The sequence below is a fragment of the Coloeus monedula genome, assembly GCF_965178545.1.
Source record: "Coloeus monedula genome assembly, chromosome: 1".
NCBI classification, from domain to species: Eukaryota; Metazoa; Chordata; class Aves; order Passeriformes; family Corvidae; genus Coloeus; species Coloeus monedula.
Genome location: NC_138781.1, coordinates 100,080,545 through 100,152,633, shown reverse-complemented (window position 1 = coordinate 100,152,633; position 72,089 = coordinate 100,080,545). Strand labels below are relative to the sequence as shown.

Sequence of the window (72,089 nt, the reverse complement as noted above, 5' to 3'; positions counted from 1 at the left end):
GGGGAAGAACTTCTAGCTTTAAAATTCTACTAATTTAAAATTAATCAGTAGATCATCAGCTGCAATAGCAAAGGCCTCAGCAATGTTGTAAAATAAGTATTTTCCAAAGCTGCAAGAGAAATTTCTTGCAGAAACCTGGACAGAACTGCATAACAATGGTGCTGTTCTGTACCTTCTCTAGGACATACACAATGTGGAACAGACATCAGAATCTGTCCTGTGCAAATGTCAGCAACCTCACTGCTTCCCTTGGTTTCATGTAGGGTATCAACTTCTGATATGGTAAAAATGTTTACAAAAATGCTTTTTGTTTATGAAAATTCGGTATCAGTATTGAGGGCAACTCATTCTGGCTACAAAATCCATGTGTTTTTATTGCTGTTACTTTAAATATTTTTCATTAGCAGGTACAGACTGTTTTCCCCCTGGGTTTGAGAGAAAACGCTCTTCCAAAATCACCATTAATTTATATTGATCAGCTGCCTATAAATGGGCCACTTGTGTGACTGAACTGCTGCAATATCTGCTGCCATACTGGAAAGAAAGTTTGACGGCACTTTTCTCATCCGTGTCCCTGGGAGGTGATGGGTTGTCCTAGTTCACTCTGAGCTTCTGCCAAGGCCTGGGATGACAGTCTCAGAAGAGAATAAATCCCAAAGAAAAAGAACTGCTGGCCTCTTTTTGTACATGATTGATTTGATAGTTGGGAGCATAGAATCATATTCCTTTGTCTATTACTAGCAGAAAATTAATAGCCCCTTTCTTTTTTCACTAGAGTGGTAAGTGCTTGCCTCGTGGATTCTGTCTCCTTTCTCAGCTTAATTAACAGGAATGAGTTTAGATGAAAAGCACTTTGGATCCTAGACCGTAGCTGATGATTAATGCTTTTGGGAGACTTCAGCATGGTAGTGTTTTAGACCCTCCTCTAAAACATATGATGTGTTCACCCTTCTCCAAAACATCTCTGTTCTGTGATATGCAGTGACACACTACTCATCTGTTGGAGCTGCTGATTTTTACAGTTGAGTATGCCTTGCCTTATAGTTCTCTGACACAAGTAAGTAAATATCCACTGGAACACATTTAACAGCTTTCTGCTTGTATTCATCTAAAGCTTTTGTGGTCTGTCCTTGTTGTTCCCTGACACAGGAGTTAATCGACGTGCCAAGCAAAGCTGCTCTGGCATCCTGCTGCTGAAATGTAAAGCTGTAAAGCACTTAGGAGTTGATCCGACTTTCCTGGTTTAAGGAAGGCTACTGCATCCTTAAATCAAAATGTCTATAGGACATTTGTCTATATTCTTGTCTTAAAGGGACTAAAATCATGCAACATTGCATAGATGTAGTTAAAGAAAAGTACTGACACAAAATAGGTATTTTGGTTACCATTCAGTAAAAAAATTAATTTGGCCAAAATCTACTTCAATTTTTTTTTTTTTAATGAAGGTTTATATGTACTTGAAGATGCAAGTTTGAACAGAGAGGTTGTAAGCAAGTGTGAGAATGAGGCTTGGTACCTACCCTGTCTCTCAGATGTGTTTTGAATCTGCTGAGTTTACAAGGTCAAAGAGTTCTTACATAGTCAGCCCTGCAAAGCCTGCCAGAGAGCTGTCAAATTAGGGGGGTTTTGTAGGGGTTTTTTAAATCTTCATTAATTAAGTTCCCACAGGAGAGAAGGTTTCCATTTTTCAGCACCAGCGATTGTATCCTACTCTTTATTAAGCCGTTTAAACTATACTGAAAACTGAAGTGGCTTGAGAGTTTTTTACTGGCTTCCTGATTACAAATAACATGGATTCTCGTCCCAAGTGCACCTGCAGGAGAAAAAGAATTTGTTGTGAGCACTTTAGTTTATGGCTCTTGCCTACAGTAGGGATTTTTTAGACAAAAATCCCCAGTCACTGCAAATAAAGCTGAGAAGATACATGGTTAATGTGCTGTTGAAAAAAAAAGTGAGGCTCCCTTAAGTTTTGTATTGGCAATATATCCAAAATTAACAATTGGAGACATAATGTCATTAGAGGGAAGTAAAAGATCTAATTACAGGTGGGGTTTTTTTACATCAGTATTGTGATGCTAACAACTGTAAAACACAGAAATAATTTATTTTAATTTCTAAAATATGCATAATTGACTTCAAATACAGCCTAGATGCATATTTACTGATACAGAAGACACCATTCTTGTTGTCATGTGCAAAAGAAGAATTGCTCTTTAAATATAATTTAAATCCTCTGAGAAACTAGTTCAAATATTTAAGGATTTTCAGGTCTTGCTGAAGTGATGCTGACTATTTTTCAGATTCTGCAGCCTTCCAGCTTTGGGAGACGTTTTTGCTGTGAGTGTTACACGTTCACGTAGATATCTCATGACCACTGAGACTGAAATTTAATATTAACAGGAAGGTGGGGGTTTTTTTCCAATTGTAATGACCACAGTACACAGGATATGCAGAGTATCTGGCAACTATAAAGTCCTTCCTTTTTCCACATCTTTAAATATTAGTTAACACTGTCTTTCTGCACGTGCTGAGTATTCTGTGAATAAAACCACATTGAACAATAATAGTATAATGTGGGGGGAGGAAGACAGGGGCAGCTGACTTAAGGAGCAACCTGGAGGGAAGAAATGAGATGATGTCTAATGAGTGCAGGTCGACACCTGGTCCCTGGCACGAACTGATGCCATCTCTCTCAGCAGGACATGGAGAAATTGCTGGTGGTGACAGATGACAGTGGGAGAAACTGGGTTTCACAGGGGGCTGAGGGAAAGGTGTGTGAGCAAGGGGCAGACATGACAGCTGAAGGTTGTGCTGGGGACTTTTGACCACACTGTACCTCCCAAGGCCAACAAGACCTGGGGATCCACTTAGGTAATGCCCTCCAAGGCTGAGCGTGTCACCAATAGCAAAGTTGACGTGGGATGCAGCAAAACTGGGAGCAGTGAGGAAAAAGTGATTTGGGGCAGGCTGTTTATCTGAGTGGAGATAGGGGGAGGTGGAGAAAGGGATGTAAGAGGGAAGTTAAAAAGGTGATCAAGAAAGCAAAAAGGAAAGGATAAGAGAGAGGAAGATAAGGTATAGAAACAATGTTATCTGGAGGTAGTTGCAGAGCAGCCCAGCACTTGGCCACAGGCTCACAGCACCATTCAGCCCAACCTCCTGCTCATAGCCCTGAGGTCAGACTTAGTTGCTGATGGCTTTGTCCAGTTGAATCTTGAAAAACTGGGGATCATGAATACCAGGATCCTTAAATTCCAGTGGTTGTCTCACACACACCACATTTCATCCATGCATCCACAGCCCAGATGGCTGGAGGCGGTGGGATGCTTCCTGCCTCAAGAAGCTGGACACATCAGGAATGGACCTCCCTTACCAAAGCTGCACATTATAGCAATGCAACCCTCCAAAACTGTGTTTGGCATGTCCCCAATGACTATTTGAAAGCATCTTATCTCTTCTGCCCCACCCTGTCTTAGGTCATCTGATGGACACAGACACGGGACAGGGTTTCTAAGAGATGAGTGACTGTATAAGTCAGGATCAAACAAAAATTTGCCATGGTTCACCTCACTTTAGCACATTGCATCAAGCCTTTCCTGCAAAACTAAGGATAACATATAAAGAAAGTGGTTTTAACCAGTGTACAAGCCATTGATGCAAAATAGGCTGCCTACCCAGTGTTTCAAGTTTAATAAATTGTGACCAACTCATGACTTAACTTGTTAAAAATTTTGGTACCTAATCATGTAATCACTCAGTTCTCTGCATTTGTCAAATTAACCAGGACTAGAGAGGCTCCATTTCCTTACGTTTCATTTTTTATTGACTCTTTGTATGAAAAACTCTGTGATCACAATGCTACCACCTCAGTCTCAGGCAGCAAACTTTGTGATTTAATCACAGGAAATATCATTCATGTAGCCATAAAGCAGTAAAAGATCTAAAGAGGTCAGCAAGTCTAGGTCTTGCATCAAGGCCAGGGAAAATTACACATAAAAATAAACTGCCTAACCTGAAGACCTTTGGCTGTTTTAGCTCCACAACCACCCATGCGGGCTCTTCCATTGCTTCATATCCTTGGGATATTACTGCAGCACTGTTGGACCTGCAGTCTCCAAATGTCCTCTGGTCCTTCCCTGTGCAGTGACAGTACTCAGTGGCTCCTGCCCAACTCTACCACCTTTCTTTGGTCACTGTGATAAAAGTCATCCCTATCTCAAATTTCTCAGTATGTTTGAATTCTGGCCTTGTTCCCCTTTGTTCACATCTTCTTGTGGCCAAGAAAATCTGTGTAAGAGGCACCTTGAGCTAGGTGTCAATTACTTGCTCTCTAATCTGGCATAAGACACCAGTTGGCTGGGTTCTCTCCATGTCAGCCTCCCACAGGCGTTCTGTGTCCACACAGACTCTTCCTGCACTGATGCCCTTCAGGGCATTCGTTAATGACTTCTCCTTTGTAGCTATCTAGTTATTTTTTCAGGTAGTGTCAAACTTAGTATCTCCAAAACCTTTTTTCCACTGCCAAATTTATTTGGTAGTAGACAATAATGTCATAATTTTTCAGGGGGACTAATACACACTTCTGATGCCAGAAGTGACAAAGGTTGGTTAATGCATTTTGTGCCCATGCTAATTAAATAATTTCTTCATTGGCTTAGAAAAATTAGATGAATCCACTCCTATTTCTGCTATAATCTTCAAGCCCTGTCATGGAATAACAACTCTTACAGCAGTGTCTCAGGCTGGGAGAAGAATTTTTTTTAAGTACTAAGAAAACAACTGATGAAAGAGTTACTTGTTCCATCCGAAAATATGCCATGATACTCAATTTAAGAGGCAGCCATTTTCTATCGAGGATGCCAAACAAAATGTAGCAGTGTATTTAGTGTAAAACTTTGTTTTCATTTTTCATTTTAAATTGTTGCTTTGATGTAGTTTTTTTTATGGTTGTTGTGCGGGTTTGTTTTGGGGGTTTTTTTTGTTTGGGTGTTTTTGAGGTTTTTTTGCTTGATTGGTTGGTTTGGTTGATTGCTGGGATTTTTTTTCATGGTACTGAGTGCTGTTATTTGCACTTTTACTTTATAATGTTCTGGAAAACAATAAACTTCTGATTCTTTTTTCTTCCCTTCTCAAAGTGTCTGTTCAAAAGAAGGGAGAAACAAGTACTTGTAGTGTGGCAACTTTAGATAGGTAGAATAAGCTGTAGTTGACATATTTCATCGCTAGAGGGAAATCATTAGTGCTCTTCTCAGTAATGCTGGCAGGTACACTGTTCTCTAAAGCTCCAAAATGGGCAACAGGTTTCAGTTGGGATGCAAAAACCAGCACCAGTCCCAGGCCTTGCTCCAGCCTTCACATCCCTGAGGGTGATCTCCATTCCTAAGAGAAAGAAATGAAAGAGAAATGCTAACAAGGGAGCAAACCTGATTTTCAGTGCTGTCTCTTAGGGATTTTATTGTACATTTTACCTTTGATTTCATTTAGTAGAAGTCAAAGTGAGTTGATGAGATAATTTCTAGTTTAAAAGTTTAATTTCAAGATAATTTTGATTTCTGTCTCCAGAAACACAATTAACACTTTTTTTACAGTGACCTGAGGTGAAGCACTATAGAAATAGGTATTGCATGTATATCTGGCATTAATTAGGCTTTTAGTTAAATACTAATATTTAATGGAAGAGTTGCCACAATTCAATTCTTACTTTTTTTTTCTTTTTTAAATAGTTCTGTGTTGCTCACCCTTCAAACAGTTCATCTAAATATTAAGATATTTTAAACCCTGAACTTGATGCTATGAATGAAAGAAATAATAAAAAGATTTCTGAGGGATTTCTTGATAGACAAATCCTCACTTTTCCATACATGCTTTCAGAGTTTTCATTTTGTTTTGCTTTCCTCTCCCCTGCAGTACTACACCAGTAACTACTTTGCTGCTTTGGCATTCTACTCACACAGGCTGAAACATGGAATAAATCTTTGGATTGACACAGGGTTACATTGACTTATACTGGAATCACCCTAAGCTCTGATCAGGCTCCTATATAATTTCCCAATTATATTGTTCCTTTAACCCACTGCAAAGTGATTTTCATCTTCTTACACAACTTTCTTTGATTGCAGTTGAGCATTAGATTACAAAATTTTCAGGCTTCACAGATGACTGCCTGAACCTAAGCCTCATTAAACCCTCAGAGATCAGATTGAAGAAACACTTGCTGTAATTCTAGTTTCGAAGAGCTGTCAAAATCCATCCAACTTTCCAAGTTTCTTATTCTGTTCTGAAAACTGGAGTAGCCCTGTGTTTGCATGTTGGAAAACCAACACACTGTAATGTGTCCTAATGGTGTTTCATCTCCTATGAGCAAATACTTCAGCAGACATATTATGGCCATTTAAAAAGGCCTTAGATGGGATTTAGGTGCTCTTCCTAGATAACAGGAACTAGCAGAGAGAAGAACAAGATGAAGGAGAGCAGGAATAGAGAGAGGGGAAAAAAACCTAGGGAGATTGCAAACAGGTTATTAGCAATGATTGATCAAGTCACGCTGGTGGAGACACCAACAACCTGCCTCCACACTGTCTCAGGCCACCACCTCTGTCTTGTTGCTGCACGTCACTTTTTCTGTGCAGGCAGGCAGGACTTCTAAATTTACCTGTTTTGGAGTGAGAAATACCAAAGCACCAAGAATTCAGGACTGCTCCTAAATTATTTTCCTCCAAGAAATAAATATCTTGGGAAAAAGAAATTTAACTTGCAGAAATCTTTAAATCGTGGCCCCTTACTCACATGGGTTGGCTGTTCTGTAGCTGATTGAATTGCTTTGAATGCTTTAGAATTTAATTCAGAATTTAGAATTTAAATGCTTTAGAATAGCAAGATAAACCATTTTCTCTACTCACTGATTTAGCCAAAGTGCCCTTTGACAAATTTTGTAGTGATGCTTTCAGTATGAAACTTATATCCTTAGCCTGGAGCCAAGGAGTAGCCTCTTTCAGTAATTGTTTGTATACGTAAGTATACACATACACAAACTCATAGAAAAACCTCATGAGAAGGATCCTCCTGATCTCATCTAGTCTGATCCCTGCTCAAAGCAGGGCCAACCTTGAAGTTAGAGTCAATGTTAAAATTAGATCGGATCGCTCAGGGTCATGTCTAGTCAAGCTCTGATTATCTCCAAGGAAGGAGATATATGCTCTTTCCATAATAAACAAGTGACTTAGATCTAGAGCACAGGCAGCTCAAGGACTTAAGCTTTTGGAGTTTATCTGCAAAATAAATCAAGGACACTAGTGGAAGGGATCATGTAAAAGCATTGACACTTCATCCCATTCACTAGACCCAGACATGGGCTTCAATTGTAATCTACTTGTTTTGGTGATTTGCTTTTTCAATTCCAGTGTTTTACTCTCACCCTAATATCACAAAAATCATAGGTATTTTTCGCTTTAGGAGAAAAAATTAATTACATTATATACAGGTATGTAATTTAAGGGCTAAAATTAAAATTGTATCAAGATGTTTCCTTTTAGGTTCTCTCTCACCCACAGACTCTAAAACACTTCTTTTACTGATTAATAGATTCTGGCAATCAAACAGTCCAAAGTTTTATTGGCAGGACTGAACTCTTTTGCTCTTTAGCAATGATGAACCTTTTCAGATAGCTATAGACGTAGTTAGGCTTTTTAATAAATTACCTGGGGAAAAAAATCTTTTTCAGCACCTCAAAGTTGTCAGTAAGCAAAATATTAAAATCAATCGGTGAAAATAATAGGTTCATTTCAAGATAAGTTTCAAAATGTGGCATTTGATCAGTTCCACATTTGTTTTGGAAAGCTATGCAAAATGTTGATATTTTATAAAATATAATTACTTAAAATTATAATTGTTTTCAGAAAAAACTAGCACCGACAATGTTTTAAATATGCAAAATATTGAATAGCTATGTTAATTTTTTCAGATAGGTAGGACCCAAGTGAAATACAGGACGAGACTGGAAAACAAAGGCTGCTATAACTTATGTCAAAGTAATTTCAGATGTTCTTGATCCTGCTAAAGGTCTCTCTGTTCACCAGCAAAGGTTGCTGAGCCCATGGAGATATTGCCCTGTCTCCATTCTTCACCCATCACAGTCATTGGCCACTGCAAAACTCTAATCTATGAAGACAGGCTTGTACTAATGTGCTGATTTGTAAACTGGGTAATGTACCAATCTGGCACAAAGCTGACACCTCCAGCAGAATGGGGCTAAATCCACCAGTCCCTATCTTTAAGAGCTATTAGGATCAGCAGTATGCATTAGAGCATTTTTCCCCAAATGAGGAAAAGATGCCAGATTCCTTCTCCCTTTACCTGCCTCTCATCTCTGAAGAAAAGTTTGGCTCCACCCATGTAGCACATTGAGTCTCAGCCTGTCTGTGTTCTCAGAAGATACCAAGGCCTCAGGGCCTTTACACAAAAAAAAATCTGTTTTATGGTTCCTGTGATCAAGGTATCAATCTGCTCAGCCTGGTTAATAGCTGTGAATTCTCTGGATACACATACAGATGCTACTGCAGTCATTCAGAAAACTTAAATCAGATGGGAAAGGTTTTTTGTGGATACATAGAGGCAACATCTAGGCAGGGTTTTTAGGACCTTTAGTTCTGGACATTGGGCAATACTTTTGTCTGACTTCTGACACTCTCATCAACAACACATCAGCAGTAGGAAATAAAACAGGATCAAGGTCCAGGTCACTGTTGCGGTGAACCATGGCCAAAGCCAGGGTCGGCCGGATCAAGTGGACCCAAAGGTCCATTGGTTCGATGCTGCCCCAGCCCAAAAGCCCTGAGCGTTCAAAAGGCTGTGAAAAATACATAAATCCCTGCTTTACCATTGGCCGCAGCCCTCCCCTCCCCTTATTTCTCATATGTGATTGTACTTCCAGAGAGTTCTGCGTTCTTCGGTTGTTAATTGGTCTTTGTTATTCCTCCCTGCCTACCCCTTCTCCCATTTGCTGTAATCCCTTCTCCCCGCCTCAGTAACACCCCTTGGCTGATGTTCCATTGGTTACTGTGTGTTTTCCACGCCCAGACCGTGGGAGTCCAAGACTCCCCGCAAGCTAGGCGGTTGCGGCTTTTCTCCGTGGATTTTGCTCCTTAATAAGTGCATTCCCCCACGAGGAAGTCCCTCCGCTCCTTTCCTACCTCCTTCGCGCTCCCTAACCATCGGTGGGCAAGGCGAACCCAAGCAGGTGCTTCGCCGGCCCTCCCGCGCCGCCATCGGTCTCCTCCGCTCGGGGCAGGCAGAAGTTTGCTCGGTGCCAGGACATGGCGCTAGCCCGGGATGGCACCATAGCAGGTCTCCACTGCACAGACCCAGACCAGGCAGCTGTGCTCATCTCAGGGGGTGTGGGTGGCACTACACACGCAGCAGCAGCCAGACTACCTGCAGAGAATGAGCATAGCTAGGAGGAGGTTGGTCACACTGACACAGCACTGCTCCTCCATGGAGCAATGGTCAAGTGAGACAGCTTCATGATGAGATGACCACAAACCAGGGAAGTCACTTCTGTAACCCCAGCTGGCTTCCCTCTGCTAGCCTGGGCCTAGCAATCAGTTCCTCTTGTCCTCCCTTCCAGGCAGAATATCAGCCCACCAACACTTCACTACACTGAGAAGCCTGATCCTAAATCTGTCCTTTAACAAGGCCTCATCTCTCATTTACCTGAGTAAAGGTAGCCTGTCATCTGCCCTAGCCCTAGCTCAGCCTGTACCATGCTGTCCTCAAGTTGTTTGCGTTCCATTTCCCTGTTGGGGCATCAGAAGGCAGCTATGACCCACCAGAGCATTTGTCCTATGCTCAGTCTCCAGCTTCCTAAAGCTAAAACCACAAATGCAGCATCAGTCATAATCTTACCAAAATATCCCCCACTTAGAAATTGGGTTGATCAAGAAATGAAATGGGATGAAGTTAAGAATACAAGTTACTGAAACAATAGCCAAGATTGTTATGAAATGAATGAATTTTTCCCTCTTGCCCAACCATATTAAAAATTAATGTCTGCAAAAAACTTGGTCGTCAAACCCAGAAAGGATCCCATGCTTCTTTACAAAGTTGACGTGGCAAGGAGATCCCGGCACATGACTTGTGTTGAACTTAAGCCAAAACAGAGAGAAAAGAGCATCATCTGGTATTGCCAGACCAGAATTCATCCTGCTACCTCTGACAGAGGCCAGCATTTTTCAAAACAGCTCCAGCTCTGTCTGCCTCCCATTGAGAACACTGTGACTTTGTGGCTCCTGACACAGGAGAGCTGAAAGGGTTGGGGCTTTAAGTATGGACCTGAGGCTATGGTGAAGGTCTGGCTTCAGGCAGGATCTCCACCACCGTGGGAGGCCACTGCCCCAGTGCCAAGGACAGGACAAGGGATGAGGTTACAGAGCCGTATTTCGAGGGTGCTGAGAAGGCACCAGGGGCTGACCAGCAGGCTGGCACCTACAGGGGTCTCTGGACAAGTCTGGATTCACTTTCTTGTGAGGGCTCCCACACCAACCATCCCATGGGGGATGGTTTAATGGGTCAGGGGCTCATCCTGAGAGTATGGTGGAGGTCCAGGAAGACCCTGAGAACATGTGCATGTAGAGCCATGGGCTTAAGCTGGCTTTCAGACCCTGCAAAGCCCAATGCAGGAAGGTGACTGAGGTGGCTGAGGTTGGCTGGGCTGAAATGGGGGCTACTCTCCAAAATTAGCATCACAACATTTTAGCACTTAAGGCTACACAGGATGCCTAGAACAGGATTAGGTTTGAGATAGTTTTTCAGGACAGCATGAGTATCCAGGCTTAAAAAAATGTGTTGTCCTGCACACCCTGCAGGCTACAGCCCCTTAAAGCCAGCACAGCTCCTGCAGATAACAGGACACAGGCTTTGCTTTGGCTTTGCAGAGCTTTGGGATTGAAGTTTATCAGTCTTGCTTTGCCTGAATTAGCCTAGACCTTCACGAGGCTTTCCATTTACTTGGTTTGATTTACGGCTGTAACAGCCGTTTTTCTAATGATCAAGTCTTTACACTGAACTTGCATTGCTCACCTTCCAAAGGTATAGTCATGGCTTTTATACAGACAGTAGCAACACACAGCTCTTGTGTAGAGCATGAAACTTTTACAGTCTCAGCAGAGTGATGTAATGCAGGCCTGGTATGAGAGGAAAGGCTGCAGAGGTGGGGTCCTAGGAGGTGCTGTACAGGCACAGGATGTTGGAGACAGGACATGGGCTGATGCTGAGTGCTGCACAGCTATAACCAGCACACCAGTACTGAGCAACAAAAGTGCTGACCTGGAAGCTGAACAAAACCCATCTTAGGAGAAACAAAACCAAACAAACAATCAAAAAGCCCACAACAACAACAAAAAAAAACCCCAAACAAACAAACAAAAAAGAACAAGTTTCTAACATAGGTAAAATGGCAAAATGTACCATATACAGTAAATTCAGATGTAACATAGAACTGCAGACCAATGAAGAAAGAAAAAAGCACAAAAGGTGTTGGGAAATATGAGTATGACCTTAAGCGGATCCTAGGGGAGGAGGAGAAGAAACCACTACCACCACCATACTTATCCCATTGAAGGACTCAGAATGCTGTTGCCTGCCCATACCCACTCCCCCCAGACTTAAGCCATTGGCCCAGAGAAGCAGTGGAGGGGTGAGTGGGACACCTGAGAAAAGGGATTGAGTCTACATAATATGTGCATAACAGTTTTGACTGTATTATTATTATTGAGGTTTTCCATAAATAATTTTGAAAAACAAACAAACAAACAAACAAATGGACCTGCAGAATAACAACTTCTCTGTTAGTGCAATAAGACTTCGGTTATGCTGACACTAAGTTCTTGGTGTCTTTCTCCCATAAGAAGATTTTGAATGGCACAACACTTGTACAAGCACGGATATATTCCAGCAAAGGACAGCAAGGGTTGCTAGAGTCTGGATAAAGCTGGAGTCAGAGGTTGGTTTAATGCTCGATTCATAGTTCAGGTTTGGAGGGCTTTTCCAGAAGAGCTTGGGCTCTAAAAGGGCTGTCAGGTGTGGCTGAGCTAAACCCATGTCATTTACTGCAATCCCTTCACATCTTTAGCTACATTTTTACATGTGTCCCTAACTCTGACAAAAGCATCAATCCCTGTTCAGTGACCCTGTGCAGAGGCAAAGCTCAGTGACTCTTGCAGGCATCAGCTGACAGCTTAACCTACCACCACCTTTTTTATCAGTTGCCTTGCTATATCCCAGATCTCAGCTATGGCCAGGTTGTGGGTAAGGATGATGGCTCAGGCTTGCACACACCTGCGAGTAGCAGTAGGCTGGATCTAACTGGTGCCACCAGCACTCCCACAGCTTCCCAGCTGCTCCACTGCTTCTGCATAAATCTGGAGGCTTGGAGCTTGGTAAAGGTTCATGCTGGGCCAACAGGCAGGGAAATGAAGAGAGGCTCTCCATGGAGAGCCCCAAACAGTTCACTGTCCCCAAAGCAGTGTCAGTTTTCCCTTGGTCTTTCTGCTCTCTGGTGCCCCTGAACTTGGCTTAGGTCTGAGGGAATATGTAACTCTGAACATTTTTCCTTCCAATTTGGATACTGGACCGTGACAATGGCTCTTAGGCAACAGAAACAGTTAATTAAGCAGCGAACCTCTGAATGGAGTTGTCATGCAACAGGGTCAATTTAACTCTTTTGCCTTGGACTCTGTCCCGAGACTGTTGCCTTCACATAGTCCAGAAGGACACAAAGTTCAAGTAAACAAAAGATTATTGGTCTGCTTGGGCAACTGGGAAGGAGAGGAAAGATAAACTGCTTGGATAACCATAAAAAGATTGATTGTTGTCACTAGTGCAGGGCAAGGATAGAGAAAGGATAAGAAGTTTATCCAAGTTTTGTGGTGACAAAAGATAGAAAAGACAACAAGAATAAAGCCTTTCCACTTGTATTTGTATGAAAATTATTCAACACATAGACACTGAGTTAAAAATTTACTGGACATGTAGGAAGGAAAAGTTTCTTATCATTTATTCTCTTTTTAAAAAGAAATCAAAACCAAATGTAAAGACCATGCTTACTTAAAAAAAGATCAATCACCTTATATTCTTTTCTGTTTACACACTTTATGTTTAAAAATATTCTAAGACTAAAAAGTATTTTTGACCTATGATTACACTGAAAAAAATAGATCTTGAGAGGTTTTTCCACATTTTTTCATCATTAAATGTTTTAGTAAATAGTAATTTTTTACAGAAGAAAAGATAACTCTCATTCGAAATGTTAGCTTCATTAAGTCTCTCCAGTTAAGCCGACAGCCTGACATAACTATATTTCTCATCCCCACAAAAAACCTTGACAGTTAATCAACTTGACAAGACTCCCACAAGGATCCCAGCATATGGTCCCTTTAACACAACTTCGTGATGCTTTGCTTCTAAGGTCACTGAATTTCTCCTCATTAACATCTTGCGTGACACAGCTGATCCTGGCACATCTTCAAAAGAACCCCTCAAAGCCCTCAGGGAAGTGTTTGCTCTGAGAGCTTAGCAGCTTTCAGAGGTGCCTGTGAAAGGAGTTTAGCAAATAAAGCCACACTAACAGAAAAGAAAGAATTACAGAAACACAAGAGGCAGCCCTGAACCATCACCCTTATGACCCAACCCACTACAGCCACACGTGTTTAAAATCCTTCAGCTGTAGCTTTTAAACCCTCAGCCACAGAGGGAGTCAGCAAATGTCTTCAGCCATTTCAGCCATACGAGTGTTGGCATGCGGTGAGAAAATACACAATTCATAATATGAATCTTCTGTGGTGGCTGTGCAGCACTTTTTCCTCCTCTGAACCATGAGTACTTAAAAACAATAAAATCCACTAAGAATGTAGGAATCTTCCACAAACTCCCCTGGACACAGACCAAGCTCCTCCATGGCTCAGAGCCCTGTTAGTTCAGCGCGGTTATTTTAGCCTGAACTTATGGTCAAGAAGCATTTGGCCCAACATTTGCTAATGGCAAAGTTCCTTTCTGCCTCTGCCTAACTTTCAACTAAAGGCACAGTAAAACTGGGGGAGTGGGAGTTTATACAGATCCCCCAGCTGCCCCTGCCCATGGCATGCTCTGCATCACCCTGCTGGGGAAGGAAAAGCTTTGAAAGAAGAAAACACTGCAGTAGAACTCACAAAAGCCATGTAATCCCATATGGTATAGATGTGAAGGAAGAAAATTAGTGAATCAGCTCAACCTCTTAGAAGACCTTTTGTTCCTCACTGCTCACGTTGTCTGGCAACAGAGCAGCTCTATGTTTGGGCTGAATTCTCTGTCTTGGCTGGTTTTTGGCACACCTACAAAACCCAGACACAGGTTTTGCCCCTGTGGAGAAGGCATTAAGGACTCAAGAGAGAATGTGGAAGAGAGCTAATCATTCTTAAGTAACTTAAGTTTGAACAGAAGTTTTCAAAAAGAAAAGGACTGTTCAGTGCTCAGTACTCACAGATGAGCAGGTAAGTCTGAGAATTTGATTTATAATAAGAGCTTTCCCTTTTTCAGTTAACATGTATCTCCATATATGCAGCTAGATAAACAAATGGCAAGATTTCAGCAGCACAGAGCAATAATCCAACCAGGCTTTGGCATTAAGGAACCTTAAGACTGACTTTAGCTCAATGAATCTGTTTACTTTGCTCAAGTGTTTCCAATAAATACTGTCTCCCTTTCATGGCTGTGCCTCCAAGAAGTGCAACTATCTTGGCACTAGGTTTCAACAAGCTTGGAGTATAAATGGAAGAAGTGGGTGAAGGTGACCTTGTTTTACCAGCACAAGGCATCTCATGGATGCAGCTTCACTGGTACAAAATATCTTTAAACTGAGCCAGTGGTGTCCATTTCAGAGGGACCAGCCTGCTCAGTGCAACAAAGCACTGCCAAAATGGTCAGCATGAGGATACACTCCGATGTCTGAGGAGGCTGCAGCAGCCAGAGCGTGGTGGCTTAGCACAGTGCAGGAGCTGCAACATGGGAGGAGTCAGACGGGAAGACTGTCACTTCTCAAAGGTAACTTCAGAAATCCTCTGCATTTGAAAATCAGCACCAGTGAAATGCTGCAGGACACTCATAAAGTGGCATAAGAAAAGCAACTAGTATTTACTGAGAAGAGTTTCTAAGAGTTTTCAAATGCATGTGCTTTGTCTTTGATGCCCATTGCCTGGACCAAAGCTAACTTTCATTTTACCAATTAAAACCTGTTAAAATTGCACTTACCTTCCTTATTTTTTTCTACTGCCAGCAATTTAAAGAGTCCTGATGAGTCCCATGCACTCTTCTATTTTGCTATGATACTTCTAATTGCTGAACTGCCTGGTGACATGTTAACTCATAATATAATTAAAAATGAGAGGACCTTTTGGATGCAAACCTCAGTATTTGAAGTGTTGGCAAACCTTCCTTTTGTTTTTTTGAGTGGAAATCAAATCAAGTTTTCACCTTGTGAAGTCATAGAATGTACCCTATGAAATTTTTATTACTAGGGCAGAGATATGAAATGCCTGCACTCTGGCTTGGGCACATTAAATTGTAAATAACAAGGCTCACACTATTTCATGAAATGGAGGAACTGGGAGAAGGATGATAACCAGGGTATATGGTGTGCCTTACACTAATGCCTGAGCCACCTAAACAAGAGCCACCAAAACTTGGTTTGATACTACTTTCTGTTTATGCTGTACATACTGTAACACATTGACAAAGATATGCTAATTTTGTTGTACACATAGGAGACAAAATTTGTCATATGCTGAGCAGCTGCTTATGGCCTACACATCCTGCAAGGCTTTGTAGGCTACACATGACTGATTTATGCATCAAGATGCTAAAAAATACAAATACCTAAGCAAATGTGTTTCTGGAAGAAGATCATTCTTCTTTCAAGGCATTTTGATGGCACTTTGTTGCATAGATGGGATTGATCCCTCTAAAATGATCACTGCTGCCTGAGTTTAAAGTTTCTTTGAAGTTTTAAATTAAAAAAAGAAAGTATGTTTATGATATAGAATATAATTTTTGTGGAAATCCTGTTTCCTTCATGATATTTCTTGTCTCTGATCTCCAGAGTTAACATCTGAGCCAGGATATGACCAATGAATAATGGAACTCATTTGCATGACATTTTCAAAATCTGTAAGTCCTTTTTCATCACATTAATAAAAGAAGTATTGGGATAAATTCAGCTGCCTTCTAATAGCATTGTACTAGTGGATTCAAAATGCAAGTATTAAGGGAAGCTTTCCCCGAAGACACAATCACCAGAGTGCAGTGTGCCAGAAGAAAGAGGATGCTGACACACACAGCCCCCTGCCTTGCTCTCAATGTCACTCCATAGCACAGCACACAGCTGCAGTGCCTCACAGCGCTCACACGCCGGGGCTCAGACTGTGCTTAGGTTCAAGACAAAGTTTGTAGTCTTAATTCATTCCATACTTTGGATTTTTAATTGCGCTGGTAGTTTACATAGCAAACAAAAGAAAATTAACAGATGTACAAATTTGTATTTATGAGGGAATTTGCACTCATCTGTTTGCTTGTAAGCTGCGTTACTGACCCCCTTTCCAACAATGTTGCAACTCCTGAGCACTCCAAACAGGATCAGAATCAGTTTGCACAGGGTTTTCTTTTACACATGGGAGTGAAGTCCCTGCAACAATGGATTTAAAATATGTGGCTTTTTAAAGTACAAAAGGAATGTAGTTTGGTGACTTGTTTCTTTAACCCTATGCTGTTTGTTTTTTTTTTTTAACTGCATAAGAACAGTTGGAAGTAGGAAGGCCATCTATTTTTAAGGGATTAAAATGAGCTTCTGATGACTTCAAGAACAAACTGAAAGGTTCCCACATGAAAGTGTGTGACAAGTCTTGAGCTGCATTCTCGTGCTTCATGCAAACCAGAAGCGAGGCCCAGCAGAAACCAGTGAGGTTACGCCTACAGGAATGATGCAGACATATGCAAACTCACTCTAAACTAGGCCAGAGTCTGCCCATGCTGTAAAACTTTGTCCAAGAACCAGGATAAATATTCAATCAGTTCATCCGTTCCAGTAGGAACAACAATGCTGGATTCATAGCAGAGAGGAAAGAGTAAAAATCTCTGCACTTAGCAGTTAGGGCACAGAGCTGGGAAAGAAAATCCTGGACAACAGTCCTTGTTTCACAGGCTGTTTCTCTTTTCTTCAGCCACCATTCCTGCTCTTCCTCACCAGCTGACGTTTATTCGAAGACACCAGTTTACTATATGAAAAAGCATAATTTGTGGAGTCTGATCCTGTCAGTGTGTGTTAAATATGATCTGAGACACAATCCTGGAACAAGACTCTTCTGGGAACTTGAGGCAGGATAATCTTGTCTGCTCAGGCTGGCACATCCAGTAGATCCTGAGCTTCTCAAACGTGTGATTGTCTCGCCTTCAGCAAAGGTGCAACATATTATCATGCATGCAACTAAGGCTAAGAGCAGCCCACCACCAGGAGCTGCCTGAGAGCAGCTAGTTAGCTCTAAGTCTGCACACCCCAGCTTGTATTCCAGTAACTTGTTCTTCCATATCCTCAGGTCTCAAGATCTCACCATGACAACAAAATATATAATAACCTGCATTCTCAAATGTCTTTGTGACTTCCAAAGGGTCAAAAAGTAGTTCTACAGAATCAGCTAAAAATAAAACAAGGTTTTCTCATTCTGATCCCAGACTGTTCAAATACAAACTTCCCTTGAAGATTTTTAACTTTATTGTCCTCCTCAGACTGATGCAGAGAACGTTATCAACTGCAACACTACTCTGACAATGGATCCAAATAAATACAAATTGTGAATCCACTCAGTTTACAAATGGAAGGACATCTTTTTTTGTTCCCAGTGATGAGCCCACCACCCTGCTTCTAAGGCTTCTAAGCAGCAGGTTAAGCTCTTCCTTCATGTCTACCCTCAAGCACCTATGCAGAAAACACACCTATTATGGATATCCCTGCAAGCCATGTTAAGATGAGTGATACTAAAAGCATCACAGGCTTCAGAAATCTGTGACAGGAGAATGATCTTCCATTTTTGAAAAAAGTCCTTTAGGAAAGCATGCCCCTTGCTTGGCTTACCTTTTTCCTCTCTATTCATGCCCTCCCAAACCTTGAAGCAGTTTCCAGAACTCATTTCACACTGCTGACAGGTAAAAACACTTCCTAATTTCAAACAATACATGGCTGTATTTATCTATGACCTAAATAGGTGGAACTCCAAAGATACAGTGGAGTGCTCTTACCCTGCAATAGGATCAATCAAGTTTACCAACAGACCAGAGTCTACGGAAAAAGCAAAAATTTCTGTGGTAATTGTGCTACTGGGTACAGTTCCTTGATTCTGGAGATCCACAGGAGCTGTCTGGTGTTCTGTCCACAAACACCAAAAAGCCTTCCCTGAGGCTTTCCTGTGCATAACTCTTCTTGCCTGACAGTGCTACTTTCAGTGGGCAGAACTGACAGCCATGGGCAGTACTTAGGCTCTGTCTGCCTAAGTGTAGCAAACTGTTTAAGAACAGGCACAGGAATTATACTGCACAGGCTACAAGTAAAAATCTATTCCCTTATTCATGAGACTGCAGTGCAATTGTGTCTGTTCTGAGCTTTGTTTTAGCAGCATCAATATGGACCATTGCACGTCCCCACTTTTAGAAAGTCACATTTTATGTTAAAAAACTTGCAAAGAAAGTGTCAAGGATTGTTTTATGTGCACTCCTACATGTAAGAAGATTAAGAACAAGTCTAACTAGTTTTCAGAAAGAACAGAAAATCCAGTATTAATCATCTACAAAGATCTAATGTTCCAACATTTCTCATTAATTCATGTGCTTGTCTGCCCACCTACTTAAAAACTCAAAATATTTCAATACATAATGAATAAATCAAAGGAAGAAATATAATGAAGTATGAAAGTAAAGTGGAATTCAGATATGTCATCCATCAGTTACCAGCTTCACCACAGATATGGACAGGCATTAGAGCCAAGCATAGAGGAGCATGAGCTTCCTCCTGCTTCTTGTTCCTTTTATGCCATTTCCAAAATCCTTTTCTATATTCCGGAGAAAACGCTGTAATACTACTAAACGTTCTCTATGTTTTGTGCACACTGATACAGCTCATTCATTCTCACTGAATTTCAGATAACAGTCATTGCCAACCCTGCAGAAAATCTAGGAACAGTTTTACTTCAAATACCCACAAATTCATAAACACTATTTTACCCTCAGTAGTCAAACATACAGAAAATAAAAACAGCACCTTTGCATTTTTTTCTCTCTGAAGAGAATCTGTGATCAGCTTCCATTTGCCTAGCTTTCACCCCCCTGCCACCTTCTCTCTAGCCTTCTGCAAAATCATTACTGCAGCACTGATGACTAGGGAAAGGCATCGGACCAGCGTGACGGAGCAAGTAAGCCGGGGAAAGGAACAGCACACTATTCTTCCCTTGTCATCTCGGAGGGAACAAATGAACAAGTTGTGCTGGCCTTACTCCACAGACACCAAGAAGCAGCCAAGGCCATCTCCACTTAAGGGGGAGCTCTCCATCACTGCGCATTCTTGCGAACAGAGGACAGGCAAATAATGGCCAAAAATACAATTCCCAGATAATTTAAGGCAGTGTAAACATTGCAAGGTTGTACAAGTAGACAATATGACAACTGGTTTAAAGCATCAATCACTAAAGCCAGCCTCTTTAAAAAAATTAGTATTTATTATCAGACAATTAGAGCAAATTCTCTCAGATTAGATCTGTGGACAAAGGACTTTGGTCTGAGAAGAATGCAGACTGTCAAATCTTTTCTTTTTGCTGTCACACTGTAAAAACATTGACTACACCCTCAACTCACTTGCTTTTTCAATAGCACAGTCATTCATTCCTCACCACACCCATATACACTTTCTCTTCTATTCATACTTAGAAGCTAAAGTCACATAAAAAGTTCTATATGACGCCTCTAAGGAAAGCAGCTCTAATCTTAAGAGTATTAAAAAGGAAAATAAGCCTGATCATTTCTCTAGTTTAGATCCATCTCTGTTTACAGAATCAGTTTACATTCAAAAACCCAAAAGGATTCTGAGAAACAACTTGTATCCACACCAGTGGAGTGCACATCTACATTAGCATTTTTACTTCTATCAGTTTGTGAAGCACTCCCTACTTATCTACACTCACCATGCTTCTGGTTCACATTGTGGAAATTCCTTGCACATGCCAGCTTAACTACTTTTAGATGGCACTGAGCTTCCATAGTTACTCCAGGGAATGGCATAAATATGCAGTATATAGGACCCAAACAGAGCTCCATCATATTAAAACTCCAACATACACAGCATGGAAAAAAAGCATTTCACAGCAAGTGTTTCACATTACAGATCCACTTTAATTGCACTGTCCTATCTGCTGATGTGGACATACTTATCCATCTGAAATTCTTGTACAGAGGAAGATAAGCTTTCTAAAGCTGTCTTTTTTTTTTCCCCCATCACGTAGATATCTGAACTCAAGTGTTGTTTTAAAAATTAAATTTGATTTGTGACTCTAAACACCAACCCTGAGTTATTATATCCTTTTTAAAGGATATCTATAAAAATACCAATAAGCTTGAATTTTTAAACTGTTTCACCACATGCTAAGGAAAAGCCATGGCAAAAACAGGACAAAAGCTAGTGCTTGATATGGAGCTGATGGGATCTACTATAAGTGCACTTCTGAGAAGTCCCCCAATAGGACATCCCTTTCAAGGCCTTCAAAGAATTTGGAAATGAAGGTGTTAGAGCCAGCAGGTGTAAGCATTTAAAACTTTTATTCATGATTTACATATGACTAAAACTGTTCACCACAAAATGCATACTTACAGTTATCTTGTATTTAGCAGTGAAAATAGTCACCTCCTCATGGTAAAGCACCAAAGCACATCACAGAAGAGTCAGAAATAGATTTATCAGTTTTTTCCCTTAACAATGTACTTGACAAAATTGAAGATTTTATTGAAGGCTAAAAGTTCCAGAACAAATTCTAGTGACCTGAGTGTTTGGCAGGAACAGTACTATTTAGTAGCAGGTTTTGTTTTTGTTTTTTTTTTTTTTTTTCACAAAAAGGCAGAAAAAAGTAAGAGCTATTTTTCACAAAAATGAGACAGACATAATTGGGTCAAACACTGAGTTTCATATTTCTCCTGAATTTTTCAATGGGAGACAAACAGAACAGTTTGCTAATAGGAGTACGTACAACAGCTGTAAGAGCAGTTGTCAAAAAAATGGAAAAAACCACAGCTCACTATAGCTGTTTGGTACCTATAACTCCACTCAGTTTTATTCATTACATTTAACTTGCATTTCATTCATACTGCATTTAAGAAGACAAAAAGATTTTTTTATAGTTAAGTTGTGCACATGTACACAGTTTTGGTAGTCTTTTAAAGCTGTAAAATATATATGTAAAGAGAGTCCTAATGAGCCTATTACAGATTGAAGAGAAAAAACCAGAATCAGTGTTACATACAAAACAATATTCTAGCACAGAAACCAATACAGTTATCAAATAATTCATTAGAGAATAAAAGTGTTGTATAAAAAGAGAAATGCTGCCTTTTTATCACTTCACAGCAGCATATATGAAGGCAACATTAAGAAAAGTGCACAGCAGAAAAAGAATTGTTTCGTTTTTCTGAAAATCCTGAATTTTTCTTCAGACATCAGGCTTTTGTCCAGAAAGATATTGGGTTAGGGTTTTTTGTGTTTTCTCCCAGAGAATGTACTCTTCTTGCATTACTTCTCAGTAAGGCGCTTACTCTGACATGTAGGAACGATACATCAGGGCCACGATAATTGCTGCTATTGCCGGGATCACCCAGTTGGACCATGAGCTAAAAGGGAAGTTTTTGAAAAAGCAGTTTAGGAAGTGACAATCAGCAAGTCATAAAAAGAAAAAAAAGGTCATTGCTTAAAGAAGTCCTTCCTCCCCACTCCAATGAATACTTCAAATTCAGTGCAACAGAACACCTGGATTGGCCAGTAATACTCTAGACAACTGAAAAAGCTTGTACAGTTCAGGCTTTGTACTAGAGCTTACAAGAAGTTTGCTTACTAGAGAAGAGTAAGACCCTAGATACATTTAAAGTCATGGTGTCCTGCCCAGAATATCATTCATTCAAAAGCCATTTAAGTAGCAGCATCACATCACACTTCTAAGCAGCCAAACTCCCCACCCAGAGGGTCATGGAAGAGTCCTCTGAGGCTTCAGCAGTAGGCCACTGTCAGCAGGTTATAACTTTGGAATACCACTGAATCCAACTTTGTAAAGTGTTTTTCAGTCCCCTCCCAATTCTGACAGATCTTCCTTCTTATATACAGAATCCTCTTATTTCCCTTAGGTGCAACAGTGGTAGCAAATTTTAAAAGTGAGGCATCCATGTCAGTAAGTTGGCAATGGCACTAAGTGTCTTCCCTTCCTGTGGCAGGCTTCAGAAATAAAGGCCTGTGCAAAACAAACCATTTGGTAGATATTGACACCTGTCAATGTGAGAAAAGCATCTACCTAGTCAGCTGACACACTGGTAAAGCGGTACATAGACGCCAGCTTGCACTTTACACAGAACAGAAATTTTCATGCACCACCCCCCAACATCTCAGCTTTCAGCAGATAAAAGCTATTCAGCTTTCTAAGCTTCAGAAACACAATCATGAGGAACTTCAAGTTTGACATCAGATGTCATACTGTACCTGGAAGTAGACTGAGCAGTGGTAATAAGAGTTTCCTGGAAAGCAAAGCATAAGAAGATATTACTTCAGGAAGACAACCCACTCCATCTTAACTAGCCCCACAGTTTCTCAAAACTCATCAAGTGGGACTAACTCAGAAACAACTCAGTGCATGTATTTGGGAAGCATTTTCTCCTAATTCCTACAGCAGTTCTGTTGCATTATAAGGTCACCAGCAGCAGTTTCCACCGCCAACATTGCATCAAGTTTCTAAAACAGTATCAACAAGAAGAATTTTGCTTCAAGTTTTCTATGAAGCTAACTGCAACTTCAGGTAACATTTGAGAAGTTTTAGTCACCTAAAAGACAAAAATCCTTTACTTCACTAAAATCTAATTGAAAGGACTCTGAATGATTTCACAAATATTTTTTCTATCGAAACTACATTAAAAAAGCTACTAATTTACATCTACAAGGCTTATTAAACTCAGGGGTTTTAGTGTGGTGTTTCAGACTATGTAAGAATCAAGTCAAATTGTTATAGCTGTTATAGCTATATTGATTTGGATTTCTTGTTCAGTTTCCATAGGAAAAGCAGCACTGCAAGGTCAAATCCCAGTTGGGCACGTGTGCATGGTTTATATGAAGACATATTAATTTGAATAACTCTAATTGTGCATGACCCTAAGTGCATTTTAAAGATCCAAGCATTAAAACTCTACCTAAATTTAGTGGTACAAGATCAGTCACTGCAAAACTACTTGCTTCGGTATCAGAACATTTGCAATTAATTTAAAGACAGAAGGATTTCCAACACCCTCTCAGAGGTTTAAGCATGCTACTTTTGCAAGCACCCAAATCATCCTAGGTTTACACATGCAAATACCGTGCATAAAAGAATATGACTCAGAGAATACATCTCTTTTGCTTTTGTGAACATCTCAATGAAAAACTAACCCCAAAGCCAAACAGCATGGAAGAACAGATGCCCACATTACCAAGGCTAACACCTTCTGTAACAGACATGCCACATCCAGGCCCAGGGGATGGCTTCCCCCACATCAAGACAGTAACAGAAATATGGCCCAGCTCATAAAAACTTAATTTTAAACTCCACGACACTGGACATGTGCACTGAGGGTACTTTAAACACAGTACAAGGACAAGAAGGACATTTGAAAGCCCAAGGCCTTCTGACAGCTCCTACAGAGACAGGGCACAGAACCTACCTAACTTGTCACATACCTACCCAGAGTATAATGCAAAATGAAACTGTCTTTCTATAGCCACCCATCCTGCTGCAAAAAAGCATCCCAACTTCCTTCTGGAATGATGGAGAACAAGCGTAGTGTCGCTAGCTATGAGGATACACCTTAACTCCCATCTGACTATGCACTGGCCCAACTAATATTCTAAGCACTTCAGTTTGGTAAATTCCTGTGAGCTTACTCAGAGGATTATCTGCTACAGCTTGCACTAGGCAGCCTGTTCTCAGTTGCATTTATCATTACTGCTCTTACAGCTTAAGTGTAAACTGCCCTGAATTTCAAAAGAAATCTGAACAGCAGATACTGTTCTTGGTGGGAAGAAGCTCAGAATTCCAATCACTATTCCATTTCTTATTTTTATTAGTATACTAATTCCAGGCCTTAATAATAAAATTAATAACTAGTATAGTGAGCACTTCAGTGCAAGTGTGTGTATATATATATATATATATATATATATATATATATATATATATAAAATTTTCCTCCTTTCCTTTAACTGATTCATGTCATTGGAAGATCTTACAAAAGTGATTACTTCTAAGAAACAATCTGTCAAAACAGCAAGATTAAGATCTTATTCTTACTAAGCTTCATTTAAAAATAATTTTCTAAGTATGCTGCTGTACTTGTAAGCCCAGTGCAAACATCCTCTCTGAACACAGCGGCAGCAACTGTACAAATTACTCCCTGAAGCACCTTCTCCCTTAAAGGACATATGAATTTTATGAGTTTGATAGCTGAGTGCCACCACAGATTAATTCTATTAAGGATGGAAAAAAACATTAGAAAATAAGTGCAATACTGCATTGATAGGACACTCAGCAGAATCTACTGAAATAGTCAAGAAGTAAACAGTAATTTCACCTTGAAAAGGGTTCACAATTGCAATTTAACTGATTTATGATACACTGAACGCCTCTACATTCTTGATCTACTAGCATGACAGATATATCGTTAAGCATCACATTTTTCCTCCCACAAACACTTATTACTTTAATCTGTTCAACCAATAAACTGGTTTTTTGTTTTGTTTTTCTTTAAACTAAACACTAGAAGACCACTGACTGATTCTAGTCACCTTTTTGCTATAGTATAATGCCATTACACTTAGTAACCTCCTGGTATGAAGCCACACAAATTAAAGAAAATAACAGTTAAGGGGAAGAATAATTTGAAGCAGTATCAATGGGTCTAAGATATTTATAACCTGAAACATCACGCTTAAATGGAATTATTTCTGTTTCTGGTGGTATACCATTTATACACAGACACTCAGACACTGTTTGTAATTCCTAAAAGAAACAATGTGGCATTTCAAGAAACACACTTACTGTTGGTTTCTGAAGCTTGGCTCTATCATCCTGCAAGAAAAACAAGCAAGAAACATTTAGACAAAATCCGAAAGCATTAAAACCAAAACCAAACCCATACCATTTATCACTAAATTCAGTTTGCAATTCATTCTGTTAATGTGTAAGCAAGTATTTTTCCCTAGGTAAAAACAGACTTGCAGGAGAGCAGATGTCAGTGATTAATTTTGAGCTAACATAAACAAGATCGATCACTTCCTTAAATAATACTTCCCAGTATGCAACAAAAGTGAAACTTGAGCCTCCAAAAAATTTCATTGCTCTTTGTGCCCACGTTTATACCTTTCCTTTGTCTCTAGAGAATACATAACCTTAGCTTATACATAGATTGCAATCATATTAATTCCACTTAGTGTACTTGTATTATCAGGTAAAGTCAACTAACTGGTTGTGGTCCAATGTCCACTGGACCAAAGGTCCCAAATTCTATGGATCTTTCATAAACTCAAAGTTCTCCTTGGCACAGTCACATTCACTGCAAAAAAGCCCAACAGTACATAATCCTGTCAGTGCTGTATTTGTACATTAAACTACCAAGCTGTTTGTTTCATATCAAATGAAAACAGGCACTTGCCAAACAAGGAAGAACTGGACTGATAGCCAGGCTAAGAGCATTAGTGGCATCAGAAATAGATGGCAAGCCTGCAAAGCCACAAATGTGCATCAGGGCCAAGTTATTTCTCATTAGGAGAAGCTACACGATCAAGAGACAACCTGAGACAAACAAGACTGGGAATCTTACTGTGAAATAGGCTACTCAAAACAGTGATTTTTACCCCAAATGCAGGACAAAACATACATGAAACAAGAAGAGAAGAGAAGAGAAGAGAAGAGGCAGGAATGGGCAGTAGAGCAGATGGGCACACTAGCAGCCTAAACCTCAAAACAGTGGTTTTCAGCTATTAAGATGCAGGAGAGTTTAACTATGGCCTAGTTGAAGGAAGCCAAGGCAGCAGCTCTGTAGCTAGAAAGAAATGCTTTAAAACTTACGACAGCAGAAAGGTGCTTGTTAAACGTACGGGAAATTGTATGGACAGTATAGAAAAGAGGAAGTGACAGATGATCCAGTGGGAACTGATCATAAACAACCCTGACAACCACAAGCAGGGAACCATCATACAGCTAAAAATGGCAGGAGCCAGAGAGGGGAAGACAGAGCAACAAACTGGAAGTACAATGTTTATAATAACCATTTTCTAAACATATATATGAAGAGCCAGGATTGTACTTTTAGATACAGATGGAAGCCTGGCAGATACATATTTACAATGGTGAAAGCATGAAAGTGGTTGTTAAGTAGTCATTTGGCATAAGAAAAGGTCTAGACATTCTGACATACCACCTTCAGGGGTTACGGAGTCTCATTAGAAAGCTGACAGGGTACATCAGAAATGACATGATTCCATATTCAGTTTATTCAAGAACTAAGCTGTAAGACAATTTAAATCACCAAAAGATGTGACCATCCTTATGCTGCACCAATCATATCCCTTCACGCTGAAGGAACTATCTCAAACCTAGGTGCATCCACAAACAGGTGCAGGACCAGCATCCAACCAAACCAGCAGTTTTTCTCGATTTTAAAGTAATTACCAGACATGTAACTAGATGCAAAAACAGTACAGTAAACACAAAAGTAAGGACACTATCATATACTCACAGGATGAAGTTCCCCGACAATGAAGGATTCTGACATTGCCCTTGCATCTGTGGAATGGCCAACATCTTCAAAGTTCTCAGTAGCATCTCCTCCAGCTTGCTCCCTAAGGACCTCTTCACCTCCTGGGTGCTGCAATTTTTAATGAGTTTGAATTTGTTAGTGAAATACATTTCATATTCTAGAAATGGAAATTCTGCATTTTTACATTTCTAAAATTTAAAAAAAAAAAAAAAATCAGCTTCTAGACTTTCTAGAGCAAACGTAAGCCTTTCTGAATAACTAGAGAGCTTTATGTACTCTCTGAAGCCAAAACCAAGAAAGCTAAGTCCCTATTTCATTGGCAAAGAAGCAATAAGAGGCATTACCCCTTGCAACTAAAGCATTTGGAATGTTGTGTGGGAATCAGTCTGTATTTTAAAGCCCAACTATTATCTGAAGTTACATTCTGTGTTTTCACTTCTTTAGGAAATGCATATTTTTCATCCAAGCAATGCTTTATAAAGCAGAAGGATAAAAGCCAAAAGGAGAAGCTGCAGCAAGAACATTCCAGGAAGATAAAACAAAAAATCTGTTCACAAGAAGCACAATCAAGCATTGGCAAAACAGGCTGGCAAGGTTCTAAGGAACCTAACCTTCTAGTTAATCCTGGTTTCAGCTGGGGGCTAGGCCAGATAACTTTAAGGGGCCTTTCCAAAACAAATTATGGTACAAATATCAAGTTTGCCAGATACTTTGGAAGTGTTTAAGCACAACTGAAAGCCCATTCAAGACCCCAGAATAGCAATTTGGTTTTCATAGACTATGGAATCCCAAAACCACATTGCTGATAAAACCCCTGAGGACGCAGAGAAGTCATCTCCCAGTATCTTCTAATACCTCAATCTATCACCATTCCCTTAACATAAACCCCTGGTCTCCATCAACTTCTATTTTTCTCAGGATGCACTTTGGGGATTTTATGAAGTTCCATTTCTGTCTATCTATCAAATAACTGCCTGTATATACTGCAAGATCTATCACATCTTTTAGTCCAGTGCATTTCCTCAGCTCCAAGTTACTCATTTATGTAATAGGTAACATGCCATAAAAATTCACCACTCAACTTTCAAGTAGGAAACTACTACATAAACATTGGGAATGATTAGGTAAGCAACTTGAAAGCACTTACTAGTACTGCCTTGGATTAAGGTGACCATGGAATAGATATTAGCACTTTACCAGCAGCAGAGGAAATAAAAGGCTTTGGAGCCTCAATTCAATTTTTAATGCTTCTGACTACAGGATATAAAATTACAGAAACTAGGCAAAATATCTACTATTTAGAGTAATCTTGTGGGGAGCACAGCTGACCAAAAAGCCCACAGATTAAAGAAATGGCATAAACATTTCTACCAGTCTAGGCAATTCAGGTTAGCACTTACTTCAAATCCATTAATCTCCTATCAAACCTTCTCTTCTAACAAAACCAGTATTTGTTTATACAGATGAAGCAAACTACTACTGTGAGCTTCCTGCTGTACCAGAACTCCAAAACTTGAATCTTTGCATTAAAGGCAGACATTTAACAGATTTAGGAAGTTGAGGAGAAAAAAAAAAACACAAAAAACCCCAACACAACACTTTTTAAAGAGCCAAGATACCACAGCTATTAGGGTAAAGGCTCCCTACCATGACTAAGCAAAAGTGAGATTAAGCAACTGATACAGAGATTAGATGCAGCAGCTGAGCCAAAAAATAAGTTAGAAGAGTACAAGCAGAATAAAGATTATGCAAGCAACCTGCAAATATGGCATGCTCACCAAAATCCTGTCCTTGAATCCATTCTGGTAAGTACTCAGGAAAAGGACTGGACAAAAGTTGAGAGAACACTCAAGTTCAAGGCCTTGAAATGGCACTTAAACTGAACTTGGGTCTAACCAGCACTCCCAGACATTGTCTCAACTAAACCTTCATGGAATTTCTTCAGCAACGTGGGTTTGAGTTTTTTAATACCATGCTAAAGAATTGTGCCTCCCAAAATAGAAAATTATATGTACCAACTTCAGCAGAAAAGGTGGCACAACTCCTTGGCAAACATGCTTAACAAACAAGGTATCAACAAACAGCAAAAGGCCCCAAAGTTAAACTACCCATAAAGCACCAGCACCATAAGCGGTGTGTAAACTCATGCATTGCACTGCAACCAAAGGCCACTCACACAAACACATAAAATACCAGTTACTCCAGCAAGTCATCAAGATCACATGGTTTACACCAGCTCACAAAAAAAAATTCACCATCCAGCCAAACAAGTGGATACCTACCAATGTAACTGCATCTACATTAAAATTACTTCACGGAGTACTTTAACAAACTACTTGCAGGTTGCCAGCTACAAATGATCACGTACCAACTTGTGTTCCCAAATCCCTCCCTTGTGACACTACAAAGCACTCACGTAGCTATGTGGGCAGCACCACAGAGGCACTCCAGCTTTTCTCTGTAGAACTAGTTTTTGGTCTAATTAGCAACTGATCCCTCTGTCTAAAAAACCACAATATTAGCATCAAGACAGAGACAGCAACCAATCCTCTCTACCAAGCCTCTGACTATCACAGATCAGCTGAAAAGGACAAATTCACCCTGACCTCTGGCACTACAGCTGGAAAGCTGGTATTATTTTTTATGACATGAGCAAGGCTAAGTACAGACGATCACACACAGAATTCCAAACTTAAGCCACCTACCAGATAATGTTAATAATAACCTACTAGACATTGATGGAAGGACTTTGAAGCTAAACACTTTGCTTTTAGCTGCCACCTCTGCTTAACCATATGAACTTACAAACCCTCTGTAAATAACTGGCACATAATTCATGCAATTAATGAACAGAGTTCACCTCACCTAATGAAAGAGAGCAACTGTAATGCCTCACATAAAGGGCAAGAACTGACTTTTCTATCAAAAGATGAGCATCTTTCATGGTTGGATGAGCTTCCCAAAGCTTGTTTATACAAGGCCTTTGTTCACGATTCTGTTTGGTAAACAAAGCCTGCTACCAGAACTGCTACTTTAATGAAGATCCTCTGGATAGACCCTGGAACTGGAAAGCCCACAAGGCTATACAGATAGTAACTCCTAAACCAAAATCCTGTTGATAAAAGTAATTGAAGAGTTCTTGCAGGTAAAACTGTAGTTCAAGGGAAATGAAGAAGCTTTTGATGATAAATTAAGATAGCCTAGCTCATTCCTAGGACATTCCCAGTACAATAAATAATCTAAGTTACAGGAATAACAGATGCCTATGTAGAACCAGCATTAGCACAGAGCACAGACTAATTCCTAACAGTAGCACATTAGAAAGTTTTAGATAAGGCAAATAAGCAGTTAATCTTGCTGCTCTCATCTGGGTCAAAAGTCCATTTTACCTCATCCTGAATGCCACCTTTTCTCCCCCCTGCTATAGCCATTTTGATTTCTCAGTGTCATAGTTCAAGACTCTATTAAAGCATAACTACCTTAATTTGCAACTCCTGTGCCCTCTCCCTTCCTATACAGGGGGAACAAAGTTTAGGGTCCAATCTAACTTTCAGGGAGATCAAAGGTCTCTGTTAGAGGCAGTCGTATAAACTCGCATTTCACTGTCTGCACTACAGGAATGAAAAGCAGAAAGGGGGCAGTGGCAGAGCCAGGAACACCCAGAGAACCTCAGCCTTAATATGCAGGACAGACAAATGCTTGCTTATTTCAAGGGCATTTTTATGTAGTCTGAAAAGAGTCCTCCAAATTATTTCTATTATCAATTTTGGTCCTGGAACTTAAATAGTCTGCTCATATAAAATATCAGGAGCCTAGGTAAGAAGATCTCTCTCTGACAGTTTATTTTTGAAAACTATCATTAGGCTTCTAGATGAAGTGCAAAAGAAATATCCAGTAGCTTGGTGCCTGCCCTGATTGCAGTTAGGATAGAGTTCCATTTTCTTCTTGGAAGCTGGTACAGTGCTGTGCTTTGGATTCAGTACAAGAATAATGTTGATAAGACATTGATGTTGTTGCTAAGTAGCACTTATCCTAATTCAAGGACTTCTCAATGTCCCATGCTCTGCCAGCATGAAGGTGCACAGAAGCCAGGAAGGTGCACAGCCAAGACAGCTGGCCAAAGGTATTCCATACCACAGAACATCATGCCCAGCAAACAAACTGGGAGGAGTTGGCTGGGAGCTGCAGCTTGCTGCTTGGCAATGGGCTGGACATGGTTAGCATCTCTTTTTGTCTCCCTTTTTATTGTAGTTACTATATTTTATTTTAGTTATGAAACTTTTTTTATCTCATTCCACACATTTTATCTTTTTTCCCTGATTCCCTTCCCCATCCCACCAACGGGCTGTGGGGAGCAGTGAGCAAGGGGCTGCCGGGCACTGAGGTTAAACCACAACAATGCCCATTTCCCCACTTACAAAACAGTTACAGCTTGCAGAGCTTTGCATAAAAGTGCTAAGAAGTGCTGTTTTTCAAAGCATTTTCAAATTCTCCTGTAAGCTTCATCAGGGCTTAAGGAAGCGTTAACACTGGGTTTAACCTGCAAACTGCAAGGTTCTGCAGTAACAATTCCCACGTTTCACTCGCAGACTTCAAATGTGCCAATACAGGCATCTTTCACTGCAAGCTGATCATGACTTTAAACATGGAAGGCATTATGCTACTCCTCCCCAACACCATCACACTGAATGAATGTAACTTATTGCCACATAGGGGAGAGAACATTTTTCAACCTGACGCAGTAAAACAATATTTGCTTTTAGCACTTTATTCGATCAGTGTTACAAAACACATTTAGTGGGAGCTGTCCATTCCAGGAAAAGTTTAGGAAAAGTGCTATGGAAGCACAAGTTCATACCTTCTGGAAAAAAAAATTATTTACCAATTTTTTTGCTGTATTCTGAGACTACCAACAATTGAAGTAACCTAAACAAAGTCTGTATTAGATTAATATTAAATGTTGGCTTTCAGAACAAGAAACTCCTCTCTAGTAGAGATATTCCTATACATGTCAGCTTTTTTGCCTAGCTTAAGGAATCCAATCAAGTTCCCACAAGAACCTCACCACAACAGCAAGTAAATCAAGACACAGATCATTCATTTTAATAGGTCCAGCTACTCTTGTTTATCTCATTAGATTGATGTCAAAACCTGTCTAGAGGGATGACTTTATTAAAATTATGGGGAAATACTATAGAGCATTGCCAACATACTCTGTCCATTCATTGACATTTAATGTTATTAATATATGTAATAAGCTACAATGCAGATATAGCCATGACATCCTGCTGTGAGTACACAAGCACTTCTAGTAGCTATTTTCCTTTAAATGACATAGGATCTTATCCTGGTTTCAGCTGAGATACAGTTCATTTTCTTCTCAGTAGCTGGTACAGTACAGTGCTTTGGATTTAGCATGAGAATAATGTTGTTAATAAACTGATGTTTTGGTTGCAGCCAAGTAGTGCTTACCTATGTCAAGGACTTTTCAGTGTCCCATGCTCTGCCAGTGAGGGAGCACGGCCAGGACAGCTGACCCGGACTGGCCAAAGGGATATTCCATACCATAGCATGTCATGCTCCATCCATAAACTGGGAGGAGTTGGCCATGAGCCACCAATCACTGCTCAGGAACAGGCTGGGCACTGGTCAGTGAGTGGTGAACACGTGTATGATGCACCATTTGTTTCTGTTGGGTTTTATCCTTCTCTCTCCTAATCATTACAACTATTGTTATTACATTTACTTTATTTCAACTATTAAACTGTTCTTATATCAACCCAAAAAATTGACCTCTTTCTGATTCTCCTCCCCATGTACAGGGCAGGAGGGCGAGTGAGCCACTTCGTGGTACATGGGTACTCCCTGGGATTAGACCACAAGAGCTGAAGCTAAGGAAAAGGTTTCCCAAAGCTTCTGCAACACAGGTCTGACTGCCTTTAATGACATATGACATAAAAGCTTCTGGTTTCAAGAATTCTCTTTCTTGATAAGACCTTTCAAATAATGTATTCTGAAAGCTGAGGTCTCTTGATTTCTTCTTCTAGACTTGGAAAAATCAAAGAAAATTCTGAGATGAATATTCAAACTATGAATTTTCCCCAATATCTTCCACTAAAAAAAACAAACCAACCAACAAAACCCCAAACCCTGAGTAAAAAAAGCAGTTGCTGGAATCTTCAGTAACTCCAAGGATAAGATATCAGAGCACACAACTGTTTCCTCCTTCAGCACTTTTTCTATATTTTCTATGATCTTTTTTAAGCCTTATCCTTTAGGAAACCAAGCTAATATGGATCACACCATGCAAAGCCTCCACTCCTACTCTGCCCTGCTACTCCCAACACATACATGTCACCACCCCCAGCCCATTTACTATCTAACTTCAATCAAGTGTTCACAGAGGCTGATTGTTCCCCAAAACCAAACAAGTTCCACTAAACATCTGCAAACTCCATGAAGACACAACAACTAAACAGAGGGAGTACAGCCTTTAACTACTGTAATGGAGTGAAAAGCAGTACCACACTTCCACTTGTATTAATACAAGAGCATCCAAGGTGTCTTCAAGACTGAAGCACCACAAAGTTTTCCACTTCATTATTAATAAGAAAATATTTCCATAGGTTAATGCAGTTATTGGTTTAAGAAATGGGACTGGTGAGCTTAGCTGCTGCTCCCATTTATTCACTTCCCAGTAAATTGATACTTATGTACTACTTGGCAAGAGCATGAGTGAGGTTATGCTTTAGCAGTGCATCCTTCTTAATACTACTGGACTTAAATTTCAGTGGCCCACACATAAGTCTTAAAATATGCTAAGCTTTTCTACTCCTGAAAGGAGCCACAAGAAATAAACCTGAGCTTAACCCGTAACACTATTGAAACAGTTAACATAATCCCCACTTTGAGGAGGGTTTACTGTACTCTGGAACGAACCTGCAAGAGGCTAGCTCCAATGTCTCCTCAGCTATCACATGGAAATGCCTCACGGTGTCTGACAGTGTCAAAAGAATTAACATAACACTTGATAAGTTAACTAACTACCAAAAGCATTAAAAAATAAAAGGTTAAAAAAGTGCCCTATGAAGTATCTTAGTCCAAGAGTTCCATAACAAAAATCACCAACACAATGAACATTAAAATATCCAAAAATTTTCCCTGGGGCTGTAGCCTCACTTAAGATACTTTGGGTAACTATTCTCAACAATCTCATTCATTATCTCAGAATGTCTTTGAAATTTCAGCTCAAAACCAGCCATGTTCTATTGAAAGCTTAACATGAGGATGAAGTCTGACTTACCTGTACGAGAGCATCTCAAGATATCCCCCAGTTGTCCAAAACCTAACTATTTAAATGCTTAAAAAGGGAATTCTTTTGATATGCTGCCGAATTATCAGTGCTGTCCTGAAGGATGAAAATGAGATTTTCTTGGAGAAATTTACAGAAGGTGGCGCCTCTTAATATTTTTTTAATTTCACCAGATGTACTGAAAGAAGGGGCTGTGCAACTACTTAAAAGCTCACGAGATCCTGGATTTTTTTCTCATGTTAGATTAGGTTTAGGGTTTTTCTGAGTCGTGGGTCTTTTTGTTGCCGCCTCCTCAATCTGGACAATATACAATACAATTATGTATCAATCAAAACTGATCAAGTTTCCAAAAGACAATTCACTTTTGCAGACTACATGAAAAGCTGTTTTCTCCTCCAGAGCTTCTATAATTAAATTGGCCCTGACTGCATAACCATACAGAGATGTCCATAACTAATGTATGGAGACAACCAGGGGCAGAACTAGATGAAAAATAATGAAGGAAGAGTCAGTAGATCAGTTTCACAATCTGCCTTGCTGAAAAGCCAAACAATTTGCACTGACACACCGCTTAAGAATGAAATACTACCTGTGCCAACACTGCCTTTGAAAAATTGCTTGTCAACCCTCCTTTGCAAAATGTTCAGTTTCTCCTGTGAATCGCATGTGTTTACAAACATAAAAATCAAGATGGGGCTACAGAACTAGTGATGCTTGAAATCTGTCACATCTCTACCTATCTAAACTGTCTTTTTGATGGAATTAATGTAAGTCTACCATACACTTTTTAATTGGATGCTAGGTTGCCTTTAGGAAGAGTTTCTTCACAGAAAGAGTGATTAGACATTGGAATGGACTGCCCAGGGAGGTAGTGGAGTCACTGTCCCTGATAGTTTTAAGGAAAGACTGGATGTGGCACTTACTGCCATGGTCTAGTTGATACAGTGGTGTTTGGTCAAAGGTTGGACGACATCTCAGAGGTCTTTTCCAACTTAATTGATCCTGTGATTTTATCTTTGCAGACTGGGAATAGGGAGCAAGGGAGAAAACTCAAAATATCTAAATCCCAGTTCCATTCAATTACCGAAAAAAAAACCTCCATGGTAGTTTTATTTCTGCATCTCCACAGAAGAATGTTTCAGTCCAATAACTAAAATGCTTCTTTATTAACCACGACTATCAATGATTACATCAACTGCTCACTGTCTGTCAGAGATCAAAAACATCAACCGCTAACTGGGAAAGGAAAAAAGTCCAACAAAACACAACCAAAGGAATTGAACTTGACTCTAGTGCTCTACACTAGAGTTTGAACTGGTGCAGCTTCGCAGCACCACACTGCATCCCTGCACTGAGTGGATTAGTGCAGCAGTGAGAGCAGCCCTAATTTTCTGAACCTGGCTGCCTGTATGTAATGCCACATCCTGCAAAAAAAGACCACCCAGGATACACTTATTTGGCAGATAGGAACACAAGCTGCTGTGACCAAGGCTTTACCAAGGACTGGATATAAGGAAGAATTTTTTTACAGTGACAGTAGTGAGGCATTGGCACAGCTTGCCCAGAGAATGCCCCATCCCTGGAGGTGATCAAGGACAGGAGCTGGGAGTAACCCGGTCTAGTAGAAGCTGCCTCTGCCCTTGGCAGCAGGGCTGGAATGAGATGAGCTTTAACGTCTCTTCCAAACCAATTTTGTGATCCGGTGACTATTAGAGTAACCCAAAGATCTGTGATATTCTGCAGGTTGATACTTTCCTTCCACTTTATCAAGTTTCTTTCCTATTCCAATATAACACACACTATAATAGTGGGAAGAGAGGAGTTGCTGAACTTTTAGTTCACAAGAGAATATGGCTCTGGCTCCCAGCTGAGTCTTCACTTTTAATTCTGTTTTCAGTTGACACACCAAAGCAAGAAGCAGATGGATTCAGGCCCACTCCTGGTACCCAAGATTCACACAGCCAGCCCGCCTATCTGAGCCTCAGTACTGACTCCATTTTCTTTCTCCTTGTCGTCATTTAGTGGAAATTCAAATTCCAAGGCCGAAAGTTTAGGCGGGCGCGGGCAGACAGCGGATGACACCGCAGCGTGCCCGGCACGCTCGGCACTCCCGCGTTTCTCCTGCCCGAGAGGCGCCCGGAGCCCGGGCCCGGCTCGCAGCTCTTCCTCCAGGGCGCTATCGCGGCACCAAGGGTGGCTCCCGCCGTGCCGCACCCGCGGGCCGGGACAAGCAGACGGGAGCCCGCCAGGTGCACAGCGCGGGGAGCCGAGGAGCCGCCAGCGAGCCCACCCCGCCCCGCGGGGCTCCGGTGCCCTCAGCGTCTCGGCAACGCGGGCACCCACCTCGTCCAGGAACTTGGTGACATCGTAGATGCGATGGTGGATGATGATCCAGGTGCTCTGGCTGTTGTTGTGCTTCTGCACCTCCTCCAGGCGGTAGTAGCAGCCCCGCCACGGCTCCTTCCCCGTCTCGCTGGAGCCCACCATGTCCTGTCCTGTCCGGTCCGGTCCGGTCCCGTCCTGTCCCACACCGTACACACCACAAACTGCGAGCCCACACGCCGCCAGGGCCCCGCCGCAGGCCCTATCACCTCCCGCCGCCGCCCCGCCCCTCCCGCCCAATCGACCTCTGATTGGCGGAGGGAAATGCCACTCAAAGCAGACGGGCAGGCTGGCGGCGGCCGTGGCGGCCGGGGGCGGGACTTTGCCGTCGTGCCCCGCCCCCTCTCACCGCCTCTCCACCCTGCCATGTGACCGGCGGGGCGGGACGGGGGCGGTGCCGGGATAGCCCCGGCGGGACGCGGTCGGGCTGCTGTCGGTGCCGGGCTCCCGAGCCGCAGCTTCTCTATTGCTCCCTCCCTGGGGTGGTCACCCCAGCGTTCGCCACCTTTGGCAGAGGCGGGCTGCGCGGCTGCCGGTGTGCGGGGCGACGAGCGAATAATCGCTTACTTGCAACGTAGAACCACATTGGAACGGTTTGGGTTGGAAGGGACCTTCTAGATCATCTAGTTCCAATTCCATTGCCCTGGGGACCACTAGACAAGGTTGTTCAAAATCCGATCCAGCCTGGCCTTGGACACTTCCAGTACAAGAAAGACAAGGAACTACTGGAGAGTGTACAGCACAGGGCCACAAAGATGTTTAGGTGTCTACAGCACTTTTTATGAGGAGAGACTCAGGGAGCTGTCAGACTCTTCAGTGAGACAGGACTAGAAGCAATGTCCGTAAACTAAAAAACAAGAAGTTTTACCTTAACATGAGAAGGACCTTTAAATTGAGAGTGGCAGAGATGGGCCGGTCAGGGCTGCCCAGGGAGGTCGTGGAGTCTCCCTCTTTGAAGACATTCAAAACCGACCCGTACGTGTTCCTGTGAAGCCTGCTCCAGGCGACCCTGCCTTGGCAGGGGCCTTGGCCGAGATGATCTCTAGAGGTCCCTTCCAACCCTAACAATCTGTGATTTTGTGATTCAGGCTCCCTGGGCAGCCTGTTCCAATGCCTCACCACCCTCGCAGTAAAGATTTTTTTCCAAACAGCTAAGCTGAATTATCCTGGCGCCGCTATGGTAAAGCCGACTGACGCCCCGGCTCGGCGAAGAGCTGCCTGTGCCCGGCTAAAGCGCCTTTGCCGCGGGCACACCCAGCGCCGAGCGCGGGCTGAGTTACACCCCGTCACAACGCGGCTGTGCCGGGGCCCTGGCCAGCGCTGTGACCGCCCGAGCACCCTGCCCTCTCCCGCCGGTGTCCCGGCAGGCAGGGGCTGCCCGGGAAGTCGCACACCCTCGCTGAGCCCGGCAGGCGGCAGTGCCCGAAGGCCGGAGGCGCGCGGCTGCCGCTTTTCCCGCGCAGCCCGTGAGGTGATCCGGGCGGGAGCGCTCCTGCCACAGGTGCGCTCTCACAGCTCCTCAAAACCTCCCGGCTGTCGCAGGAGTCCCTCGCCCTGCCTTGGGAGAGTTCTACCGCGGGGCTTGGAGCGAGGCGTCTTCCCTGTGGCACCGCCCTGCTTTGCTTCCAGGTGGGCTGGGGCACAGGGAGCTGCGCCTTCCCCTTCTCTCGGTGAGGCTCTGTCACCGATCCAGCATCCTGTTTCCCTTCAGTTTTGTCTGAGGTAAAACATGTTTCCTTCGCTCTGGTCTTAGATACGTTGGATGGCTTCGCCTGTATTTCAGGCCAGTTTGGATCCCCACATCCTCATGTCACATCCATACACAACTTGGGTCCCTCAGCAGCACTAGCCCCATGGACATGCCCAGGCGTGATTACAGGCTGGATTTGGGATTTTTTTGTAGTATGAAACTTACCCAGTGTGACCTGTCACCCTTCCTCAGAGCTGGTGCTTAACTTGTGCACCCTGAGCCTGAGTGCAGGACAGCTTCATACTTCACTGAATGCCACTGCCATCTTCACATCCTGCCTCAACTTTTCAGTCAGCCTGACAGTAAGAGTAGCTACTCTCCCTCAGACTGGTGTTGTTCCCAGCTTTAATAAGGAGGCTCTTCATTCCGACTTCCTGGTTGTTACTGAAAATTGCAAATATTGCTGCCAAGGTCTGGGGTTTAGTTGCCTATTCTGACAGAAAAGACAGCGATAGCCATTCCCTGACTGATGTTCTGTTCAGCTTAGCAGCAGCTCAGCAACGGTTTCAAGTTCATGTGCTGTGATTATTGGCATGTTAAGTTGTAATTTCTCCCACAAACGTAAAGTCCTCTTGTACAGAGGGCAGTTGTGTATATTTCCAATGATTTATTATCATTAGTTCTTTCTCAACTGGCAGTTCTGTGTTAACTGCTAATTTTCTCTTTATCCTCTCTCCTGGAGGGAGAAGCCTTTTGCAACCACTCTGTCCCATTAGCTTTTAAGATGTCTGGGAAGATTTAACTTAGGCTTAATACAGCAAGTGGTTCCCACAGGGGAGTCGTCCTCAAACAGCAAGCAGGGCACTGGAGCATTGCAGAATGTGTTTTACAACATCTCTGGCACAAAAATCCCCAATAAACCTTATGAAAGCTGAGGACTCAGGTTTTCTTTTCCATGGTTACATAAGGACAAGGGTTTTTTCTCTTTTGTTTAACATGGTCCTTTCCCTTGAGCTGTAGCTTTTGGAATTCTCTGATGAAGTGATAGTCTTGGCTGGCATTTAAAAAAACTCCTATTTTTCATGATTGCTGAAAAAAATTGTTTTCCTTTAAGGTAAGAAACAAGAAAACATTATTTCTTTGAAATTACAATTGTAAAACATTCACCTTGTGATTTTTCTAGGGTATGACTGAGGTTAATCTGTTTCAAGTGTAAAGAAAGCAAAGCAAAATCAGAACAGCAAAGTTATCTTTGACATTGTTCCTGGAAAATATGTTTCCAGTTCATAATTTTTTCATCTGGATTTACAGAATTGCTTTTCAGGTGAATACCTGGTGAGTTCATAAAATTTGGGATTAAAATATTTATTGCTGTCCTCACTGTGCTGGTGAGACCATTTCCCAGAATTGTTTTAGGGTTTGGAGAGGGGAGAAATACTAAACCAGCTTCTTCTGGTGTGCAGTGTTTGTTCCTGGCTTTCTAACTGCTTGACTTTCTTTGAAATACTTTGACTGGAAAAGGTGCTACAGTTAAAAGGTGACTTTTTCTTCAAATAATGAAATGTTAGATTTTTTTTTTTTGTTCCTAAACATTCTAACTCGTTACACTGAGCCTGGCCTGTGCTGCAAAGCAAAGGAGCACAAAACAGGCACCCCACAAGATGGGTAATATGAATTCCTGTTATTCCCATTCACATGTAATTTGTTAGTACAGCATCAAGGGATCATATTCTTAGTCTGAAATTCTGGTTCTTTGGGTTCTTTTTGGTGGTTTTTAGGAAGTTCCAAAAATGATAGAGTTTCAGCACATATGCTCAGTTGATATGGCAATGAACATACATGTGTTCTGTATTCATTCATCCTTGCCTTTACTCTGAATATTTTGGCTCATGCAAATAATTATTTTTTCAAGTATAATGAATTACATATAGCAAAAGGATATTCAGCTGTTTTAGCTGACCAAATTATGTTATACTTTCTATGCATTTCTATATATTTCTATATATTTCTATATATATATGTTATTAGGTAAATGAATAAGCAATTCTTCTGATTATTCGTTTACCTAATAACATATGCTTATAAAGGTCTTTAAACAAATACCTGCCTTATAAAAATAAAATATTTTTTTTATTTTAAGACCCAGGTACTGCTTTGGGGCAATCAACAATATACCATGAATAGCACCAGACACCAGTCTCTATTCTTTGTCAGTCTGCCCGAGCTGCAAAAACTCTGTGCTGCTACAGTAACACTGAGTTCTCAGATACCAGAAACTGAGGCAAGGAGTACACAGATAAAGACTTGCAGGTAAAGAGTTTTGACAGCTGTTATTTCCAGAAGCTGCTAGTGGTTGTTATTCAAATATTTTATTAGCAGTACTAGAATTAACTGTAATAAAATCAGCAAAATTCTTACCAGTGGCAAACAGTACAATATTGTTTAAAATGGGTTTTTTTTTCCTTGGGCAGGGGACTTGCTGTCTATTGGGAAACAAAAAATAAATTTCTGTTATGTTTTAAATTTCATAGGCTAAAACTAACAAATCCACATACTTCAAACTAATGAGTGGTTGAAATTAATGTGTGTTTACCTGCAAAGCTGGAATGCTTCATGTAGGTTGAGACTAAATGAAAAGACTATTTAGAAAACAGATGTATGCTCCTTAGCATTCACCAAGCATTATGTTACTCCCTTTAAAAGAGAAGGGGAGAAATGAGAAATTCTGCCAAAAGGAGCACTTTTGGAGAGCTTCATTCTTGTGCCAAAGGCCTGTAGTCTTAGACCACTGTGGGTCTTCTAGAGCAAGTAACTTGGACTAATCCAATTTATTATACTGAACCAATGGAAACTGATTAAAAGTGGAATGTATTGTTTTTGCAGAAGGTGAGGAAAATAAATTTGTGCTGTGAAAATAAAATATTTTGTAATTTCTTTCTCACCTTTTTTATAGACAATTATTATTCCTGTATCAAGAGATCCTTTCTGCACCTGTTGTTGGGACACTGAATCAAATTTCAGTTGTGATGGCGGTCAGTATCACTGTGTAAATAAGTATCTGTAGTTACAGACTGCTGCAGGTGGGTAGAGGGCACCTCACTCAAAAGAGAGAAGCAGCACTATGTTTTATTGAGGTAAAATAATAATTTGACAGAGTTCGATGGGTCTGATGGAATTTAGCAGTTTCAACTGTGGTCTGGCAAGGTTTAGGAAGTTAAATGCCAAGGTTTGCCTTAACAATTACACATGGAAGAAACATGAAAACTAAGTTAGAATGACTCAGAGAGAGACCAGAAGTGTAAAGAGGGCCCTCCTGTGGAGACATGAGGTTCAGAGTGGATCCCTCTTTGGAATTCCTTTTTGGAGCCTACGCGTGGCTGTATCCAATTGTTGTCTCAGACTTTGTCAACAGTTCATGCCTAATGGAATTATCCCTACAATGTTTATAGCATCTGAATAGTTGCACGGATTAGTAATTCTCCACAGCATAAATTCAGCATGCTTTCAGTCACTTACTGCAGATCACATGTAAGGGGGTCTCTCAACTTTTTGTACGGAAGGATCTCCTAATTTCCAGTATGGAATCTCTAAACTTGAGAGGGGTACCTGCTCAAACTGAGTCACCTGCCCTGCAGGCCAGCTGCCATGCAGTCTGGCATTCTGGGAGTGCTCACATTGGGCCCATCCTGATATTAATATTTAAACGGTGAGTTAGCTGGCTCCTAGTCAATAGAATAGACAAGACAGACGTTTTGATTTAGCGCTTTCTGTACTTTGGTTATCTTGTACTTTTGGGTTTCAAAACCAGCTTTTGCAATATTTTTCAAGACACCTTCACTCCCTTGTACATGAGCCAGGGACTTTCCAGCTTGCAAGTTCATCCCAAGGATGTGAGGCCTGTTGCTTCTTGGTCAGTCTGAACCAAAGTATGTCTAGGGGTCAATTGTATTCATTATGTTACTTTAAGAAGTGTTTTGAGGATCAATGATAAGTAAAAATATTTCATTTAAAGCAAACTTTTGTTTTTGTGCATTAGCAATGTAGAAGGACAACTTAAGTCCTCTACTCCTTTGATGAAATGGCCTTTTAGGATGGTGAACCAATCTGTGGAATGAAGTGGACTCAACTAGTAAAGTGCCACCCAATTCACAATGAGAGAAGCAGACGCAGCATTCTGCTGCTTTGTTTTGGGCAGTCTTTGGCTTGCTTGGCTTGCTTGTTAATGTATCTCTAGCTAGAAATAAGATTACACTATGACAAATGCTGAGCTAATTTTAGTTTTCTCATTTAAAACGCAGGATGAAGTGTTTGCTTAATTATTCCCTTGCATGCTTTTCACAGGCAAAGTCACTGTTGTACCAGAATTTAATTTACAATTTGCTAAAATAACTCTTAATACCAGCCACTTGTTTTATTTTTTTATTGTTACTTTTAGATACCATTTTATGAATCAGGAATATGTCAAGCCTATGTAGAGAGACAAGGAGCTACTGTAAGTGCTGAAATATGACACAGTTCACTGTTACATTTGTCTGCAATTGCTGTTGGCAGAGATGAGTATTTTTCATAGGCCATGCAGTTTCCACTACAGAAGCCAAGTTTCAGGGTGAATAAGTCTGCCCCACAGACAAAATGTGTCCTGTGCATTATGGTATGGTAAGTATACTTTGTCAGAGCCAATAGTTTTAAGAAGTTTGTGAATAATTTCTCTAGATTTCTCTGCTGCAGTGGCATCCTGCTCCTGCTCAGAGGCATTGGGGGTTGACCTCGAGACAACCTTTGGGCCACAGACCTACAGCTCTCCTGCTGGTGTCATCCTCTTCCTCCAATGGGATTGTTCAGGCAGCTGAACTGTCTCCCCATTCACCTGTTGGTTTACCCAGTCTGTATAGGACGGTCTCAGGGAAACAAAACAAAAGCACAGAGAAGAAATTGAACCCCTGACCTTAACAGCTGATGTATTTTTAGACCATTATGCATATAATTTACTATCTTCTAGTATGCAACATCTGTGGGGTTTATGAATGTATGTGTGGAGGCACTAAAATTGCTGAGCCAAAAGACTGGTTGTAAGCAAAGCCAGTAGCTCTCATAATTCATTTGCACAGCCAGTTGGGTGTATTTTAATTTGTTCCAAGAAGTGCAAATGCATATGCAGATTAGTAAGACATATACTGTTCAAATATGCTTACCTTACAGAACTGCTTTATGTTGATACATGTAGGTGACCTGTCATTGTTAGGTTTTCCAACATCAGCAGATTGGTAGTACCAAGCAGTTCCTTGTAGGATTTATTAGAAACATCCCTCTGGAGGTGTACTCCTTAACTCTTTTTAACCTACTGTAATTCATTTCTTGACTAATGCTGATGGTCAAGAGAAAGCTCTGCAGAACAGGCAGGCAAGCAGAGCTGCCGGGGGAGCAAAGCTACATTTATCTACTGTGATTGCCAGAAAATGTCTCAGGTCTTGAGTCTGACAGCAGAGGTAACATCAGCTTTGGATGTTGTGCCTGTAGTCTGGAAGGAGTTGCAGATCTAGTAGAGTACTCCAGAGGGTACAATTAATCTTTTCCCCAAGTCTATTATCAGCCCTGTGAAAACATTCTGGAACTGTAGTGCACCTCACTTTGATGGCATGTGAAATCTAAATGCCTACATCAAATACTGTGCTAACTTCCTCTTGTAGCTAAGTAGATGAAAGCTAAAGGTGTGTGGCATATACTAGGATTTGGCTCCAAGATGCAGTAGCAGTACATTTGCTGAAATTTTGACTGAAGCCTTTAAAAAATTTTGTTAAATTATTAAAAATGTATGTTTCTTTTTGTCACTGTTTTTAGATGGAAGCGCCACAAACAGTTACTCCAGGTCTTCTCCAAACCTGTCTCTCTTACACCCTTACAGCCCGACTTGCACCCAGATGGAACAAGGCTGGTCATCTCTTGGTGCAAGGTATTTGAATCACTTGGGTCAGGGATCAAGCATTTAGTTTTCAGTTCTTTATTGTTACATTTATTTTCCATCATTTAAATTCTGTAATTATTTCATGTATTATAATAAATAGTTTCATTCCTTTATCCTATTACTTTTTTTCTTTATTTGCACTTTTATTGTTTTGTTATTGAAGTTCAATGACTCAGGTTAATATTTTGAATGGACATGCCATTCACCTTTTCATCTTCTTCCTTGTCTTTGTAATAGATCAAATAATTATGTCAACTGAATGCAGTGTACCAGATGAACAATTTCCAAACCAAATATTGTTGGACAGTGAATGTCTTCTAAAAATTTGGCCTGTTTTTCAGATTCATGCTTTCAGCAGTGGCACTTCTGCACATGGTTGGCAGGCTCTTCTAAACAGAAGTGGCTTTCTGTCAGACCCTCTCTTTCTACAAAGCTCTGTCTTTTTTGGATCATAGTTGCTTTGCCTGACATCTCTCTGCTAACTCCTGTGTAGTATACACGTGAATTACCAAAGTATGGAAAACCAGATGTACTTGACATACTGCAGCGTGCTCGTATGAAGTAGAGAAATCGTATACATCATTTCAAATATACACTGAGAAAAGTGTGCATGTAGTTATCTTATTTCTAGCCACAGTAACAACAGCACCCTGTTCTCAGTATCTTTAAAATATATGGGTCTCAGAATGAAATCAGCTGATTCAGGAGTAGCAGCTGAAAGTAGAGGGTTAGGAGGAAAAAGTGATGTATAGATTGCTGCCCACTAATGTATTTTTATGTATTTCTCTCTTTCTTATAGAAGATGTTAATGAATCAGTGAAAAGTTAATTGATAGAGGGAATTTTCTCTCCTTAGAAGGAACACACCTGTCAGCATTTGTGACAGACACAAACAAAACTGTGTGATTTCTCTTTTTCTTTTTTTTTTTTTTGCATAAAGACTTTAGACATAGGATTTAGAAAATAATGTCTGTCTATTCTATTTATTAAGGGAAGGACTTTTTGTCTCATTCAGGAAGGCAAAATGCTGTTGGTAAGTACAATATTCTGTTAATGGTAAAGTTGAGAGAGCAAGGTAAAGGTAAGTAAGTACTTTCATACTGCCACAATCTAGGTATTACCAGCACAGTGTCTTTGGTTTTCATTCTGAAATAACTTCTGTCAAAATACACTTGGTGGCAGGTGATGTTCTGTCTGTAATAGTTGTCAGCTCAACTGAACCTTTGAAAAATTACCCACAAAGAAGATAATTTTTATACTAACAATCTACAGCCTTAGATTGACATTTGCCATTTTAAAGTTATAATTATTGCAATTAAATGCACTTGCCTCAAATTATGAGTCTTGCAAATGATGTGAAAGTTCCATAACAACAGAGAGGAAAATGAGCTTCAGTGACTGTCCAGTGTACATTATGTTTGCTGTTCACAAAAGTGAAGTCACAAACCATGCTGTTTCGCTATTGCAAAAATTACAAAGTAGTATTTTTATTCCACTATAAAAGTTAAAGATTACATTTGGGGATGCTGGAGCCTAAATTTGTAGCAGAGATATATGTTGAGGAACTCAGAGCTCAGCGAAAGTTTTGGAGGTGTGTCCATAAATGCTTGCCTTGCTTGTTTAGTCTTTCCTATTGACAGCTCCTGGGTGGAAAATACTGGGCTGAATGACTCAGTGCAGCAAATGGCTATATGAACTACATTTGCTTTGAAAATGGGTGTTTGTGTATCAAGGATAAGAGTATCAAGCACACAGTTCCACAGCCAGCCTTGAGTTTCTAAGTTCCTGTATGACAGTAATTCATTATTATTTTTATTTTTCATAGTTTTTAATTTCCATGCTGAGCAAGTCTAGCTTTTGATTTTCAAACACAGCATTTTGACTAACAATTACCTAAATAAATATTTGGGTTAGCTTTCTGTCTAAGAGATGAGCTGTAATTCAAAACAGGATGTTGTGCTTTTTTTTTTCAATTTAGTTATAGACCTCAATGTGTCAGAGAGACAGCTTTGCATCAGTGTGGAGCCTTGCTCAATTCGGCTGCCACCCCCTGAGGTATAAGCCAGTTATATTTTCTGTGACTGTGTTTGTTTTATTAATCTTTATCTTCTTTTCTGTTAGGTGACTTCCAGTTAGCATGATGGGGATACAAGTGCTTATTTCTGATTGCACTGAGACATTGACCATATTCATTGACTATCTGCACAGGTTATAAAAGCGTAACATCCATATCGTATCTATATTAATGCATTCTAGCAAGCACTGTAAAACTGAGATTCAATGCTAGGAGAGCTTTCAAAAATGCCAACAGAATATAGCAGTGAAGTGTCTTTGTGACTCTAGATTACTTTCTAACAGTGTTTTCTAGAAAGCTTTCAGTCACACTGTAGTACATAGAGAGTTTTGAGTAACAACAGTGCAACTACAGGTGAGTTGTCAGCACCATGATCAAAGTCCCTTTATATGGTTATTATGAAATCTGCTTAATTTCTAAGCAGCCAGGACTATGCTGCTTGTAAGTATAATTAATACATTGTTTAAGAAATCATGGTTGAGGTTGAAAATTTGTCATCCTTTTTGACAGCCATGTCACCTGTGGTGAAAATGTCCATACAAGCAGGGCATATTTGTCAGGTTTGCTGGTTTCTTCTAAAATAAGTATTTCTGATTCAAACTCTTCTTTGTTGGAATAGAAGAAGAGGATTCTTTCTGAGACCTGCTTGGGACAGCATAAACATTTAAGCTATCTATAGGAATCCAGCTCCCAAATAATACAGACCAATGATGGAAAAAAAATCATGATGTGGCTTTATTAGACGTTTTCTCCTTTCAATACTTTTCTAAAACAGAAATGGCCAGACTTTATTGTCTTGTGAATAAATGAAAACTCTGGTAGACCACAGAAAGATAAAATGTTTCTCAAATCTCAGTCTTTGATTGTCACCTACAGTCAAATTCTGACATTGTGAAAAAGTATGGTATTTTTTTAACTTCTCAGAGGATGAAACTGCATGTCCCATTAATTCTGTTCCTTGGATATTTGCACATGCTTAGGCAAAGTGACACCCACAGTTACTAGAATGTCAAGCATGGGTTTCTGATTTGAATTTTAAAAAATATGCATGGAGTTCTCAAACTGAGAGCTGTCTCAGTTTGAGAAATACCTTCTAAACACTTATTAAACCATTTCAAAAAAGTTTAAATCTCTCTGACTTCAATAAACTTTAAGCCTTGTACTTGCATGGCTTGTGGAAGTGTAGGCTCTAACATAAGATAATGTGTTGGTGATGGGAATATCTTCTGGAATAATAAATCTGTGAGAGCTGATGAAAGAATAATAATGTATTAAGTTTCAGTGTCTTGTGATACACAATTATTTTTGAAAATTTTAAATTTGTACTGCTGTATAATTATTTGCAAGTAAACTTTCTTTTCTGTTTTAAGCTGGGAGATTTTGATATTTCAGCAAACACTGTAAAGCTGTTTGACAGCAATGAAAATACAGTTATTCAACAACATTCCATATTAAGTAACTGGTGCTATGTTTTGCCAAGGTAGGAATCTGTTTACATTTCAGCAGAAATAAACATTTCCCAGAATATTTGCCCTACAAACTGTGAATTTGATACTAGTGATAAGAATACTTCTGTTTTAGAGTCTGAGTTATATTCAGGAATCTTTTTATTTTTTTTTTTGTTTCTGTTATCTCATTGTTAAGGAAAATAAGAAAAAAAATCAACTAATCATAAATTACACATTTAAATACTATTTCAATTTTACTAATCTTTGTGCTACTTCTGTGGTATGCAAGAACATCACAAACACAATTTTAGCTAAGTGTCAATTTGAGGAAAAAGTATTTCCACCTTTGCCACAAATCACCTCTATCTTTACCTATGATTTTTCACCATTAAATATAAGAGAAGTAATTATGATATTTGCTTTTGTTCTACATTCATGGCTAGCGAGGGTTGAAGAGAAATTGCACTTGTAGGAGTCAAATTCTTTTCCATACTTCAGGAAATATTGTTATTGTTATGTGATAAACTTATAAGCTAAAGGTATTAGTCCTCAAAACATAAAAATAATCTCTAAATACTTTGAATGCCAAAAATAAGATTTTTTTTTTCCAAAAGACCATTATATTTTCAGCTGGATTTTATGACACCTTTTCTAAGCATCCCTTCTTTACCTGTGCACAGCATGAAAATGGGTCAGATCATAAACATCAGCCACATAATTCCTCCAGAATCTCCTTTCCATTCATATAAAGATTTTCAGATGCACTGGAAGAGTCTGGTAAGAAACACATACACTGCTTTCATTTTTCCCTCCCTTTTTTGTATTTATTGAGTTTGTCCTTGTAATACCTGTTTGTATTTGGTTTATCTAAGTATGGATATATTCTTCCTGAGGATCTTGAAGAGACAAAAATATACTTGAGTGTTTACTTCAAACCAATAGGGGAAAGGTTCTTCACGTATCCTTTCAGAATATATTTGTTATGTTTCCTTTCCTACGCTTCTAGCTCTGCTTTTCATTTTTGAATGTGGCGCATTTTCCTGTTTCATAATTTCATAGAAGCCAGAGAGAAGTGTTTCACTAGACAAACTGAAACAAAATGTTTAGTCAAGTCTCTGTCCCAGTATTGAATAATAGGAAGTCAAATAGAACAATTTCCTTCATGGCTTCCATAAACTTGATAATGCCATTCTAAATGCTGATGTAGATGAAAGAGTTAAATTCCTGTAAAAGTGTGGCCCACACAGATTTCTTTTAAAGAGAATTTTCCTGCCAGGAAAGAATAGTCTAAGGATTACCTTTATTGAGTAATCTTTGCTATCCTAGGTTAGTGTGGTATAATTGTGAAGTCCTGTAACTTTGTAACCTTCAGGCCCTTAAGGAACTAAGTGCTTTTGTTCACCTTTTAAAAAAAACTTTAGACATGTTCATGTTTTCTTCTCAATGAAGATGATTAATAATTATAGAATTGTAAAGAAACTTGTTATATACCTGAACACTTACTCAGGTACCCTTTAAGTTGCATTCGAAGTCAGCCAGTGCAGTATTTCCCTAGAACAGATGCAGAAAGTGTAATGAACTCTTTTCTTTCTGACATGAAGAGCAATTTTTCACAACTGTGTGGATTTCCAGTAAAGATGACAAGTAAAGCACTTTATGCTGCAAAGGAACTCTCCAGGGCTTCAGTGCATGTAAGGCTTTTTTATAAACATATTAATGGTACTTACTTTTTCACGGTATGAAGTGGTCTTTATCATATTCAGAGCACAGAAAGAGCATATAACTATTCTTTTCACAGCAAACTATCAATCCTGTAACTTTTAATTCATGTGTAAGTAAAAGCTACAGTATTTGCCATGGTAAAGGTATTATTGACATTATAAATACATTAAAAAATGGACTTGGTGTTAATTAGTTGCTATCAGTATTTGCAGTTCAATAGATGTTTTTTTTACAGTTGGATATCCAGAACTTTCTCAAATCTCTTCCATAATAATAACAACAACAGTAAGAACAACAACAATGACAGTAGCATTATCACTGTTGTCACTATTACAAGGGCATTGAATGGCAGGACAAGGAGGAATGGCTTTAAACTGACAGAAGGTAGATTTAGATTTGATATTAGGAAGAAATTTTTGCTGTGAACATGGTCAGGCACCGGAACAGGTTGTCCATAGAACTTGTGGATTCCCCATCCCTGGAATTGTTCAAGGCTAGGCTGGATGGGGCTCTGAGCAACCTGGTCTAGTGAAAGTTGTCCATGCCCATGGCAGTGGGTCTGGAACTAGATGATCTGTCAGGTCCCTTCCAACCCAAACCATTCATGATTCTATTATTATTATTATTATTATTACAATTAATTTTAAAATAAAAAGAAAACTATGTGGACATAAGCATTTTAAAACACTCAAGCTGTAAGATTTACCCCATGTCTGGTGATGGAAAGGAGGCAAGTAATCCAAACTCCTTTAATTTGAGGTTGTGTCAAAGGCTGAGACTCAAATTTCTTTGGTAGTAGTGAGTGAAAAAAGAAATGAAGTAATTAATTCTAAACAAAGAATAGTGACAGAAGTTGCAGAGGTTCTAAAATACTATAATCCTCTTTCAGAAAGCAGTTCCTGTTTGTCTCTCCAGTGATCAAAGCTAGAATGGGTTCTCTGTGTCATCTGCAGTTTTTATAGACATCCAAACTGTCTTTTGCTCAGAATAGAGATGCTCTTAGAAGTCTTCCGAGTTGAGGAAGCCCTGTCAGTCAAACCCTCTGCAGACCCCCTCAAAAGGGGTAGGCATTATCCAGTTGGAAAACACTAAACCAAGATAATTACTTCTAATTTAAGTCTTTCCTTCTGAGAAATACAATATTCTAGCATAGTTTATAAGCAAAGAACTGGAGGAGGATTTAAAAAATACCTTTAATTTATAGTGACAACTAAATATTGTTTGAAAATATAGTAATTCTAATTCAAAACACGTAATTTTATGCTTCTATACTGTGATGTGTATTGGGTTGATATCATATAGTGATGCATTAGGTGGCACTATCAGATCTTTAAATCCAGTTTATTAAATTTAGCAGCTCTTGTTGTGTTGCAGGAAATAAAACCTAAGCATACGAAATTGGACGGTGAGATGGTTTGTGTAGTATCTCTAACGCAGGCTCCTCCAAGGAAACAGACTTTGCCTGGAATTCCTTCACCGTGCAGTACGGAGAACAGCCACTGGATGGAGCGTTTGATCAAAGAGCCGGGAGCCCACAGTTTTTCGAGTAGCAGTAGGAGTACAGGAGGGGTTAGCATTGGAGCAACCGAGAAATCAATGAGCTACAAGCAAATACCAGGAGTACCACAGTTATCAACTGCAAAATCTTTAGGAACACCTGAAAACTCAGCCTTTGAATCCACACCCCCAAAAGTCAGCAAAATTATACCAATTTTCAAGGGAAAGTTGATGCAAATGAATGGAAAGATCACAAATCAAATAGATAGGAAGAAAAGGGAAAATGCTGAAAGGCATTCACCAATAAAAAGTGTGGGTGTTTCATCTTCTGTGCTGTCTGTGCACAAGTCCAGCAGAACTCAGGTTTTCAAACACCTTCAACATATGCCAGTCAAAAATCCTACTGACAGCAGTGTGCTTCAGGTAAAGAACACGAAGACACAGGCAAAACATGGTACACCCATATTCCGATGGAAAACCCAGTCTGGTGGACAAATTGTTAACTCTGATTTTTCTGAAAACTCAGCTTCAGCTGAGAATCCAAGTGAAGTCAATCACAAAAAGGCAAATTCTCCCTTCTTTCTTAAGAATGTTGGGCCAGTGCTTCAGAAGTCAAACACCAGTCCATGTCTGAATACATATGAATCTCCTACTTCCAGTGCAAGAAGGGGAAAAAAGTTTGCAAGTCAAAATACTACTCAAGTTCTTGAGAAACAACACCAGTCAAAGGAAGTGCATTTGCAGATTTGTAAATTAGACAATGAAATGACAAATTCTAGTTTGTCACTGCAACAAACAAAGAGATCAAATAAAGGAGCTGGGTTAAATATTCATGAATCTGTCTTCAAACATACAGTGTGCATGGCCAAAAGTGAAGAAAACAAAGCAGCATGCCACTCTAAGGACTGTATTGCTGAGACAACCAGTCATCATTCCAAACCTAACTTTGAACAGGTACAGTAAAGAACAGGGCTCATCCTCACTGCTTCTCACAAATTCGAGAACAACGTTAAGCAATAAAAAGCATGGCTTTCATTATGTTCTACCATCATTCTAAATATAATTTCCTAAAATTCTACCATATAACTTAATGTTTTCAGCCACTGCTGCTTTTTTTTCTGAAAAGGAAGATGATTTACTGTGTTTTGTGAAATACACATTTCTTTTATTTGGGACTTTTATGGTGAGGTAATTAGTTTTCCTTTGTTTAAAACAGTTTATCCAGATCTGTGTGAGGTTAACATGGTGACATTTTTTTGGTGTTCAGTCTCTCTTCATATGAAACCATATTAATGGAATAATTCCTTCCTCCTGAAAGGAATCTCAAACCTCATCAATTGTGTAGTGCTGACAGCAGTTATGTGTAAAGCATTGTGCTGTTAGACAAATATGGAAGTTTTACAAATACAAGTTTAATTACAATTTCACAAAAAGCACAAGTTGCAACAGGAAAAAATCCCACTGGACATGAGGAAAAAAATGTTCAGTGTGAGAATGGTCAACTACTAGAAAAAGTTGCAGAGGGAAGTTTTTGGGTTTGTTAGCTTTTCAGATTCTCAGAACTTGACTGAGTCAAGCTGATCTATTTTTGGAGTTAGCTCTGTTTTGAGTAAAAGTTATGATTACATGACAGCTAGAAGTACTTTACAACCTAATTTTTCTGTGATTCTCCCTGCATTTCAATGAAATAAATAGTTGAGCTGATTTCAGTGAAATTTTTATGTGGGTGGTACCCCATATACCAGGGACATGGATGAAATGTCTTGTGCTTATCACTTTTTTCATCTATAAAATGTAGTTTGGAAGGTTATCTCAGCTTTGTGTGATGGGGCGCCTTTTGAAAAAGTAGGTAATTTTAACAGTCAGAAAAAGTATTCAAAATGTTGTGGGGTGTTTTTGCTAATGAAGGTATAAACTTCTATACTTTAAGACAATTACAGTGAACAAGTATCTGACGTGTGAAACACTGACCTCAAAACCGACTTTGCCAGTCAAGGAGAGCAACATGGAAGCACCTGTAAAGAAAGGTTGTGCCAGAAGAAGACAGGTAACCACCCCCCCTGCCCCATGCACTCCTTAATCCAGTCCAGAAGGACCTGAATTAAGAGATAAAAAAGATATTTTAAAATTTTTAGCATGTTCCAATTAAAATGGGCAGGCTAAGAAATCTTACTGAACTCTCTGTATAAAATTAACCTTAACCAGGATAAAATTAGCAGTAACCATTGGGTATGATACTGTCACTTGAAGAGTTCATTTAAAATGTTAGTCTCTGGGAAGAGATGCTATTGAAATGTTCAATGACATTAATGTTTCTGAAGCAGATTTTCTAATTCTACAGAAAACAGTTTTATCCTGCCCAGTATAACTCTGGGCATTCTCAGTGGCTCTGTGAGTTTTTCATCTAGAGGACTTGAATTAAGCAATGTTCTGTAGAAATGACATCTTGTTTTGTTATGGTTTTAAAGCCAAATACAAGACAGTTCTGGAAGTTTTAACTGTAATTAAAAGAACAAAGGCTGTGCTTTCTGTGCAGTTCAGAAAAAGGCCAGTACAGCAACCCCAGGGGCCAGCTGCAGGAATACACTCATACCCCAGAGCTCAAACTGCAGCAGGGAAGAGAGGAGTTTGTGTGGGAAGCGCCAGCCCAGCTGCTCTGAGCTGGCCACATCCAACTGCAGCTGGGAAAGGCCCTTCCACAGGGCCACCACTGAATCACTGGTTACACAGGCTCAGCACTGCAGTGCTACAGCAGTAGAGTCAGTCTCACAAGGAGAAGAAAACCAGCAGCTAAAAATAGCTGTTTATAAGAATAACCCACAGGGGTCTGGGTATTGAGGGGAGACTTCCACCACAATACAAATTAATGAAGTCCTTTGCCTGCCACTGGGAATGACTCAGACACACCAGGGCTTGTGATCATGGAGAGCTTGTAGCTGGTCTGGCAGCACTGCTGGAATGGGGAAGGGGCACTACCCTGTCCTAGTCAGTAGTCACAAGTGCCACATGCATTCCTCACCCTCCAGGCAGGCTGTGACTAGCACAGGCCTGAGCCCTGCAAGCTACTTTTGGGAAGTATCAGGAGACAGCAAGTTCTCACTGCCACACTGCCACTGCAGTGCTGCCACTGCTGGACTCAAGGGAGGTGGATGCACAGCTCTCAGGAAGTTTCAGTGGTGTGTCAGGAATAGGAAAGACTTGTCTGTTAACTGGGGTAGGATGGACTCTGATACTTACTGAGCTGATTCCTCCCGTCCCCAGATTAAAATATAATGGTGCTGACTGGGGACACTGCTAAACACATCTCTGAAGAGTAAGACTTTGTCATTACCTCAAGAATGATCAGTTGGTTTTGAAAGTCATGGTAGCTAGAATGTAAAGGGTATTTTCAAAGTAGCTGTAGTCCTAATTATTCAGTCGCTGTACTTATACTTTAAATTGTTGGAAAACAGAATCTTTTATTAATTACTTCTTATTCAATTAAGCATTTCACTCAGAAACAACTTTTTTTTTTTGTTGAACTGTTAGCTTAGTATTGCTGCTTCATTTGCTTTACTGGTTTTTGCCCTTTTCTGTTTGTTTGTCTTGTTTTTGTGAGCAGAAAGAAGAAGGTTATTCAAAGTTAAAGAGAGCCAAAAGAAGTAAACCTTCTACCTAACGTGTTCTGGAGTATTGAAAGAAAACTCTGGGTACATTTATTGTGAATTTTAAATATTTTATTAAAATAATATCACACCTGTAATAGTTCCTATGCTTTTGTATCTTGATGATGATATCAGCTGTCTACAAAGGAATCACTTTACTAAAGAAATGGCTTCTAGGGAAAACTGATAAGGCAACAGAAGCTAAGGACACTAGCAAATAAAGCTTTGTGCTTTCATAGTGAAACAAGCAATGTTTTTAAAAAAGGCATTTTGTACTTACTAGAACTTAGAGTTTGACATAAATTTGTATTTTGACTGGCTCATTTTTCTCTCAGACTAAAATAAACCTGGTTTTTGGGCTTCAAAGTTTCATTTGAATCTGAGCTGAAGTTAAACCCAAAACCATTATAGTGGAGCTGTGTATATTATGTGGCATCATTACAAGAAATGGGGTGACTAAATGCTCTTGTGTTGCTGAGATCTAATCAAAGGACAAAATTGCTTCTCATAAAAATGGAATAAATTTAGTTTTGTGACAAGATATTTCAACCAACGTTGTGGATGGTTTTCAATAACAGTCTTGCAGGATAAAACAAGCTTGTCCTTTGAATGTTCCTTTGATTATTAAGAATACAGCATTAGGATATAGTATAAGAACCTCACCATGTTTAAGGACTGAATGCCTATCACAAGTTATCAGCTGTAAAACATCCAGGAAGGAGTAGTCTGTATGGTTAACTGTTTCAGAGATAAATAGAAGTATATTTATTCAAATGAAAATATTGATGTAAGCAAGATGGTCACACAGACAGAACAGCACAAACGTCTATTTTACAAAGCAAATAGAAAAACAGAGCAATAAAGAAACAAAATATAAACTGTACATCATCAATATCAACTGTACATCTGGCTTTTAGCTTCAATGGAAGTAGCCAAACAAGTAGCCAAATGTGCTTTTTGTCTCTGAGATGCACTTTATGTCCTTCCTTTCCTTATTTGGGTATATTTTCTCCAGTGAACATATATATCAGTTGTATGTTTTTCCTAAAGAAAATCTGTGTTTTGGATGGCAGCTTTCCATCTATGGCCTTCATACTTTGGTATTCAGCATATTCTGTTCCTGGGTTTAGCGTTTCATCTCTCCTGCTTCAAGCCAGGCAGTTCAGGCATGGTCCTTCTTCAGTGGTGATCTATTTTAGTGATCAGTACAGATATCCATGGGTCCAAAATCTGTGACTTTCACTGAGGACTGATGAGCAGAAATGGTGTCTCTGCAAATGGTTGGAACTTTACTTTTTTTTACTCTGATTTTTTTCTTATTTATGAGTTAAATGCCACAGGATCAATTTGATCATGGTAGACAATGCTTAAACCCTGGAGAGAAAAGAGTCTTTCATACAGTGTTTAAAATATGACTCCCAAGGATCCCACTGGTAGGGGTCCTTCACTGGTGTTGATGATTTAAAAAGAAAACTGGAGCTAAAACAACTTCTGCTGTCGGATTCATGCCTACAGTTTTGATTCTGAAAGGCTTTGCTCTAAATTCCTTTACCGTATATTACTACACATGCATTCAGAGTGCCTGTTTTCGTTTGAGCACTTGGGAATTACTTGTGAGTTTTCAAATTTACTGTGTAGCAAGATTTATGTATGAGAAGTCAGTGGAATTCAGTGATGTAGTCAGCAGGAAGGACTTTGTTCTATAATTCATGAAAATAAAAACATTTTTTACAATTATGTTGCCAAAGGGCTTGGTTTTCATGACTTATGTGCCAAGTTGCACAGCCTCTTGACTTGGCCAGGAAATCATAGCATCATCCTAAATTTTTTCTTTGTTTTGTTGGAGTGTGTTAATAAAGCAACATGAGAGAAGTATTTATCATTTTAAGAAGGTGAACATTTGATTCTAATACTAAGAGTCTCCATGCTTAGTTCTTTATTAATGAAAGTCATCCTATCATTTTCAAGGTCAAAACTACTGTAAAAGAGAAATTTGTTTTCTAAGACAAATCAGAAGAGTAGAGCTTCCAAAGGACAGCATATACTACTACAGAAAGATGCTTTAAAAGAAGCATTTGCATCATTGCAAATGCTGGTGGGAGAACAGACACATTAAAAATGGCAGCACTGAAGGTCCCAAGCCTTTTCCACTGATCTGCAAAACTCTTCCTGTTGTTCTGCTCCTGTGTTGTAGTGAGATACTGACCTTTGGTTTCAGTTGCCAAATTTCATTTAGCAAAAGAGAAGATACAAATTTGTCACATTTAGAAATAACAGTAGTATTTCACCTGAAAGTATTTGCTGCCATTACTGTAAGGATATTGTGTGAACATAAGAATAAGGTAGGAAGTCCATGCAATTGGAATTACATAAAAATTCTCAGCAGTTTTGGGCTGAGATTCATTGGATTGTTTCTTCTAAAAGGTGTATCTCTCAAGCCAACATTTAGGAATTTATCATATAATTTGAAGGCTATTCTACAGAAATTTCAACAAATCCATGTTTCAGATGCTTTCTTGATGTGAAATAGTAGGCTAAAATAGTATCTTTTCTATGGGGTGAAAATAGTTAGCTTCATTGAAAAAAAAAATCTGAAAATGTTCAATCTTTCAATGAAAAAGCAATTTCTTTTATGAAAAGGAAAAATTTTCTAATCAAATCTCGTAGCAGAAATAACCTTTGGACTGTGTACATCAGTAGGTTGTTGGTACCTAAGTACCATGCTCCAAAAAACAGTTGCTATTGTAATATTTTTTCTGTTATCCTATCCATACTCCATTGCTATGGGATTGTTTCAGGTTAGAACTTAATTTATTGCATGGTTGACCATTTATAAATGCTAAAGAATAGTTTCTTAAAATTCCGTCTCTCACTTTCTTGTAGAGTTAAAAATGTGGTTTGGCTGCCTGACCTCAGCCAAAGGTTAAGAAGGTGTGAGTAGACTTCTGCAACAGAAGTTCCTTCTTCCAACACCACAAGTGGTTGTGATATTTTGAGGGCTTTAGATTTAAAAAGCCAGATCAAAAGAAAGGATAAATCTGTGCATAATACCACAGATTTCTCATGGAGAGAATTCTTTCTTGTTCTGTATAAAAATGCAGACATTTAACCTGAATGCCCCAAACCCAAACTTTGTAAACAGAATGCAAATACAGATGTGGGAACACAGCAATATTTTTCTGCTTCATATTAGCCATAGAGTTCTCAGTTGTCTTTTGGTTTCTTCTATGATGCAAACTTTCTCTTTTTTCCTTCATTCAGGTTCCCAAGAGGGCAATAACATACTTGAGGATCTCTGAGATTTGTGTATTTTGCTGTTTGTCATTGGTAGCTGTTTCTGGATGAAAAATTGAGGGTAAAATACAGTCAAGTGAATCCATGTATCACCAGCTTCTTCAGACAGTTCAGGTTAATAAGCCTCTAATGCATTTGAAAATTTAACTAAGTCGTTTAGTTTTTGAATCACGTTATGTCTGTCCTGCTACTTGCTTGCACAGTTAATCTTTCTTCCAAATTACTTTCTTGTTTCTAGTCGGGTTTTTAAAGATATAATATTTAAATCTTTGTTACATTGTCTGGGCCAGTTTGTTTCATCAGTAAAAAATTTCCAAATAAGTTTTCCTTGTTGAGTCCAATGGTGAGAAAATAAATAATTTTATTCCTATGGGAATAATTTAAAGGCTGGATTTGACTCTTTTAATTCTTGTTGTAATTTTTGATGACTTTTCAGATATTAAACTGCTCTGTAAAAGATTAAGTTTAATTGATGACACCATTCTTCAGGAGTTCATACAGAACCTGTAGTTGCCCTTTGAGTAATTTTATTGCCATTAGTATGTGTTCAGCGACCTAGTTCAAGGTGCAGATACAAATATATACACATATGTAAGATTGTTGCCTCACCTCACTGCTTTGAAGTGAATATTATTGTGTTACCTGGAAAGCAAGAATCAAATGTCACACTAGCTCCTAAACTCAAACGTTACAGAATGCGGAGAGAAACAATGGACTCAACACAATTCAATGGGAATCAGGTAGAAGCCATTTTATTGATGAACTACTGTCCCTAATATACAATCCTTGCTTTCCCTACACACAATCGTGCATAATTATTATTGGTTAAGGCCTATTTTCACACACTACTTTATGCTTTATGATTGGCTCTTGTGTGTGTGTCACATCGTCCGTCATGTATGTCACAACTGTCCTTCAGTTTGCGTTTTCTTATACTTTTCTTCCTTTGCTTTTTCCTCGTTCTCATCCTCCCCAGTGCTGCTTGTTCCTTTCTCACAACCTTCCCATGGACTTTTTCCCCTGTGTACATGCTTAAGTCCTTCTGTCTTACATGCTCTGGTTCTTCTATTTTATGGCTGGTTCACGATATGTCCATTTTCTAGTAAAAACATGGTTTCCACATTTCCGCCCTTTCTTTCCTTGAACCAGCCATATGCTATGTGTTGATTTCTACACCTTTCTAGAAATACAAGTGATTAAACATGGCAAAACAATTAAAAAACAAATAAACACAGCCCCTATAATAAGGATTTGTTTGACAATAACCTTTCAACCACCCAGTAAGCCCAAATCCTTCCAACCATGTGTCTAGTCCATGTCCTGTCGTGATCTTTTTCATGTTTTCCTGTATTTCCTTAAGCCTTCTATGGATGGCTACAGAATGATCAGATAAATTCATACAACACATTCCTTCAAAGTCCTCACAACCACGTCCCTGTGCTAGCAGCGGAAAGTCAATAGCAGCCCTATTCTGTAATAATGCATGCCTTACACTGTCTGCATCAACTAACATGTCAGTGATAATATTTGGTGTAATGTTTAACTGTTTGGCCAGTAAGCCAGCTTTTTAAAGTTATGTAAGGCTCTGGCTGCAGCAACACTTGGTGTTAATAAGGAAGTAATAACCCGTGATGGTGTTGACCAAAACTGAATCTTTTCATTACATTCAGGACCTAACTGAGACACACTTTGTTGTGGTCGTTGTGGTAGGTTCTTTGTAAGTTCCATACAGTGTGATTTAGTAGGTCTACCTTAGAAGATGTGAACAAAGTAAGTTTTCCCAAGAAACATGATCCCCCTATCACCCTCGCCATGCCTGATCCCCACAAATAAAAAATATTCCAGGTGGTAGCCATTTAGCTGTATCATTATTCCAAAGAGCAGCAGATGGATTGTTTACTTCATGCACAAATCGGTGTGGGCAAAACAAATACTCATTCTTCTGGCACCCTATTTTCCGAGTTTGATTTGGAACACATTCATGGTATTCTGGTGCTTTGGGTGAGATGTTTTGGAAATAGCCTTAATTTATTTCTGGGTCTTGCTGTCTGGTTCTATTAAGACATGCCAAGACACCATAAACATTACCAAATTCAACACAACTGCCGTTCTTTCCCATTGAACCTAACAGTGTAAGCTCTTGGGGCTCTATTGAAGTTGCATTAAGTGCCAAAAGCAAGTCCTTAGTACAATTAGCTATGGCTCCTGCTGCTTCTGAACCAGCCAATAATGTAGCATTAAGCATTGTAGCATTACTAGTAGCAGGAATTGGTCTATTTAGGTATCCCTTAAATCATTCAGGGTTAAAGTCAGGTATGCCTATCAAGCAAGTATGGAATGGATCAGCTGGCATAGCCACAGTCAGACAAAAGGAATCCTGCTTAGTAACATTAGCAAAAGTCACCCATACATTGTGTTGTGGTGCTACTTCCAGCATATTGTGTGCTTTGACTGCTGTCATAAGGCTTAACAGTAAAAATGTGATCACTGAAATTTTCCCACTAGATCCCATTTTTCTTGCATTCTCTCCTTCCAGTGTGCTAAAAGCCATGAGCAGTCATCCTCAGGTACCCACCAATCTTCAGCCTCTTTTGGCAAAGGGATCTTGTTCCAACACAAAACTTGTTTTACTCCTACTTTACGTTCCTCTGCAGTATGTATTTCTTTACATTTTTTCGTAACAATATTAATACTACTGCAATACCACCTTGCATCACAACTTACACAATACCCATGGTTTACACTGTCCACAGTCTGAATCAGGACATTTGAGCTGTAGCTGAGGTGAGATTTCAATTTTCGGTATCAGCACACAGGTTGGGATCGCTGTCTTTCCCCAGCCATGGTTTCACCCACTTCGCAGGCACCCAGCGTGATCCCATGTCTGTGGAAACACATGCATACCCCCTTCCCCAAGTTAGGAATTGCATTGGTCCTTCCCATTGCCCTGTAGCCCCATTTTTTACCCATACTTTCCCACTATCTCGTGGAGTTTCACTTAAGTCCCCTTTTAGTCCTGCCCTATGTTTTACCGCAGGAGGAACAAGATTATTGCCTGGGATATGTAGATAATTCATTACATAGACAGATCTTCCAAGTGGGCTTGAGGCGAAAGGGACAATTCTCCCCCTTTTCGTTTGTGAAGCAATTGCTTCAAGGTGTGATGGATGCATTCCACAATAGCTTGTCCTGTGGGAGAATGTGGAATCCCAGTGATATGAGCAATACCCCATAAATTGCAAAAGGTGGCAAAATTACGACTGGTATAACCCGGGCTGTTATCAGTTTTGAAGGTACGTGGAATCCCAAGGGCAGCAATAGCTGTGTGTAAATGTTTTAGAACATGTTTCGTCGTTTCTCCTGTTTGTACAGTGGCCCAGACTGCAAAAGAAAAACAGTCAACAGACACATGAATAAACTTAAGTCGGCCAAACTCTGGAAAATGCATTACATCCATTTGCCACAATTCCAAGGGTCCAAGTCCTCTAGGATTAACTGCTGTCCCCAAATGGCTGATGATGTTGTTGACAATCACTGCAAGATGCAACAATAGCTTGTGCATCAGTCCAGGAAATATGAAATTGTCGGTGCAGGACTTTTGCTGATTGATGAAAAAATTGATGCGACTGTGCTGCTTGTTGAAACTTATTTCCCGCAAGAGCAGCCCAGGCAGGAGAAACTGAGTAATCTGCTCATGCATTGCCTTCAGCTAGGCTACCCTGTAACTTAGAATGACTACAAATAGGAATAACAAAATAAACAAAGTGTCTTTTTGATAAAGCAAAAACCAAGTGACAAAAAAGCAAATATAGGTCATGGTTATTCAATTCCTTTAAAAATGCATGTTCTAAGTGACAAGTTACTCCTACCACATAAAGTGAATCACATACAACATTAATTGGCTGATTATTCCATTTTTCAAATACTGCTGCTACTGCCAATAATTCTAAGTACTGAGTAGAGTGGCCGTTTGTTTCATGTAGAACTTCCTGTTTCCACTGCCCTTTCTCTCTCCAAACATAAGCAGCCTTCCCAGTTTTGCCACTGGCATCTGTGAAAATCGTTATTCCTTGAACCGGCTTAGAAGAACAAAGGGATTTCGAAATTATCTCAGTATTTTTTACAAATGTGAACATTTTATGTCCTGGTGTATGAACACTGAGTTTGCCTGTAAACTCCAAAGTAGCAGTTTGCAGGTCTCTGCTATGTCTTAGCATCCAATTTAAATATACTTTAGTTGTTGGCACAATAATTCCTGCAGGCTTGAATCCGGATATTTCTATTACTCGGTTTTGGCTTTTTATTATAATATGGGCTAATAATTCCACAGGTGTCATTATAGTTTTCTTTGGTTGTATTGGCAAAAAGACCCATTCTAATATACACAACGGATCTGTTGGGCCCCTTGAAAAATAACTGCAAACACGTGAGCTTTTTGACTAAATATAGCTACTGTAATGTTCACATCTGGATTCACGTGGAATGTATAGACTTGTACAATTTTTTACCCATTATTTTCAAGAGCCTTTTGTGCTGCTTTGGTTACATTTTGAGGAGTATTAACACCCCCTCCTTCTGACAATAAATTTAACAGACGTTGTAAATCTGAGTCGGTGATACCACATATTGTCCAAACCCAATTAATGTTACCTACTATTTTTTGAACATCATTAAGGGTTTTAATAGTAGGGTTTAACTCAATTTTCTGTGGCCTTACTGTGGTTTGATCTATTATTGAACCCAAATATTTCCAAGGTGGCATCTGTTGTATTTTTTCTGGTGCAATAAGCAATCCCTTCATTTTTAACTGTTGTTCTAATTCTATAATAATTTGTTCTCTCTCTAATTGCATTCCTGCAATCAAAATATCATCCATATAATGATAAGTAATCAATTCTGGATGCTGTTGCCTGAATGGTGTCAATGGCCAGGCCACAAATAATTGGCACATAGTAGGGGAATTTTTCATACCTTGTGGCAAAGCAGTCCATTCATATCTCTTGTAGGGTTCTTGCTTGTTAACAGAGAGAACAGAAAAAGCAAATTTTTCATGATCTTCTGGATGCAATGGAATAGTGAAAAAACAATCTTTTAAACCAATTATCAATATTTCCCAATGTTTTGGAATCATACTGGGGGATGGTAATCCTGGCTGAAATGTTCCCATGTCTTCCATTACCTTATTTACTTCCCTTAAATCATGTAACAAACGCCACTTGCCGTGGACTTACGGATGGTGCCAAATGTCCTTTCTGGGCTTGTTCTTGCACTAGTTCTGTTATGTGGGCCAATTTTTCCGAACTTAGCAACCATTGATCTATCCAGATTGGTTCAGTCACTTTCCATGTAAGTTTTAATAGAGGAGGATGCCCACCCTCAATGGCCGCCCCTAAAAAGGTGATTTTGTAACCAGGGTTGTACCCAACTGACTTAAAACATCCCTTCCCAATAAATTCAGTGGGATAGGCATAACATACGGCCTCACAGTACACTGGCTACCATCCAAAAGCCTACAGGATACAATATCTGCACTTATCCAGGTATTTTGCTGTCCATCCACACCCCCAATCACTGTTTCTGCATTTTTTATGGGCCATTTTTTTGGCCAGTTGTTGATTCCAATTATAGTGACATCTGGTCCTGTATCATCTAACATTGTCAATTCGCATGTGCTCCCATCTTTCCATGATAGCAAAACTTTGCATTGTGGCTTTGAATTTTTTATATCCATTGCTAGAAGATTGCAATGGTATCAATTGCCCCATTTTTTCTCCCTCCCGTATTTGCACTGGAGGATTTGGAGTCCAAACCATGATATGTCTGCATCAATAAACCCTGGTAGCACAAACACTCCTTGGCCAGAAGTTGACGATCGTCCCAGCAAAATTGCACTTAATCCTTTCCCTAATGATCCCTTTGCATTGGTAGGGACACACTGCACTTGCAAATCAAACAATGTTACTTCTGTTACAGCTGTGGAAACATCCACTCTGGCACTCCCTGAGGTGGCGGCCGAGAGGCGATCCAAGCAGCCCTCTGTTGGGTCCCTGTACTGGTCATTGCACCGAGGCCCCCTGTGCTCTTCTTCCAGTTTCCCAGTGGGGTACCATCCTTTTTAAAATTTGACCTGCACTCAAAGACCCTATACCCAGTTTTCTGACAATGATTACAAACCCCAGAAAAGGTAACTTTTTCAGTTTTAGAAGCTCGGCCCTGTGCTTTTACATGCCTTTGTTTCCCACATTAAAAACAATGCGGTCCCTTATCTCCCTGACCTTGTTTTACAAGCAGCTTTACAGCCACAGCAAATGCTTCAGCCATTAGGACAGCATTTTCTGCCGGCATTCCGACTTTCTCACAGGCCTCCATCATATCTAATATGGAAGCAGTGCAAGGGAGTGCCATCAGAATTCTTTTGCATGCCAAATTAGCATTTTGAACTGCTAGGGACATAAGGACAGAATCCCTTGCCACTTCAGGAACACCAGACCTTTGAAGACTTTCTCACAATCAATCCAAGAAGGACATGTATATTTCGGATGGTCCTTGTGTTACTTTAGTAAAAGGTGGCACTATTTTGCCATCCTCAGGCATTTGCCTCAGAGCCTGTCGAGCTGCATGGGCTGACTGATGTAAAATCTGTACATTCATTTGGCTCTGTACTTGAGCATCAATAAATGCACCTGTTCCTGTTAGCATTTCTACAGATGCAAATTTCAAAGGGTCATCATCATCATCCCTGTCTAAGTTAGCTACAGCAGCTTGCTGACATAAGTCAGTCCACTTAGACTTCAATAATATATATTGCATCCCTGTGAGTAATAATTGCATTAATTGTTGACAATCATAAGGGCAAAGAATATTAGACCCTATGATGTTATCAATAAATTACTGTGTGTAAGGATTTTGCAACCCATAATCACGAACTGAATTTCTAGCTTCTTTAATTACCTCCCAAACAGAAGGTGTCCAGTGGTTAGGTTTAAGGCCCCCGTCAGGATTTGTGCCCCCCAACACTACTGGATAAGCCCCAGGAATAAATTCTCCCTCTATTATGGCATTCTGTATAACTCCTTTCCAGCTTTTCTCAAAACAGCATGGCCCTGACCCGTCACTTGGCCCTGATCCACCACCTGCTGATCCACTTCCCCCCCATTTGTTTTCCCTTTCTCCTCCATAACTCTTCTGCTTCCATTTCCTTACATTGAATCCACTGCAAACAATCCCAATCTGACTCTCCCCCTAAACCCTGAGTTACTTGGTTAAGTCTTTCCTCCCATCCGATCTTCCTTACGTCTCTTTCCCGCAAGGTTCGCAGCAGTCTCTCCCACTCTGCGTTCGGTTGTTCTCGTTATTGCGGTTCCATTGCCAGCCATGCACACTCCCGCTCCTCTATTTTCTGAAGTATTTTGAGACCCCAGTCTGCTGCCGGCAGCGGGGGTGGTGCAGGAACAGCACTAGGTGGTGGAGGTGGAAAAGAAAAGTCTCCCCCTGGAGGGGTAGGCAGCAGAGGTGGATACTCAGTGTCAACTTCCATAGGTGCCGCCGGAGGCAGCTCAGATTGTGTTGGGGCTGTAGGCACAGCAGGTGCCTCCTCAGGGGCACTTGGATACGGTAAGGGAGGTTCAAAAGCTGTGATAACAGGGCAGGCTATTGGGGCTGCCGCAAATGCCTGTGTGGCCCCATCAGCAGCTGCCTACTCCGCTTTCATATCTTGTAAGGTCACAAAAACTAATTTCCATGCTGTAGCCAAAGAACGGGCTTCCTTATCCCCATTGCTAACAGCGTCCCACAAGCGGTCACCCACTCCCTTCCGAGGTTCTGAATTAAAAGCCATATTTGGCTCAGGTGCAGAGCCGTTTTGCCGGCACCATAGCAACAATCATCTCAATGTGGGCTCCTCATATTTCACCCCTCTCATAGAAAGGATTTGTAACAGTAGCCTGACTCTGGCCCCTTCTTCTGCAGAAACTTTCTGCCCCATAGCTGCACTGGCTGCTCACCTCAAGGGTGTCTGGTCGTCACATACTTTGATAAATCCTGGAGCTCCCTTGCTCCCCTGGCTCACAGTCCAGCTGTGCAAAAATCTCCTGCCGGTCTTCTCCATCAGGGTGTCTCCTCCACTTCTTTTTGAAGTATCACGTCCAGGGTCACCATCTGTGGAGAGAAACAATGGACTCTACATGATTCAATGTGAATCAGGCAGAAGCCATTTTATTGATGAACTACTGTCCCTAATATACAATCCTTGCTTTCCCTACACACGATCGTGCATAATTATTATTGGTTAAGGCCTATTTTCACACACTACTTTATGCTTTATGATTGGCTCTTGTGTGTGTGTCACATCGTCCGTCATGTATGTCACAACTGTTCTTCAGTTTGCATTTTCTTATCCTTTTCTTCCTTTGCTTTTCCCTCCTTCACATCCTCCCCAATGCTGCTTGTTCCTTTCTCACAACCTTCCCATGGACTTTTTCCCCTGTGTACATGCTTAAGTCCTTTGTCTTACATGCTCTGGTTCTTCTATTTTATGGCTGGTTCACGATATGTCCATTTTCTAGTAAAAACGTGGTTTCCACAACAGAACTGTAGTTTAACACTAGTTTTGGACATACATTTGCAAATCCTTTTTTCTAAAGGAATTGATATAATGGGACTTTATGCACTTCATGAAAATTTTTTTAGATTTATATTTCAATAACTGTATTTCTATTTACCTCATTCTTCAAAGCTGGATTTTGTTCTACTACTATGGCAACTTTTGTTTTGCTTTTTCTTGAATGGTGACTGTCAACATAGCTCTAATTTCAAGGTGCCAGTGCTTAAAAGGAAGTGAGCTCTTCAACAACATGTCATTTTCTCATACATAATACAAAAAAATACAAGCCAAGACAAATAGTAGAACAACTTAGAGCAATATGCTCAGCAAGAATTCAAATTATACTTACATTTTGTCTGGAAATTGGTATACAAGGCTACTTTTCAAATGCTGTGGTTTAGTTACCTTTCACAGGTTTGACTGTATGTAACTGATCTTTCTCCTGTTTTACAACATGGAAAAGCCTGTAGAGTAGTTGTATTTCTACCATTTCTACCATAAATTAGTGCTTTATCTGATCTGCTTCCTATTGTTGATTTTTAAATGCTGCCAGTTGCCAACATTTGCTTTGTATTACAGCAGTAATTTTGCACTATTCTTGCATTTTTAAATGTGGAAATAGTTTTGTGTTATCTGTTAAAATACTCAAAATATAGATAAGGTTATTTATCTCAGATCCAAGGTGCTAAATCATCTAGCACTCATCTGTGCTAAATTGCCAGCTACTTCCTGGTCTAAACTGTGGGGGAGAACCCTGTTATTCCACTCCGCCCACCCACTCCTTGTAAATGCATGGGAGGGTGTTGATAGTGAGCTGAGCCGTGCTGGGTGCAGGAGTGATGGTGGTGGAAATGCCACTAGTGGGAAGGAAGGATTAGTGCTGTCACTGCCTTGGGAGGACTTGGTGATGGCGAAGGGACCCTTGCTGCTGTCGTACTCTTCACAGTTTATGTGGAGGGATTTGTAAGATCCCAATTTCTGCTTTTAATTGGTTCTCGCTGACTGGACAGAATACCCTCTCTTCTGGCAGATGCTAGAACCTGTCAAAGCACAGAGACCCTCTACATCCAGGATCACCTGGAGCTTCCACATGTGATGTCTGCAGGCTTGGTTTCTGAAGATTAAAGAAACAGACTCCTCCACCTGCCCCAAAATGCATAAATGTACATAGGAACAACTAAAAATGTAAAAGGTCTAAAATCCCCAGGTGTGAGAAGCTGGTGAAGAGGTCAACTGGCAGAAATTATCACTTGCCCATTGACATCTGATGGGTTTTATAGTGTTTTATAACTTTGCCATCAGTTCTCAAATCATCTAATTCTATATCTAAGTCAATTCAGGTTTACATTTGCCAAAGCTTTCTTTGGCCTCTGTATTAGAGGATTCAGCAAATATTTGTTGAGTTGAAGTATTCATGATGAGTTCACAATATTTAGTAAATATGCTTTTCCAGAGAGTGATCACTCCTCATATTTATTCCTAAATTGACACTGTTCTTATCCTCCCTCGTCTTCACAGATGTAAACCAGAGGGAATTTTTATGTACTTTAAATTGGCTTATGCTCAAGCCCTCTGTCAAATGTCTATTTAAAAGTTTGCAGACTATCTTATAGGCGCTTGTAAGTGCAGGGAAGCTTGCTGTTTAGTTCCTTTGGTGCCAGCTTCATACCAGCTGGTGGTTCAAACCAGATGGCTTAAAAATAGTCAGATTAAGGTCTCTGGAAGTACTGTGTCACTATATGAGAAAGTAACTTAGTAAATACAGCACTTTAAGAACTTTGGGCTGCATGTTTTGTTGCATCAACATGCTCATCCTACCTTCACGGAAAACCAGGTACTGAAGAATTGTGGCATCTCCTAAACTAGTTCAGTAAAACATCTTATCCCAGCCCTGAAAACCATACAGTGCTCTTCTGTCTCTTTGCAAATCTGGGTGGTTCTGTTGACCCATGCATAGCACAGAGCAGCAGCTCAACCTCTCACCTAAAAATTTGCAGCCAGGATGAGCAAGCCTGTTTTCCCCGGGATCTGTGCAGAACTCAGTGCAAAATCTGAACATCTTAATCCCCCCAGGGTAGCATTAGAATCTGGAACAAGGCAGTCCAGCTTTGCTGGAAAATATGTGAAAATTGTTTTCAAAGAGCTTACAGATACACCAGGAGCACACAGAGCTTCTTGCAACCATTTTTATTGTTCAAAACAGTGACAACAAATTCCTTATTTAACCCAGTGGGTAGAAGGGATTTAAGCTTTTTCTTTCGGTGGGAGAAGTTTGAAGGTATTGAAGGCTAATATATCTGTTCTTCTTGCAGGAAGGTCTTTGTCTGGGGTCAAATAATCACTTTCAGAGAGCCAGTTTTGTTCCATTGTGCTATCAGCTAAATATGTGTGAATTTATTTATAGATATGCACACACATATTTGTATGTAATAGAGCACGTGTGTGAATATGCACATACATACATATGGCTGTGCTTCATTAGAGATGTTTAAAAAGTATGCTGAGTGTGTGTAATGTGAAAATTGTTGTTCTAGTGCAGACAGTTCAGATTGGGCAGCAGAGTTCAGTAGTTCCCTGCAGCCAAGTACCAGGGGGTGGAGCACGAGGGATAGTTTTGGTCTTGTTTCCCTGATTGCCTTGTCCACAAGACAGATTTCAATTTACAGTGACAGGAGTGGCTGCCAAATCTCAGCTGGTTTTAACTGTGCTGAGCTTAATTAAATACTATTAAACCATCAACTACTATTTAAATAAATCAACAGTAAGTGAAGTGTGCTGATAGCTGCAGATTGCAGTATGGTTATAGTATGAAATCTTGGGTGATGCCAACTCAGTAGTGAAGGTAAAACCTGACTCTTCTCTATGTGCCAGGACTTACCTGTTCCAACACTGGTCTGTGCGCTGCAGGTGCCTGGGAGTTGAAAGTGGTCATCTGGGTGGATGATCCAAGGCTGAACTTTATCATAAACAAACACAAAGAATGTTTTTATGTGCTTCTCAGCTTCCACAGTCCACTAAAATGCATTTCCCTTAATTATGCATGGTATCACAGCACAGATTTTGGCAAGAATGAACATTCGTCTTAAAAAGCACTTGGCCACCTGTCTTAGTGCAGCCAGTGAGTACCAGGGAATGGTGACCAGGAGGTCGAGGGAGGGGACTCTCCCCCTCTACTCCACTCTCATGAGACCCCACCTGGAGTGCTGCACCCATCTCTGGGCCTACCAACACAAGAAGCAAGTGGACCTTTTGAAGTGGGTCCAGAGAAGATGATCAGAGGGCTGGAGCATCTCTGCTATGAGGACAGGCTGAGAGAGCTGCAGTTGTTCAGCCTGGAGAAGAGAAGGCTCTGGGGACACCTCATAGCAGCCTTCCTGCTAAAGGGTACAAGAGAGAGGAGAGGGACTCTTTACAAGGGCATGGAGTGATAGAACACAGAGTAATGGCATTAAACTGAAAGAGGCAGGTTTACATCAGATGTTAGGAGGAAATTCTTCACTGTGAGGGTGGTGAGGCATTGGAACAGGCTGCCCAGAGAAGCTGTGGGTACCCCATCCCTCTGAGTGTTCAAGGCTGGGTTGGAGGGGCCCTGAGCAACCTGGTCTAGTGGAAGGTGTCCCTGACCATGGCAGAGGGGTTTGATGTGAGATGATCTTTGTGGTCCCTTCCAATGCAAAACATTCTATGATTCTATGAAATCAGCTAAAACTGCTCAATGCCAAAGTGCTTTCCGGAATAAAAATAAGAAGGCTTATTCTCTTGGGAGGTACAAGCAACAAACCCCTATGCCTACACATCCAAAAAAGATAGGTACCTATTTAATTTTTTATGTTGCCTTTCTTATTACATTATGCAGCAGAAATATTTTTATTGCAACTGGAGCTTCATGTCTCTGGTATATTTCAAAGCACATGAGGTAAATGAAACTAAATTAAACCTCTGCTGAAGAGGGAAAAAAAGGGGTGGTAAATCATAATTCAAAATTATAACGTCTAGTTCTAATCTTCAAAATAAAAAAAATCAGAAAATTAACTTAATTTCTTTTCCATTAATACAATGGTAAATAGTATGGGAAGAATTAAAGTGGACCCTTGGTAAAGCAGATAGCATTCTTCAGCTTAGTGTGTCTCTTTTAATGTATGTGGCCAGCACTGTAAGGTACTGAAGTATGTATATATTCAAACATTTGTTAACCAGGAAAATTCTGTAGCGCTCTTTGTATTGCAAGAGAGACCTAAGTAAGTCTCAGTTCCATAAGTTTGTGTTTTCTGGGAGTGAGGATGCTTTGAAGGCTGACAAGAGCTTTTCAGGTTTTGCATCTCCTGTAGGAATGCCCTCACTAAAATGCCACAAAAAGTGAGCGTGTTGTCCTGGGTTATTATTTTTCAGTCTCATACTACTAGTTGAATATTCTGCCTCTGCAGGCTTTTTAATTTAGAAAGAATAACAATAAAATCCAAATTCTGCCCATCAGTGAAAGTAAATGCATTCCAGTAATGGAAAACACATAGCTTCCAATACCTGGGCACCCGGCCAGCCCAGTTTAATATGAATCATACATATTCATTAGTTCTCATTTAGAGATGAGTCAATTGGTGTTAGCAGTGTAAGTGCATACAGTATGAGCCACCATTCAGCTGTAAAGGGAAAAACAACACCAGTTTGGGGATTTCATATGCACTGGGAATACTGGATGAGCACACATCCCTTGGCCACTGGCATGTGCGCATCTTCTGAAATCTGCGGCTGCAGGGGTGCATTCCCTCATGCCCTGTACTTTCCTGGCACAGCCAGACCTGCCGTCCTTTGGGTCAGAATGCCAATTTTACCTATTTTCCCAGGCCTTTTCTGGGCTGGAGTGAGCCAATCGGGTGGGAGTGGGCAAGAAGTTGAGTTAACTCACAGAGACACTCCTTTAGAAAGCTGATTTACATTTCTGACATATGACTACAAAGATTAATTTATTTTAAATGACTTAAACTAAAAGGCTAACAGCTACTTATTTGCTGCATTGTTAGTCAGTGATAGTAAGCCTGAGGGAATTTGTTATAAGAATTATGCTAGGAGTTTCAGTACTCTGAATGCTTTAACTTTTGCAACTTTATGGAGAAAAGTTCTCATCTACTGGGATCTTTTCAAATATTAATGGAAAATTTAACATGTGCTATAGAAAAATATTTCTTTTGAAAAATTTGGGTTTTTTCCAAACTTCAGTTAGAAAATAATATTTTTATGCTATTATCTGGAATTTTAAATCCAAGACAGAGATCTAAAGCAGTCATATTGACAACTGGAAAGGAGAAGAGAGATCTCACAGAAAGTCCCTGTAGATTAAATAGAAAAAGATACAGAGAAAGAAAGTTTTTTGGT

At 40.2% G+C, this 72,089-nt stretch overlaps 2 protein-coding genes across 2 annotated transcripts; one reads left to right on the top strand and one right to left on the bottom strand.

The window, feature by feature from the left end:
- Nucleotides 1–20,863: 20,863 nt before the first annotated feature.
- Nucleotides 20,864–36,991, bottom strand: CYB5A (cytochrome b5 type A). Its single transcript, XM_082297222.1, has 5 exons — nucleotides 36,749–36,991; nucleotides 27,073–27,201; nucleotides 25,374–25,403; nucleotides 22,793–22,827; nucleotides 20,864–21,936 (listed from the first exon to the last, which is right to left on the bottom strand). Exons 1-5 carry the CDS (start codon nucleotides 36,890–36,892, stop codon nucleotides 21,858–21,860), a joined length of 417 nt encoding a protein of 138 aa, XP_082153348.1. The 5' UTR covers nucleotides 36,893–36,991; the 3' UTR covers nucleotides 20,864–21,857.
- A 3,662-nt stretch (nucleotides 36,992–40,653) lies between these two features.
- LOC309573145 (uncharacterized protein C18orf63) lies at nucleotides 40,654–54,837 on the top strand (the record flags this gene model as incomplete). The annotated part of the gene is made up of 13 exons (XM_082281859.1): nucleotides 40,654–40,787; nucleotides 41,431–41,509; nucleotides 42,913–42,969; nucleotides 44,316–44,427; nucleotides 45,430–45,471; nucleotides 46,417–46,493; nucleotides 47,883–47,992; nucleotides 48,641–48,737; nucleotides 48,833–48,918; nucleotides 49,468–49,651; nucleotides 51,057–52,133; nucleotides 53,110–53,226; nucleotides 54,781–54,837. The coding sequence occupies 13 exons, from the start codon at nucleotides 40,654–40,656 to the stop codon at nucleotides 54,835–54,837; spliced, it is 2,229 nt and encodes a 742-aa protein (XP_082137985.1).
- Nucleotides 54,838–72,089: the final 17,252 nt, after the last annotated feature.

Coding starts and splice junctions, on each gene's coding strand:
- CYB5A (XM_082297222.1), bottom strand. CDS start 36,892: ATGGTGGGCTCCAGCGAGACGGGGAAGGAGCCGTGGCGGGGCTGCTAC. Junction 22,828..25,373: donor CCAAGCTTCAGAAACCAACA/GTAAGTGTGTTT, acceptor TTTGCTTTCCAG/GAAACTCTTATTACCACTGC. Junction 21,937..22,792: donor ACTGCTCAGTCTACTTCCAG/GTACAGTATGAC, acceptor CTTCCCTTTTAG/CTCATGGTCCAACTGGGTGA.